At 43.6% G+C, this 60,715-nt stretch overlaps 1 protein-coding gene and 1 pseudogene across 1 annotated transcript; both read left to right on the top strand.

The window, feature by feature from the left end:
- The first annotated feature begins 11,077 nt into the window (after positions 1 to 11,077).
- LOC146350252 (coagulation factor VII-like) lies at positions 11,078 to 24,110 on the top strand (annotated as a pseudogene).
- Positions 24,111 to 26,375: 2,265 nt separating this feature from the next.
- Positions 26,376 to 51,458, top strand: LOC146350251 (coagulation factor X-like). Its single transcript, XM_084844573.1, has 8 exons — positions 26,376 to 27,018; positions 32,481 to 32,641; positions 34,699 to 34,723; positions 36,283 to 36,396; positions 44,754 to 44,885; positions 45,957 to 46,222; positions 46,488 to 46,605; positions 47,850 to 51,458. Exons 1-8 carry the CDS (start codon positions 26,949 to 26,951, stop codon positions 48,425 to 48,427), a joined length of 1,464 nt encoding a protein of 487 aa, XP_084700699.1. The 5' UTR covers positions 26,376 to 26,948; the 3' UTR covers positions 48,428 to 51,458.
- The last annotated feature ends 9,257 nt before the right edge of the window (positions 51,459 to 60,715 follow it).

The following is a 60,715-nucleotide window of genomic DNA, read 5'->3' as shown; positions in this document are numbered from 1 at the left end:
TGAAATGAGCACAATTGTGCGGTAGTTTGAACACTCTTTGGCACTGCCCTTCTTTGGAATTGGAATGTAAACTGACCTTTTCCAGTCTTGTGGCCACTGCTGAGTGTTCCAAATGTGATGGCATATTGAGTGCAGCACTTTAGCAGCATCATCTTTTAGGATTTTAAATAACTCAGCTGGAATACTGTCATCTCCGCTAGCTTTGTTGTTAGTAATGCTTCCTAAGGCCCACTTGACTTCACTCTCGAGGATGTCCGGCTCAAGTTCAGTGACCGCACTATCATGGCTGTCAGGGACATTAAGATCTTTCCTGTATAGTTCTTCTGTGTATTCTTTCCACCTCTTCTTAATCTCATCTGCTTCTGTTAGGTCCCTGCCTTCTTTGTCCTTTATCATGCCCGTCTTTGCACAAAACATTCCCTTGAGATCTCCGATTTTCTTGAAAAGATCTCTAGTCTTTCCCATTCTGTTGTTTTCCTCGATTTCTTTGCATTGTTCATTTAAGAAGGCCTTCTTGTCTCTCCTTGCTATTCTCTGGAACTCTGCATTCAGTTGGATATATCTTCCCCTTTCTCCCTTGCTTTTCGCTTCCCTTGTTTCCTCAGCTACTTGTAAAGCCTCATCAGACAGCCATTTTGCTTTCTTGCATTTCTTTTTCTTTGGGCTGGATTGAGTTGCTGCCTCCTGAACAATGTTACGGACCTCTGTCCATAGTTCCTCAGGCACTCTGTCTATCAGGTCTAATCCCTGAAATCTATTCCTCACCTCCACTGTATATTCATAAGGGACATGATTTAGGTCATACCTGAATGGTTTAGTGGTTTTCCCTATATTCTTCAATTTAAGCCAAAATTTTACATCAAGAAGCTCATGATCTGAGCCACAGTCAGCTCCAGGTCTTGTTTTTACTGACTGTATAGAGCTTCTCCATCTTTGGCTGCAAAGGACATAATCAATCTGATTTCGATATTGACCATCTGGTGATGTCCATGTGTCAAGTCGCCTCTTGTGCTGTTGGAAAAGAGTGTTTGCCATGATCAGCGTGTTCTCTTGGCAAAACTGTATTAGCCTTTGTCCTGCTTCATTTTGTACACCAAGGCCATGCTTGCCTGTTATCCCGGTGATTTCTTGACTTCCTACTTTAGCATTCCAATCCCCTATGATGAAGAGGACATCTTTTTTTGGTGTTAGTTCTAGAAGGTGTTGTAGGTCTTCATAGAACTGATCAACCTCAGCTTCTTCAGCATCAGTGGTTGGGGCATAGACTTGAATTACTGTGATTTGAATGGTTTGCCTTGGATTCGTACTGAGATCATTCTATTGTTTTTGAGATTGTACCCCAGTACTTCTTTTCCCACCCTTTTATTGACTATGATTGCTACTCCATTTCTTCTAAGGGATTCTTGCCCACAGTAGTAGATATGATGGTCACCTGAATTAAATTCGCCCATGCTTGTCCATTTTAGTTCACTGATTCCCAAGATGTCGATGTTCAGTCTTGCCATCTCATGTTTGACCACCTCCAGCTTACCTTGATTCATTGATCTTACATTCCAGGTTCCTAAACAATATTGTTCTTTACAGCATTGGATTTTCTTTTCACCACCAGGCACATCCACAGCTGAGTGTCCTTTCGGCTTTGGCCCAGCCACTTCACTCTTTCTGGCGCTACTTGGAAATACCCTCTGCTCTTCCCCAGTAGTATATTGGACACCTTCCGACCTGAGGGTCTCATCTTCCGGCGTCATCTCTTTTAGCCTTGTGATACGTTCCATGGGGTTTTCTTGGCAAGAATACTGGAGTGGGTTGCCATTTCCTTCTCCAGTGGACCACATTTTGTCAGAACTCTCTGCCATGACCTGTCCGTCTTGGGTGGCCCTGCACGGCATAGCTTATGGCTTCACTGAGTTACGCAAGCCCCTTCGCCACAACAAGGCAGTGATCCATGAAGGGGTGTCATAGCTTACAAAAACCCTTTACCAACTGCCCTCTGTTGCACTTCTTAAATAGGTTCTATGCCCTAAACATGAAAAGAATATAAACTGTTATAAATGAGTGAGACTGCTTTTCTGTCTGCCCAGTAATCGTGATGTTTAACTTCTAGATGTTTATAAGAGGAAATGCATAGCTTCTAATCTATGCGTCCGTATCCCCAGCAGTCTGCCGTGCCTAGCTTGCACAAGAGCTTACACCCATTTGTGCCACCAGAACTTGTGTCAAGGCATGATGTGATGTGGGACGTGATGTGGGACATTTTAATCATGGGTTGCCCGCATGTATCGCTATAGGGGTGTAGGGGGGATTGGATTTGGGACCTAAGTGCTGGGGAGGCAGTAATCCTTTCCCCCCAATCCCCATGCAGGTTTCCAGATTAAAATCACCCACCTCCCAAAGCTATGGTCGTGGGGGAAGACATATAGATACCATGCAGCAGGTACCTGCATGTTCTCTTGTATCTTCTGGAGGGCATTCCAGACCTTCAGGTTAGGCCCTCCCTTTTGTTGCCAGGTGGGGTCTAGTAGCCAAGTAGAGTCCTTTCTAGGGGGAGGGGCTATACTGCTCACCTAGACCAGCTCTTTCTGGTGTCAATATAGCAAGGTTCAGGCCCAGCTCTTGAGCTCATTAAAGAAAGAATATATATTGAACAGAGATTTTGATTTGACTCTGATTTCATTTTCAATATTTCTCTCCTCTTCCTGCCCGACACTTCCTAGTCATGGAACAGGTCTATGAGGGGGGTGGATTTTATGCCAATAAAGTACTGTTCCTCCCCTCTCCATTATGCCCCCCCCCGCCATGGAGTACTAGTTCTGGTAATAGCCCAGTCCAGCAATCCTGCCTTCTCACCTCAGTGGGCCCAGGCCATCTGGTGGTGGTTGGCACTAGACGCCATCGTGCTGCCCTGTTGATTCAGATTGCAAGGAGCACCACCAGGCCACGAGCAGGCAATTTCCACACCATTTGTGTCACCTTTGCCTTCTACCATGCAGGGTACAGGCGAGGCCTGTTTATTTTTATTTTTTGCCTGTATCCTTCCCCCCATGGCCAAATACCAGCTTGTGGTGCAATTTTAACTGGGGAAGTGGCATGGGGGAAATAGATAAACCCCTCCTCAGCACTTTAATCCAAATTCAATTCAGGTCTTCCCTATGTAGCTGCTAATAACAAATTTTAACTGAAGGAGATCCACATTTTCATTTATTCCATTTCTATTCTACCCCATAGCCAAAGCTCTCTGGGTGGTTCACAAAATCACCTATCTTTCAAATGGCATCTATTTTGACCCTAAGACTGGGGTGAGTAAATTCACTTGCATATGCTTCTGCTGTCATTTCCATAGCATCTCAGGTGAAGCAGAAATAATGGATGAGTGCCATTGTAACATTTTTCAATGTCCTGAACCTTGCAAGTTCTCACGCTTCCTCGCTTCTCCCTTTTCTTTCAGGAATACCCTTCTCTCTTCACTTTTTGCATTATGCTGTTAACCAAACATGTCATGGACTAGCCCCACAATCTTCTGCCACTGTTACCCAGCCGAGAGCACTACGCTATAGAGCCCCCATCTGCAAGTGAGAAATACATTATTTGTCACAACTTTCACAGAGGTAGCTGTGTAAGTCTAACAGCAAAAACAGCAGACAGTCTTGAAGACTAACAAATGTTATTATGGCATAAGCTTTCATGGACTAGAGTCCACACTGTAAGATTTTTTTTATTCCTTGTACCAGACAACCTAAACAAATTCTGTTGATGTTGCCTGGTACGACATAATCTTGGCTGGTATTTCATGCCAAGAAAAGGAATTTAAGATAAGAAAGGGTCAGCATGTACTATGCACCTAGAAAATTCCAAGGAATTGTGAAATTGTTCTTTGGTTTATGCTTAGTTCAAGCTGTTCCAGGGGAGGATTGAAGAAATCAAAGGATAATCAATCATTTGATAAAATCAGTGTATTGAGAGCCAGTGTGGTGCAGTGGTTAGAGTGTTGGACTAGAACTGGGGAGGCTTGGATTCTAGTCCCCACTCAGCCATGAAGCTCACTGAGTAATTCTCAGCCTAACCAAACTCACAGAGTTGTTCTGAGGTAAAGGGGAAAGGAGGAAGATCATGTACACTGCCTTGGGCTCCTCGGATGAATGGAGGGGTATAGATCTAACAAATAACTAAATATTAATATTAGAGGCGTTGTGTTAAGTGTATTTGTCACTGCAATGGTGAGGGTCAAGAAGAGTGTCCAGGGAAGTCCCCCCCAAGGGCATCTTCTGGATGACCCCATTTGCTTTAATGGCTGTTGTAATAATCGCATATTGGTACAGAAAAACAGTACAAGCTGTTTCTCTGTGTGTTTTTAGTAGCCCCTCTTTCACCCTAGAAATCAAGATAGTCATGTGTACCAAGGTAGTACTAAGAAGCTTCCCTGCCAAAGGGTGGGGACTTGTGTTTAAACCAGGGGTTGAAACTGATTCCGAACTCTGGTCTAAAAGTAAACTTGGTTAGCATTACCTTTGTTGCTGGTGTAATGGTGCTGTACAATGTTAACCTATGAAAGGGAAAGATGGGTGGAAGTTGAAGGCAGGATGCTCCTGATCACTGAACCATGGTCAAGATATTGCGAACCATGTCTGTACTGGACCATTAAGAGAGGGGATCGCAACTGATGCACATGGGAGAGGTTCAGAGGACCAATCCATATTTTATGCAGTGCGTGAGCGACCCTGTTACTAAACATGCGTAAGAAGACAATCTGATTCTCAGCCTGTTATCTTTTGTGTTTAAAATTGGGGCTGCTTTGAACACAACATCTTTCTTAATCTGACATACTCCCATGCGCAAACTGTGTGGATGATCATTGCTCACACAACTATTTTGCTGCAGGAACATGCAGTAAATAAAAATGTGTCTGTGTCAGTCTACATTGAGGTGGGCAACATTTATAGTCTGTCTGGAGCTGCGCTCTCTCTCTCTCTCTCTCTCTCTCTCTCAGACACATACACACACACACACACACACACACACTGGAATCAGCATGAAGAGAAAGGGTTTAAGCCTTCCTTCCCTCTAATCCTTCTTCCTGAGCTTAATAGCAATACAGATGGTCATCTTCATCAGGATTGTGAAGGGAAGGGATGGGTTAAATTTCTCCCACTATGACTCCCTCTGCTGCTCACCTGAGCAGATGAAGTTCAACTATCTGTAGCCCAGTCCACCTATCCCCACAACCCTCAGCTGATCCAGCAAGATCTGTGCTTTCAATGTTATCTTCCTGCATGGGCAAAGAAGGCTTGGCTGGATGCTGCCAGAGGCTCCTCAGGAAATATTCAGTCCACAGGTTGCTCACTTCTAGGGTGTCTCTACATTAAGCAAAACCCCCGCAAAAATCCACATCCCTTCCAGTACTTACTGCATTGGGTTTCTTTGTGGGATTAGGAAGGGGTCCTTCACATGGCAGACACGTGGTTTGAACTGAGGGAGTGCCTCCCTCCCTCCCCGGCATGTGTGCAAAGGGGGGGGGGGAGTCTTGTTTTCATAGCTTAACTTCTGCTGTACTGTTTTCTCACAGCCCTCAAGAAACCTCTGACTTGCTTCTGACTAGACATAAAATGTAAGATTGTACCATAAGTCTGCAACCCTTGGCACACTTACTTGGGAGTAAGCCCCACTGAATTTAATGGGGTGCTCTTAATTAACAGAGGATGTTGCTTCTGAGCTTGGTGGGGTGGGGGATTAGATGTGTCTCCCTCCATTGCAGGGAGGCATTTTACCCTCTTCTCCCTCTAACTGAGAAAAGCAGAGGCAGGAGATTCTTGCCCTCGCGCCTGTCCAATCTCATCCTGATCACGTCCCCAACAACTGAAAACAAACGTCTACAGCAGGCAGACACAGCGGTTTCTTCCGCTATTGAAGAATTTCATGGGGAGGTCATGGCGCTCCTGTTCCGTGGGCTGGAAAAAATACCACATGTTTTGTGTTTGGGGAAAACATGGGATAGGCTAGGGGAAATTGTGGGAGATGCCCTGGAGGGTAATGGTGTCATCTAAAGAGCCCGCAAACTTCTGTGACAGAGCCATCTCAATAGCAGGATAAAAGCTCCGTGTGACGAATTCCCGCTTTCCTGTACTGAAGTAGTATCCATTGAAGAAAAATTGCATGTTCAGAGCACCCCTCATAGGACTGCCAAGTGGTCCCCCTGGTATGCTTGTGTTTAAATGAAATTACCAGTACTGGTCCAAGACATTTTGCTGCCTGCAGTGGATCCCAAATGCCAATACAAGGACCAAAACTTTTAAAAGTCTTGCTGCAGCATTCAGATACCAACTTGTGCATTAATCTATCCCTCCCTGGAACTTACTTCAAAAGTAATGTAGTTTTCCCTGTTTTAGTTCTTTCTGAAAATGGATTACAATACAAAGTGCACATGGTCCAAAAACCTAGTATTGGCAGACATAGAATATCAGTGAAAATTCAGATCCTCAGTTGTGCACAGCAGTAGTGTAGTGGCAAATTCACTATTCTAAGATTGTACAACTGTGTAAGATATACAGCCTTCAACTGGGATCCAAAAACAGTGCAGCTGAGAGTAAGGCAGGGGTATTTCCACTGGATGTCTGAGAAGAATGCAGAGGTGTTAATCTTTTTCACCTACTCATTCATTCAAACACAAACATTTTAGGTTTTCAAAATATGATACTCTATGGAAGCTTCACCCTCTCAGCTCAGCCCTCATGGACGGATCCCTTCTCATTTAAACAGCCCCCTTGCACACTCCCTTAGCACCCCAACATTACCCATTAGCCTTCCCTAAGCGCCTTCATTGTATCTCTCCCATCCTGCAACAGAAACGTCCACACACACAGCTGGACTGAGACACACACACACACACCTTCTTTCTCCTCTCCCCCCAGCTGATTTTTTCTGTTTCCCTTCCCTCCACCAGGGTTTATTTGCCCAGATACATGCCAGCCTTGTACCAAAAAGTGTAGCTCACAGAGCAGGTTGCATTTGGCCATTCTGCTTACTGTAGAAATTAATGTTCAAGAATGAACAGTGCAATCCAGTGGGTGTTTATTTCCAATTAAGTTTACAGAGGACTTGGGAAGGCAGCTAAGGCTGCAGCCCTATGCACACTTCTCCGGGAGAAAGCCCAATTGGCACTTGAACATAGTGGGACTGACTTCTGAGTAAACATGCATAGGATTGTGTGATCAATCCTAAAAACTGGCAGAAACCAGCCACCTGCCCAGCCTCATAAGTAAATAATGGTGGCAGGCCCCTGCTGTGACCAGCAGCAGCAGCAGCAGCAGCAGCCCTGAACGGGTGGCCGGTATTGCAGGAGGTGAGGGCAGCCCCGGGGCGCAGGCACGGAGCAGGGATGGGCATAGAAGCCAACAGCTGGGGCAGGGGGGGAGAGGACACTGCAGAGCTCCCTCAGGCTCCCCCTCTCTCTCCCTCGCTCCCTTTGTCTGGCCAGCTACCAAGAGGCAGCCCCCCGCACTCCCTCTGCTCCCTCCTCCTTCCCTAGCAGACTGCAACCCGGCTGGGGGCTGGCTTCAAAAAAGTGCCGGAGTGAAGCCCCAGCGCGATCTGCCACCACTGGTGATGACCTTACAGGCTGACGTATGCCTCTGCTTCTACTTTCATCCTGAAAAAAATTGCCCTGACTTTTGACAGCATGGAGAAAAACACACATTCTAAAGTATGGTGTGAATGGTTTGCACCCATTCTCTGCCCTGAAAAGAAATAGCTCAAAACGCAGCAAATGTTTATTGCACATTCCATCACACTAGAATGTCTATTTTCACTCATAGGTACAATTCCAGCCTAAAGCAGCACCAGAGAAAAGAAGCTGTCATGGCAGAGATCTCAAAGATTGTCTTTATTGATATTGTCATAGCTTTTCATGTGATCCCTCCCCCCCCGCATCTGCTCTAAAAATATTTATTGCAGATACTGGAAAGAAAAGCCATGAACGTCTGTCTAATTATGTTACATAGTTAGCATCATGGAGGGGCAATCAGGATAGGGGAATGGGTTCCAAGAAATCTTCCCCTTTCTGTACTGTATTTGAATGTTTCCTTGCTTCCTCGTGAAAGGAAAAAAGCCACCTTTCCCCTTTCCCAATCCCTAGAACCATCTCCTTCCTGCTGTATAGTTACAAAATGTTCACGTTCAGGGCTGGCAGCTAGCCACAAACTTGAGCTCTCTGCCACAGAAGGGAAGTCCTCTTAGGGTAACAAAGCATTGCAGGTCCTACTTGTCTTTATTTGATTTGCAGGCTTGCATCTTTAACTTCCCGGAGTCCTGACTCATAAGTTATTGTTAGCGTGAAGAGGGAATGGCTGCCCTGGATAATTTATAACAGACTAGTTTCTAGAAAATTTTTTGCTTCCTTTTTATTGCTCTCTTCAGTCAAGGAATTTTTACCCTAACAAAAGTATATAATCAGTTGAAATACACACGGTGTATGTATATAGTAACATCCACTGTTGCTATAGTGGGCAAATCTATAGTACCTTCTCATTGTCTTTCCGAGTCAACTTGTCTGGAGTTTTAATATGCAGACAGAACATAAAAATAGTCTGCTTCATTTTTTGCAGAAGCCAACAAAAATAGATTCTTTGTTTAACTTTAAGGCCATTCGTATCCAACGTGTGTGCGAAAGTCTATGTCAGTCTAACAAAACTGCATGCATGGCAGAATACTGTAAAGTCCTATCAAATCTAAAACTGAAAACCTGCATTTTGATTGCCTAGCAGACACGCTTCACTAACTGCCTGGTTAATTATTAGGATAAGAATAGCTTGTCACTCAAATTAGTACACAGACAAGGAAATATGATACACTATACCCCCCTGTTCTATATACCATCATACAATGAGGATGTTTCACAACCAAGATTTTTGACTAGGGTCAGGTTAATCATAGCACATAGATTTATTTGTTTATTTTACAACATTTGTAAACCGCTCCACATGTAAACAAATTCCGGAGCAGTGAACAACAAGAGATAAAATGAACAAAAGAAAAATGATATTAAGATTATTCTTTAAAAAACAGAGTGCCAATGAAACAGAGGCTGGTTAACCAAGGGGGGCTTCCTAGAAAAGAGCCGTTTTCAGGATGTGCCGAAAACAACACAGTGTTGGTCCTTGCCCGACCTCCAGAGGCAGGGAGTGCCATAGGATAGGAGTCACCACACTGAAGGATCTTCTCCGGATGGACTCCAGTTGGGTCATTTGTCCATGTGGAACCACCAGGAGCATGCCTTTTGATGACCTCAGTGATCCAGCAGGTTGGTTAGGGAGAAGGCGCTCTCTCAGGTATCCTGGTTCCAAGTTGTTTAGGGCTTTGTACACTTAGTACACTTAGTACACTAGATGAATACCTCCCCAGGGTCAATCCCCTCCCCTCCCATTTTGCCTCCCACCAGAGTTACTTTTCTAATTTTTGAAGGGTTCCATTAAGTAAAGATGTGAAGGCCCGGAAAAAAATGGGAAAATTTGTGGGGGGAAATGTGTTTTTTTCCGAGGACTGTCTGAAAAATTGGAAAAATTGAACAGCTTTGGATTATGCAATGTTTTCTTTTAGAATTTAAGACAGAGTATTTATATATTGTTATCCAACCTTTACTCCCCACAAAATGATTTCAAAAACTATGAAACTATGTAATGACACTTTTATAGAAGGACTAGAGATGTAAAATGTCTGGAAATAATGAAGCCATGGGGAATTTTTTTTTAAATCCTCTCTGTAAGATCCCCTTCATAGTTATTTCTTTCATTGCTTATTAAAATTATGGATCTAAAGTATATCTTACTGATAGAGATTTACGCTCAATTTCCCAACATGTGAGTAGAGCCACCATTGTGCATTCTTGACAGTAAATGTGCATTCTTAACAGCTTGGGTTTTGTTCTATAGAGTCCTGTGTTTCTGATGCTGTCGCCTTCATTTAATGTAGTTCTAATCTATTCAGATAATAATTACAAATTTACCAATTGAGTTTACTTTTACAAGTTTTAAAATATAATAATAATTTAATGAGCAAACTAAATTATGCATGAAATAACTTTAGGAACAGAAAGTCTGGTTTATGTTCCTAAAGCAGCCCTCTCCAACCTGGTGCCCTCCGGATGTTTTGGACTACAGTGCCCAGCATTCCTGACCATTGGCCATGCTACTTGAGGCTGATGGGAGCTGAAATCCAAAATATCTGTAGGGCACCAGATTGGGGAAGGCTGTCTTAAGGCAACAAAGTGACTTTAGATCTGTAAAGAGCACTTAAAAAAAGTATTCTTATTTTTCTATTTTTCCCCTAAATTCCATCTTTTCCAGGAAAAAAGGGGGTTTCCAAGCCCTCAAAATTTCCAGAAATATTACATCTCTACCATCAAGCAAAGCTATACTCTCTCCCAGCATGAACCTACCCATTTACTAGGCTCATCATCTAAGGCCGTCCTCCAGGTGCCTCCTCCAAGGGAAGCTTAGCAACAAAGCGTTCTCGGTGGTGGACCCCCAATTGCAAAATTATCTCCCCAACGAGGTCTGACTGGCTCCAACATTGTTATGTTTTCAGTGACAGGTTAAGACCTTCCTGTACTCTCAAGCATTGGGCCGCATGTGATAAGGCTTTAATCAGGTCCTGGATTTTCTTATTGTCGATTGTTTTATACAGTGTGTGTGTGTGGTGTGCTGTTGGTTTAAATGTTTGTATGTCAACATTTTTATACTATGTATATTATAGTATTTTTAGGGTTTTTCATCTTTGTAAACCGCCCAGACAGCTTCAGCTAGTTTTGATTGCTTTTATCTTCTATTTTACTTACATTACATTTTACTTAACATTTTTATCTGCTCTTTTACATACATTATGTACTTTTAATTGCTTAATTGTGCTTTGCTGTTATTGTGTAGAAAGGCAAGCTAGTAGTAGTAGTAGTAGTAGTAATAGTGTTGCTTCTTGTCTTACAGGGCTTTGACCCCTGATCTCTTACTCTCTTTAAGTCCAACACTCTGTCTGTTATACAAGGTTGGCTATTAGGTATGTTAGTATTATGGCCTCAGTTCTTTCTCTTGGAGTATTTCTGTGCCCCTCCTCCAACTGAAGCAATTTAAAAGAGAGAACTTTGGTCACAGAGTTCATGCTGAAATATCAGTACACTCTTTGGACACAGCATTTTGGTTTCATCATGGTTTCCCGAAACTGCAATATTCTGTTTTTCTGTCTTTTGCTAGTATATCCGCTTTCACTGGCTGCAGGTATGATTCATGAAATTGTGTTAGTATATGATCTTAAAATGTTTTATCTTGTTATAGTCATCATTTTCTTTCTTATTGAAAGTACACAGCAATTCCAAGAAACAACTGCACACTTTTGAAGCTTTCTAAAGCCAAACTGTTTTATATGATAGAAGTGTTTATTTGCTTATTTACCATAATGATTTAGAAGAGTCAGTTTTTTCGAGTCCATTATAGACAGATCAGCTATCAGGTTCTAAACTATGAGATCAAAATAGTAGCAAATTTGACTATATCTAAAACGTCATTATCAATTATTTGTCGCATGCAGTTTTCTGTTTGTTAATTGCTTTTTTTAATTGAGGCGATAGGGTAGAATTATGAAGAGAGAAACCTACATGACTATGTTATATCACTATAATAAAATATTCAGAATTTTACCCTATAATTCTTAAAATTATTTCCCCTGAGGACCCATTTGAGAGGCAAAATGTTTAGCATTCATTGACAAAATGGAATTGTAGGCACCATAAATACACACATACATAATAGTGGTTCTTTGCATCCCAGAAATTAATAATACATTGTAAATTATCCCATTCAATCAATTAGTGAATTAAGAGCCTAGGTGTAGATTGTTCCATTTTAAAATCACAGACTCTAATTCAAACTAATCTATCATTCGTGATACCCTTGAAGTCATTTAAAAATATTTTAAGAGTTATTTTCTTTATTGTGACGATAAAAAGTGACATAAGCAAACAAAACTGAAACAAGCTAATTATTATTCAGTACATGTTTTGTTTGATCTAAAACAAAATTCAGTTACAAACGAAACTATCTGAATTTAATAGAACAAGAATAACATATCTTTATAGGAACAACTGGGTGCTGGAAATATTGTAAGCTTTCGAAGTGCACATTCTTTGTCTGGCATATGTATTCAAAAAACAAAAATACAGATATGCCCCATTTAAGCCTGTTGCTTTTAGAATCAAGGAGGTCAAATTCATAGAATCATAGAACAGTAGGGTTGGAAGGGGCCTACAAGGCCATTGAGTCCAACCCCCTGCTCAATGCAGGAATCCAAGTCAGAGCATCCCTGACAGATGGCTGTCCAGCCTCATCTTGAATGCCTCTAGTGTGGGAGAGCCCACCACCTCCCTAGGTAAATTAGATAGTTGCACTCTGGTTGAGGGCCAAATATTGAAAAGACAGACTTGGGTTGTGGGAGGGAAACTGAGTGCCTGCATGAAACGTACACCCTTGCCTTTTAATTTACAATGGCGATGGTACAAAGACGTATGCAGTCCATTCTGTGAATCCAGGGGACATCTGAATTTGTGTTCCTTCAACAGTTCTCGGTACTGAAATGGAAACTGCTTTGGAATCTGATGGAAAGACTTAGCATTGTTCTGTGATATGGAAAGGAGAGAGGGAGGGGTGGGGTGGGCTGCCTGCTGGTCATGAAAAAAAAATTACACTGGGCCCATGCAAATTCTTTGGATCCAGGCTTTTAATTTCATGCCCTGTGACACAATGTTAAAAGCTGAACAAAAAAAAGAACTTTCAAAAGAGTTGAAGCATCTCTACTATGGTTGTGCTGTGCCAAATATTCCTTAATACTGACATTCACTTTGAAATTACTGGAAAAATTCTCACCTTCACTTTCCTCAGCTTCATGTTCCCTCACTGCTATTTAAGACACAATCTTATGCATGTTTAGGCAGAAACATGCCACATGCATGCATCCCAGCTCCAGGGGTTCCTGGATGAAACGGATTATCTTGATCCATTTCAATCTGGTTTCAGGCCTGGGTATGGGACAGAGACAGCTTTGGTCACCTTGGTGGATGACCTATGCCGGGAACTGGACAGGGGGAGTGTGTCCCTGTTAGTTCTGCTGGACCTCTCAGCGGCATTCGATGCCATCAACCATGGTATTCTTCTGGGATGCCTCGCTGGGATGGGACTTGGGGGTACTGTTTTACAGAGGCTCCATTCCTTCCTAGGGGGTCGAACTCAGAAGGTGGTGTTGGGAGATGCCTGTTCGACTCCGTGACCATTAGCTTGCGGGGTCCCTCAGGGTTCTGTTCTGTCCCCCATGCTATTTAATATCTACATGAAACCACTGGGAGATATTGTCCGGCCTTTTGGAGTTCGGTGCCACCAATATGCTGATGATACCCAGCTCTACTACTCCTTTCCACCAAATTCCAAGGAAGGTGTTTCTGTCCTTAACCAGTGTTTGGCATCAGTAATGGACTGGATGAGGGAGAACAAATTGAAACTTAATCCAGACAAGACAGAGGTGCTCCTGGTCAGTCAAAAGGCAGATCAAGGAATAGGGATTCAGCCTGTGTTGGATGGGGTTACACTTCCCTGAAGTCTCAGTTTCGCAGTTTGGGGGTGCTCCTGGATTCAGCCCTAAGCCTGGATGCTCAGGTTTCAGCAGTGGCCAGGAGTGCTTTCGCACAGTTAAAACTAGTGCATCAACTGCGCCCGTTCCTGGAGATGTCTCATATGGCCATGGTGACACATGCCTTAGTTACATCCCGTTTGGATTACTGCAACACGCTCTACGTGGGGCTGCCTATGAAGAGTGTTCGGAAACTGCAGTTGGTTCAAAGAGCTGCTGCCAGACTGTTGACTGGGGCTGGTTACAGGGAGCATACAACTCCCCTGTTAAAACAGCTTCACTGGCTTCCAGTCTGTTTCCGGGCACAATTCAAAGTGCTGGCTATGACCTATAAAGCCCTATATGGCTCTGGTCCAGGTTATCTGAATGACCGTATCCTCTCTTATGAACCTGCCCATGTCCTAAGATCTTCTGGGGAGGCCCTTCTCTCAGTCCCACCACTGTCACTGCCACATTTGGTGGGAACCTGGGAGAAGGCCTTCTCAGTGGCTGCCCCACGGCTGTGGAACACCCTTCCCAGGGAGGCTAGGATGGCTCCCTCTGTGATGTGTATCTGGAAGCAGACCAAAGCATTTTTGGTCCAGCAGGCCTTTGGGACATAGTTGGAACCTGGAGGTAAGCTGCTAAAATGCTGTTTTAAATGCTGTTTTAATGTTTAAATATAATTTTAATTGTATTGTTGTTTAATGTATATTTTAACTTTTGTATATTTTCATATGTTTTAATTGTATATGTTTTAATTTTTGTAAGCCGCCTTCTGTCCCAGTACTGGGGAAAAGGTGGGTAATAATAATAATAATAATAATAATAATGGGATTGCGCTCTCAAACTGGTTGGTTGTTGTGACTACATGATATTGTTTATGGGGTAGCTTACAATATCATTGACACAAATCACATGGATTACCACAGCCAATCAGGTGAGACAACAGTAAAGGTAAATGAGGGCAAGGAAGAAAAGTGATGCGGAGAAGCAGCAGTCTGGGGAACTGGAGGACACAGAACTGAGCAGCATTGGTACAATGTGTAAATGTTCACAACGGACATCGAAAAATTGCTGCAAGTGGGAGGCATTTCTCAGTACTCTCCAAATGGACATAAGACAAAGTAAGTAATTTCAGTTCAGTTCTACTTCCTACTTTCCTCAGCTGTGGAGATGTTCCTTATAACTATGTATGATGAAAGTAGCCAGCCAATGGTTTCTGTGTTTTTCTTTTTTTGTTAAGTCTTCTTAAAGCACAAGGAAGCAAGTAATGTTCTACAAAGGAATAAGAGAGCCAATTCCTTCTTCGAAGAATTCAAAGCGGGTTCACTGGAGCGAGAATGCCTAGAAGAGAAATGTTCATGGGAGGAAGCAAGAGAAATCTTCAAAGACAACAAAAGGACTGTAAGTGGTGTAAAGTAGTAGGAAAGCTGTCCTCCATTGGCCTGTTGTTGTTTCTTAAAAGCATCTTCCAATTTCAATGGCATCTGCCTAATCTAAACTACACGTAAACCTTGGTAAGGAACTGGATGTGAATCAATTGCAGGGGTGGGCAACTTTCATCTGAGAACCAGTTCCCAGGCCCTAGACCTTCCCGGGCCTGCACACCTGCCACCGCCATGCTGCTAAAAATCAGCGGTATGCTGCCAAAATGTGGTGGAAAGCCACTATGGAAAATAAAAAGGCCATATGTAGCTTGACACAATTAGGTGATGATGCGGTGAAAAACAGCAAATATTTTACTACTGGGACATGGGAATTAGTAGGACAGAAGGGCTTGCTACTGGGAATTCTCCTCATCTAGAATACTATGCCCATGTATGGGCACTGCAGACCAAGACAAATGTTTACGAAGTCCCAGTTCTCACAAATACCAGATGAGGTGGTAAACTCATGTTTAGGCTGTGCCTCTTCAAACTGCCAGGATTGGGCTCATATGACTAAATGCTTCTCTATACAACAAACAAAACAGAAACCTGCATGTGGAAAAATAAGATCCCAGAGAGATATATTCTAGCCTAGAGATGGCCCTGGCATGTGCACGGGGATTATTTTGTTTTGTATAGAAGAATATTTCGCCATATAAGCTGCCAGCTGTAATCTGAAATGATACAGATGAGCAACAGGTTTTGCAGTGTTACTGAGAACTAGGCCAACTTGGAAAGGATTCAGCGGGGAGCTACCAAGGTGACGTATAGGGTCTGATTAGCAAATTCGGTGAAGACAGACTGAAGGAAAGGTACATGTTTTTAGCCTGTAGAAAGCAAGCTCAATGGGAGATGGCCTAGCTGTTTTCATATATCTTCAGAATGAAGACATGGTTGTTCAGCCTATGCCCTGAGAATAGAGGCATAGGGGTTATAAGATACAACAGAGGTTATTTGCAAGGAAGTACATTGCCAGCGTGGTGTAATGGTTAGAGTGTGAAACTGGGACTCGGGAGATCTGGGTTCAACCCCCACTCATCCATGAAGCTCTTTGGGTGACTTTGGGTCAGTCACTGACTCTCAGGCTAACCTACTTCACAGGGTTGTTGTGAAGATAAAAAAGGCGAGGAGGAGGATCAAATATGCTGCCTTGGGTTCCTTCCAAGGGTCAAAAAAGGTGGTATATAAATGTAATAATAAATTAAATAACTAGATGTAAAATCTATTAATGTTACCAATAGTGCCATTAATGTCTTAACAAAGATCCTTAATGTAAGAGCAATCTAACTGTGTTCACATGGTTTGGCACTGCATGAACAGGAGTTGGACTTATCAGTTCCCTCCCTATTTTTGTTGCTTGCTCTGATTCCCTCCCATTTGCATCAAACCACAATTTGCCATTCTAGCCAAACCACAAAACTATGGTTTGTGCTTGCCCTCCAAACCGGAATTGCAAACCACAATTTATGGATTATATCTTTTGTCAGCAGCCAGGTGTCCCTTCTATCATCTGGTCCCCCTTTCTACTTAAGTGCAGGAAGTTGTGTTAGATGTCTCACTGGTTTTAACCCTATGATCTTGTGATTCTATGGAACCGATATTTGTTTGTATATAAAAAAAAATCTATGCCTCCAGATCAGCCTTTCCCAATCTAGATGCCTCTAGATGCTTTGGACTGCATCGCATATCAGCCCCAGGCAGCATGGCCAGTGGTCAGGGATGGTGGGAGTTGTAGTCCTAAACTTCTGAAGGCACCAGGTTGCGGAAGGCTTGTAAACATACTACTCTATTTGTGAAAAGCATGGATGCTAACTTGTGGTCAATTTGCTTCTTCTTTCTCCTGCAATCCTGTCCCCTTCTGCTCAGAGGGAATTCTGGATACGCTACACAGGTACGGGGATTCATACAAACACAATTCGACAAAGTTTACTATTGCAGGCAGTCTTAAAATTCTTGATGACACTGTGTGTTTGTTTCTACAGATCCTAATCAGTGTGACTCCAACCCTTGCCAGAACGGTGGTACATGTACTGACCAGCACCAAGCATATGTCTGCATTTGTCCTCTAGATTATGAGGGCAAAAACTGTGAAATAGGTATGATATTACTAACTTCAATTACATTATGTTTTATTAAAGTTAAGACTTGAAATGATATCTGATGCCAAAGGTTCTGGCAGGTTTTGGAAAAGTATGGATCTCTTTGGTTTATGTATTTGAGGGCTCTGAGAATGGTTTTTATATAAATCTCTGTATGTCAAGAAACAAAGGTAATGTGCACATATAACAGATCCTCCCCCTCCCAGCTACAACATACAAAGTGTTGACAGGCAACTCCTCTGCACCCCGTGCATAGGCCACCCATTCAGCACGCTTGTGGTATCAGCATGCTTGGGGGAATCCCGAGGTTTGCGGAAGTCGAAAACATGTTTAGGGAAAACAGCCTAAGTGAGCAAACACACACACACACCACCAAATGGCCCAGTGTGGACTGAGCATGTTTGGTGGCCACAGAATGTCTGTTGTGGGAAAACCCAGAAGAACAGAGCATCCTGAAAAGAGCATGGCCTGCACCCCGCACTACGTAGGTCCTATTTATCTTGCTTAGCAAAGACGCATCCATTTTTCACATGCTAATTTCATCAAACATCAGTGAGGGTATTGGTGCAAGTTCATAGCACAAACACTTTGCCAATATCTCCTGACTTTGAACAATACATTGAGCACAATTGAAGAATTTCTGTGGATTTGACTCACCACCACATCCTTACTTGACTTTATAGCCCTAATCATAAATAGGAGATAGGCTGACTTTATCATCCCACCTGCAATTTGATATCCCAAAAAGTCTTCGCTGTTTTGGCCATTCGCAATATGTCACACCCAACTGCCTAGATCACAGTAAACTGTATTGTCTCCTACAGTTCAAGATGACAGGCTTACAAGTTGGTCACGTTATTTATTAAATAGCAAATGAGCGGCAAAACAGAGTATCGGTTTTGCCTTGTTACTCTTGCCACTTTTCTCATTAGAGACTGATAGGTCAACATGTTATTCTGAGCTTGTGGGTTAGTGAAACAAAACAAACCCCCCCTTCAACTGACACCAGTAAGAGCATTCGAACTGGCTGTTGTAGCTAGGGATGTACGAAAATCACTTACCTTTTGCGGATTATGCTGATGGTGGGGGGGGAGGCGCTCCATCCCTCCCCCCGGAATCCTGGACCGGGGGGGGAGGGGCTCTGTTCCTCCCCCCCCCCCGGAATCCTGGCCGGCCAGCTGTGCTCCGCAGCGATTCTGCAGAGACTCCAGCCGGCTCTGCCAGCAGCCGGACATCTGGCCGCTGGCTAGCAGGGACGCAAATGGTGGCGGCCGTAGCTGCCGCCGTTTGCATCCCTGCAGTCAGCTGTGATAGGCTACATAAATGTTTACGTAGCCTATCACGGCTGACTTTAAAAAAAAAATGCACGCACGCAAATGGCGGCGGCCATGGCCACCGCTATTTGCGTTCCTTATTTTGGCACGTCTTAGTCTACGTAAACACTTACGCAGACTAAGACGGCGAAAATAAGGGGAACGCAAATAGCGTAATGTCTATGCTATTTGCGTTCCCCTTATTTTCGCTGTCTTAGTCTACGTAAATGTTTACGTAGACTAAGACGTGCCAAAATAAGGAACACAAATGATGGCGGCCATGGCCACCGCCATTTGTGTACGCGTGTTTTTTGTTTTTGTTTTTTAAAGTCAGTCGTGATAGGCTACGGAAACATTTACGTAGCCTATCACTTTTTTTAAAAAACGTAGCCGTGATAGGCTACGTAAATCTTTACGTAGCCTATCACGTGTTTTTTTTTTTAACTGGAAATGGCAGTGGCGGCAGCCGGTCGGAAGACCGGCCGCCGCCGCTGCCGCCGAACCGCCGCCAGAGCCGCCGCCAGAGCTGCTGCCACCAGGAAGATCCGCCCAAGGTAAGTCTCGTCCCGGGGGGGCGGGGGGGGCAGGCCGTTCCGCCACCAATTTCAGGGGGCCGAATGCGCTGGCATTCGGCCTCCCCAAGATCCGTGGCCAAACTTTCGTACATCCCTAGTTGTAGCTGCACCGGGGGAGAGGGGGTCACAACTGGGGAGGGATGGGATAGACAGATTGGTAAGAGGTGTAGGCTGAAACATCTCAGGGTTGCCCACCTCTGCCCTCTTCTAATTGGCAGTGCCTGTCCAGTTTTTCAGAGAGGAGTCTTTCTCCTTCCTGGAAATGCCAGCGATTAAACCTGCATGCAGAGCACGTGCTCTGCCACTGAGCTACAGCCCCATTGTCAGGCAACAGCGCTACAGGACTTACATCTTTCCGCATTGATGCAGAATCATCAGCTTATGGTTTGCTGGACTGCAGGTATTGACTTCACTGGGATACATAAATCAGTTTCTGTCCAGCTACTCTTGCTTAATTGGTTTGTTGACTCAGATGCACATAACTTTAACAGCCTGTCGGGAATGAGTCACAGAGATCAAAAGGGATGGCACATCAAACCCTTTCTGCAAGCAAGGCTATGCATTCAACCCTCTGTTGACAGGAAAATTGCTTGTGCCCATCCGGTTTCGAGGTCAAATGTACCCCGAGAAAGCCATACAAATAAAATGCCTGGTGGAAGCATGACACCTCTCCATTTTTAGAAAACATAAAATGACATCTTATGCCATTAATGCACTCATAACGTAATTGCAATACTTGGACAAGTATAATAGTGCAGTGATCATGCGTGGTGAATTATTGGCAGCAACAACAAAAGCCAGAACTTTCACAGACCTTGCAACCATAGCGCACGCTACCTGAGCAGCCGATGCACAATCACCACATTTCCCGGTTGCATGAGGAGGACGAACGGTGACATAATGCACACTGGTGCTGCGATTTCCCATCATGATGTCAACAGTTCCGAAGCTGCCTCTTTCAACAGCCCATACAAGTTGGCTGTGCTCCGACACTCAACCCAAAGTTTGGTCATCTCTTGACCTAGGTCTACTAGGAATAGACATCTTTTGGGATGTTGTGTAGCTTCCCAGTGATAGGCATTTATATAGGTGAAGTCCACTATAGTTGAAAAAAGCACCAGTGGCCATGGTTTGTTTTTACATTTACTGTAGGGTGCCCAGATAATTTTTTGTTATGGGGCAGCATACAAATGCTATTAATAAATTAACGAAATGTGTCTGGAAGTGTATAAGGAGATTATCCTGTCACAGGTGCCTATCTTGCTTTTATTTATTTATTGTTGAATGTAGATACTGCCCAACTGTCAGCAATCATTAGCTGAGTTTGTTCTTAGAGAGAGAGAGAACAGAGAGAGATAATATTCTAAAATGGCTTACATCATATTTCATACGTAACAAGCTACATCTTTTTACAGTTGACTATCCTTGTGGGAAAATACCCATTCTGGGGAAAAAAGGGTCAAGGCAGGAAGGAAGAATCATAGGTGGTTATACATGTCCTCCTGGTGAATGCCCATGGCAAGTGAGTCTTTTAACTTTGAAGTGAACTTGAATGCTATTTTTCCGCTCTTAATGTTTTCAAAGCAAAGCACTTTGGATGGACACACACAGGTCTCGCTCTATTTACACTTCACATGGAGTGGAGGGAGGGGGCAGGATCACTGCCAGATCCCCGAATTTCACAAGAAATAGAACAACTGCCATGAACAAAAAATTCACAGAATAGCAAAACTCTGCAAGGTGTTGGCAGTGGGCAAAAGGGAGTCATCATGTTTAAGAAATGGCTAGATGTACATTCCTGTACTGATCTTAGGCAAGAACAGAAATATGCATTTTTTAAAATTCACAAATTAGATTGATCAGCCTTCCCGAACCTTGTGCCCTCCTGATATTTTGGACTACAACCCCAGAATCTCCCAGCCAGATTCTGGGAATTGTAGACCAACACATCTGGAGGACACCAGGTTGGGAATGACTGAAGTAGATAATAGGAATCACAAGCAATACTCATACAACCAAGTGTTTGTACAACAATGAAACTAGCACACATATTCATAGGAAAAACAGCAACAGCAAAATATAGCACTTTGAATACTTAGAAAGGCAACCTTGAAGGAGAATGTGCATACAAATTAGAAACAATTATGCTTTTTGTCTCAACATATTCCCCACAAAAACAAATACTTGTAATGTGAATGAGGGCCAAACCAAAAACGATGTGCAGTATTTATTTTGCTTTAGAGATTGGGGATATGGAATTCTGGAAACAGGGTGTTTTAACTTCCTACCTTCCCTAATTTAAACTACCCCACCCACCCAAAGCTGCTATAGCCCTATGGGTTGAAAAAAAAAAACAGGTACAGATGCTGTTAATTCAGCTCTGTTTGTGCTTCACATACTAAGTTGTGAGAGAGGGGGAAAAACTTCTTATCTGCTTCCTCCACATTGAGCTTAAATTTATACACCTCAATCAAGTCTCCTCACCTTACTTGACTTTTTTCTAAACAAGTAAGCACCAGTCATTGTAACCCTTCTTCATAGGGAGTTGCTCCAACTCTGTGATCATTTTGCTTGCCAATACTTTTAAGTATTCTTTTAAAATTGCGGGTTTATTTATTAATGACATGTGTTGTTGTTCAGTTGTTCAGTCGTGTCTGACTCTTCGTGACCCCATGGACCATAGCACGCCAGGCCTTCCTGTCCTGCACTCTCTCCCGGAGTGTGCTCAAGTCCATATTCATTGCATCGGTGATGCTATCTAGCCATCTCATCCTCTGCTGTCCCCTTCTCCTTTTGCCTTCAATCTTTCCCAGCATCAGGGTCTTTTCCAGAGAGTTTTCTCTTCACATTAGATGGCCAAAATATTTGAGCTTCAGCTTCAGTATCTGTCCTTCCAATGAGCACTCAGGGTTGATTTCCTTTATGATGGACTGATTGGACCTCCTTGTAGTCCAGGGGACTCGTAAGAGTCTTCTCCAGGACCACAGTTTGAAAAAATCAATTCTTTGGTGCTCAGCCTTCCTTATATAGTCAAGCTCTCACAGCCATACATTGCTACTGGGAAAACCATAGCTTTGATTATACGAACCTTTGTCGGCAAGGTGATGTCTCTGCTTCTCACTATGCTGTCTAGGTTTGCCATAGCTTTCCTCCCAAGGAGCAAGCGAATGACATGTGTATGCAGCCCTATAACATAACATTGTCTGGGCGGTTTACAATTAATAAGCATACAATTTAAATGAAGGTAAGATACCATCCCGTTGTATGATGATGACCCTAGATCAGAGGTGCAGAACATCTTTTTGCCCAAGGGCCAAATTCTATTTCAGAGAAGCTCTTGAGGGTGTATTCCAGCGATGTGCGGGGCCAGAGGTAGGGATGGGCAGATTCCCTACCTGCTGCTCCATTGGAGAATCCACCCTTGGGGGGAAGCAATCCGTCTCTCCCCCCAGAATCCTCTTCGGCCAGTTCCACTCCATGCCGATTCCACAGAGTGAAATTGCGCCTGCGGTTTTTCATGCAATAGGCATGATTGGGACCCCCAGAAGGCCAGATTTAGCCCCCAGCCCTAACATTCTGCACTCCTACACTAAGTGGATAATATCAGCAGGACAGGTCCTCCATAACTGTCAAGTCAATCATGTAATTTATAAATGGTAATTTGTGGTGATGTTTGTTATATATTTAGGCTCTCTTAATAGAAGGTGCACGGGAAAAATGTGGCGGTGTTCTGCTTGCTCCATCTTGGGTCGTTACTGCAGCCCACTGCTTACACCGTGTACGCCAGCGAGCACTCAGGATAAAACTGGGTGAGTGCAGTCTTGCTCAGTTTCTGAATCTCAGTGGAACTGAGGAGGGGAGGAAACGGGTAAAGGAGGGCTTGCCAGTCTGTGCTGAACCAACGTAAGGCTCAACCCATATTTTGAATAAATAACATAAGCAGAATTATGTGGCTGCTGTGCACCAATCAAGAAGCTCTAGTGGCATTCCACGTAGCTCAGCTGATTTCACTGACACCATCGCAAAACCTGTTTCACATAAACCGCTCCTTCCATAACAAACGGCCACCAACTGGGCCATTTCTCTGTGAATCAGGCATAAGGAGTTTGTCCTCAAAATCAGATCTTATATTCTGGAGAGGGTAAGACACCCTAGTTCTATAACTACAAGAGGTAATGTTAATCCATCTATATAAAAAGCGGGGGGGGGGGATCATGTTTTTTTCTATACTTTAGCTTCTCGGTATGAGCTGAAGAGGCAGGTTAAGGCTGCCTTCCTCAATCTGGTGCCCTCCAGATGCATTGGACTGTAACTCCCATAATTCCCAGCCAGCATGGCTAATGGTCAAGCTGACTGGGAATTATGGGGGTTGCAGTCCAGCACCAGGCTGGGGAAGGTTGAGTGAAAGTCAGTCACTGTTCACAGTTCTTGAATGTGAGCCTAAAGGCTTGACTCTGCTCTGAGATCTCTACTATTAAGGAACTCAATATCTGCTACATAAACAATGTATTGCTTTCTCAGGTGAATTTCACGTAAACAGTGTAGACAAAGTTGAACAGGAAAGCAGGGTTGCTGAAATGATCATCCACGAAAAATATTATTCCCAAAAAGTTGACAATGACATTGCTTTGCTGCGCTTAGTGACCCCGGTGAACTTCACAGATTATGTGGTGCCCATATGTTTGCCTCAGCCACGGTTTGCTGCAAGCATCCTGAACTTCATTGAATACTCCACAGTGAGCGGATGGGGGCGTCTCTTAGAAGGTGGGGCTACTTCGGTGTCACATGCACGTGCGCGTCCCCAAGATTCATAAGCCAGAATGCATTCAGCACACTAACTTCAGTATCACCGCTAACATGTTCTGTGCTGGCTACCTTAACGGGACGAAAGATTCTTGTGAAGGTGACAGTGGTGGACCTCATGTCACGAAGTACAAGAATACTTGGTTTCTAACAGGGATTGTGAGCTGGGGTAAGGGTTGTGCAGCATTAGGCACGTATGGAGTTTACACAAAAGTGTTAAGATACTTTGAATGGCTAAACATTCACATGGATTCCTAATTTGGAATTCTTCCAAATTGTGCAGTTCTGTGTGACTGTCAATGTTGATATCTCTCTGTTCAGCATTCTTTAACCATCCTAAATAAATTAAAGACTGTATAATAAATTAACATTTCTTTTTATTCATTCTCCATGAATTTATACTTCAGTATTATTTTTCACATTGTGACCAGAGAGGAATATGAACTACTTCACTGTTAACTTTCTTTAACATTTTTTCCACCAGTGTGTGTTATAATTATAAATAGAAAAATAAGATTTCTCCTTAACTTTTGCTGTCTTAAAACTGTCAGTACCAAAGTGAATGAACATGTAAAAGTCCAGTCTGTATGAGAGTCTGGAGATTGTTCAGAGTGGAACTTAGCTGTTAAATTTGGCAAACTCCACTTTTGTTGATGCAGTAGGAGGTATTTGTAGGAGAGAACCAGCAGGTAGGAAGAGTGGGTGCTGAGCCTGTTTTTCCCTTCTAGTCTTGGAATTTATCTGGTGAAAATATGAGCTAAAAACAAGTTGAGGAATATGACAGAGATGGAGAAGGTACAGAAAAGAGTAACTGAAATGATCATAGGGATGTAGCGTCTTCCCTACAGAGAAACATGAAAGTAAAGTTGGGGAACCTGGTGCCCTCCAGAACTCCCATCGGCCCCAGCCAGCATGGCAAATGGTTGATGATGATGGGAGTTGTGGTCCAACATCCTCTAGAGGACCATGGGTTCCCCATGGGTTCCCCACCCCTGTGCTAAAGCATTTGGGGGGTTTAGTTAAAAAAAGAGGTTTGCACTAAGGGTGGGAGGACATGATAGTGGTTTATAAAATATATAGTGATGGGCAAACTTAGCCTAGGTGAATTCGTTATTTACTTGGAAAAGTAATAAATTCCTCCATGTGAGTTTGGGTGAGAGTTTTCCTTTAATACAAGTCTCATTCTGTGTAAATGAGTTTTTGTGCATGGGCAGTATCAAGGTGCATCTTGGGAGCGGTAGTTTAGAATCTCACAGTGCGGGATGACATCATGTGTCACCACATTATGTGCCCCTTTCTGATTGGTTGTTTACATGTGGTCTGGCTGCGTGATGATGTCATGTGACCTTTACTCGCCATCGCCAATTGCTGGTATGAAGATGGACCCACAGAGCCCTCCTCCTCAGATCCAGAGCTGCAGTGCAGTGGCAACGACCACAAAAGAAGCAGCTAATGAGACTACTTCAAGTAGGCTTTGGGGAGGTCAAGGTGGTAGGATGACTGAAAATGTATTGGGGGTGGGGGAATCTGTGTACTGCCTTACTAGGCTTGCTCCGAAGCTCACAACCAATTCTGAACTTAACAGCGAATTCATAATACATCCATCCAGGCTCACTACAAAGGTGAGCATTACGAACGGACGAGTTCCGACAATGAGCTGACCGGTTATGAAATTCAGCCACATCACTAAAAATGGACGCATGATGTAAACAGAGAGTTTTCCTCTCTTGCTCATAATACTGGAATCCAGGATCATCAAATGAAATTGATTGGCAGTAGATTCAGGACAGATAAAAGGAAGTGCTTCTTCACATCATACATCATTCACTTCTGGAATTCACTTCCACCAGAACTGGGGAAGCAGCCAGTAGCTTAGATGGCTTTAAAAGGGGAACAGAGAAACTCGTGGAGGATAAGGCTAGGATTGGCTGTTATAGGGGGCTTCCATCTTCGGAGACAGTAAGCCATTTATAATCAGTTTTGTGTCTCCTTATAGGAATCCAGAATGTATTCAGGAAAAGGAAAAGCAGCTGACACAGGTAAGGGGAATACAGAACAAACTACCCAGTGGATCAACCTATAAATGTGTCTAGTTTGGGAGCTCCTTTCAATGCTAAGTTGGCATCAACACATCTGTATGCGCATGGTGACTGATAATAGGCATGCCTACAACCCCTGCTTTTATTGCTGTAATTTATAATCTTTTCCTTCTTTGGGTTGGCAATATGGCTCCCTTATATCTTCCTGCCAGCTCTCTGGGGAAATTGTCAAACTCTCTCCCAAACTAGTTCAGTCCTGTTCCCTTTCTGCTTCGCCCAAATATGCATATTCTAGCCCAGCCTCTCCAAACCTGGGGAAGCCATTGGCCATGTGGGCTTGGAATGATGGGAGTTGCAATCCAACGTATGTGAAGGGCACCAGGATGGGGAAGGCTGCTGTAGCCCATCCTCAGGATTTGGGCCAAACTGTGACTCCTCCCTTCCCTGATGTATGCAATATATTCTCAGGAATGCCATCCAAAATGCTTTTTTAAAGCTATTTGTGACCCCTTCGCACATATCTGTGGGGCTCAACACTCTTGCTCACAGAAATTAGTGGAGTGGAAAATGCGCTGATTTTTCTCTCTTGTTTTCAAATATTCAGTGACACGCCCATAACAAAATATTTGGGGGGAAAGAAAAAAAAATTCATTAGGACTTCATTAGAAACAAAAGACTCTGCCTGTAGAGTTGTTTTGAATTTTCTTCTGAAGACTACTAAAAGAGAGAGATTATTCCCACAAATGAAATCAGCTTTTGACCTTTTTGTGTGCTTCCTTTATGCCTAAATATCTGAGGCAAACAGCAGGGGAAGCTCTCTTTTTAGGCATCGGAACCACCATATGCTTTTAATCTTCAGACTATGTGACCTTACTTGGAAAAGACCAGGATGTCCAATCAGTCAGCACTCTAATTTGAAGAATCCACATCCAAACACAAACACATTTGTTGTGTGTGATAAGAGCTGTCAGCACAGCAACAGGAAGTGTGTCGCTTGAACCTTGTTCACGGCTAACCCTGAAAGGGAACAGAGTGTTGTTTTCCACCGATAGACACCATGGCTAACCAGCTGCTCCTCATTCTGATCTTCACTTCTCTGTTGTGTCTCCTGAAGTCAGAAAGAAACGGTGAGTGAGTCTTAATAATTGCCTCTTCTCTCTCTCTCTCCCTCCTTCTGCAATTTGTTTCATTTCTTTCGAATAAGAAATATTCCTCTTGTGTCAGGATGAATGCAGATCATATTAGGAAATATCTTCTCTGAAAGGAGCTCGATCTTGTATTTTATTTATTTCTTTATTTAATATATATCTTTGCCGCCTTTCAAGACCATGGCCTTGACAAAAACAGCTTACAACATAAATCAGTGAACTACCATAAATTTAAGCAATTTTAAAATAAGCCACTTAAAAATTCCTGTGCACATACACAGTGTGTGAATCGGTTACTTTCTTATTGCAGTACACTAAGCAAGCAGTTTCCAGCTAAAGGGGTGTGTGTGTGGTTTAAAGAAAGAAGCACCCAAGAATACTATTCTGTCTGTGAAATGGATGGTAGAAATATTTCCTCTCTCAGCCATGGGGGGAGAGACAGAAAATGATACATACAACTGTGGAGATAGCCCTTCTTATCAGAAAGAAATATTTCTATTTCACTCAGAAGGGATAGGAAATAACATACCCACAATATTGGTTGCTATGGTTCCCATCATAGGAAGATGACTCAGTAATAATGTGGTAACTTGGCTTTTTGAAAGAAGAAACAAATTAAAAAGAACATGACACAGAAAAAAGAATAACAATGGAATAGAGAGGGATAATGGAAGAAATGCACCCAGGCAGAGGTGGCGGGAGGGCTATGCCCACTAGGCTAGGGCCCCAAATCTTTGCTTTTGGGTCCCGAACCTCTGGGAGGCCATCTGCCTGCTGTGACCACCACTGCTGCCTTCCTTCCCGGCATCAGCAAACTCGCCCAAAGCCTCATGAGATTTTGATTTCAGGTGAGATCTTGCAAGACTTCCTGACAAAATCAGGACATCCAGATGACATCTTGCAAGATGCCGGGTGGGATCCTCAGAGCCAGGAAGGAAGAAAATGCTGGCGGCTGCTTCAGAGAGCCCCACTGACTTTTCTGTTGCTACAGCAAATGCCGTGACAGGACAGCGGCTGGCGGGGCTCTCAAGGGCACCCACTGGAGGAGGAGGAGGAGGAGGCAAAGCAGCCACTAGGCTCATTAAGGAAATTGGAAGCCACTGCAGTTACCAAATAGCAAAATTTAAAAGGAATATTACCCCTTGTTATCATCCTTTCTCTTCAGTTTATAATACATGTGTGAACCACTGAGTTTGGAGGCCTCTGTGTATGAAAAGTTGAATAAAAAACAATAGAGTTGGTGGATTAGATCTTGCAGGGTTTACTGATCTGAAGCAATGACCCTCACCAAAGATAAATGTTTTACAAAAACACCACCAAAGGCGTGAACATTGAACATTGCTGAGAATGAGTAAAATGCAAAGTAAAAACCCAAGATATGCCAGTAAAGAGCAAGCAATGTTTAAAGAGATGAGATACAAAGCTAGGAACTGTCACCTGTTCCTTGTGGATGAATTCAAACTACTTTAAAGGGTCTGGAGCAGTTCTCCTATGAGGAAAGGTTATAACCTCTAGGATTGTTTAGCTTAGAGAAAAGGCAAATGGGGGGAGATTTGATAGAGGTGTACAAAATTATGCATGGTGTTGAGAAAGTGGATAGGGAGACATTTTTCTCCCTCTCATAATACTAGAACCCAGTGTAGTCATTCCATGAAGCTGAGTGGGGGTAGATTCAGGAGAGAGAAAAGGAAGTACTTCTTCACACAGTGTATAGTTAAACTATGAAATTCACTTCCACAAGATGTAGTGATGACCAGAAATGTGGATGGCTTTCAATGGGGATTGGAGAAATTCACAGAGGAGAAGGCTGTCAACGGCTACTAGTCCTGATGGCTCTAGGCTACCTCCAGTATCAGAGGCAGTATGCCTACGTACACCAGTTGCTGGGAACAAAGATGCAGAGGGGGGTGTTCTTGCACTCATGTCCTGCTTGTGGGTTTCCCGTGGGCAGCTGGTGGGCCACTGTGTGAACAGAATGCTGGACTAGATGGACCCTCAACCTGAGCCAGCAGGGCTCTTCCTATGTTATTATGCAGCTGCTGCAAATGATCAGCCATGAATTCACGTGTGCATTATCGATATACTGCTTGCTTCTACTCTTATCAGTCACACCGAAGAATTAAAAGTTAGTAAATGCATACGGGATATGCTCTTTAGTGAGTCTGGCTAACACAGAAGACATTGCATTGTTGTTGCTGTAGTCAAATAAGAAGATATAGACAAGGTTACTTTTCAAGCTTTTTTTTTTTTTTAATTGTGTCTCTGAGTATTTCACTTGGATGAGCGTGAGCAAGTTTTGGTACATAAGAGCTGTGATCCTTGCAGAAAGGGAAGCTTAAACACTGAGCACTTTGATTACCTTTCTCATCTCCTTATTAATTATACGTAAGTAATAATCCACAGCTAGGAAGAGTCAAATTGGCAAAACTAGAGTCTCTGGTGGCATGACTTTGGAGCATTTGCAACAATTGTATGCAACTGAAATTTGCAGTGCAATCCTATGCATGTCTACTCAGAAGTAAGCCTCTCTGAATTCAGTACAGCTCGCTCCCAGGAATGTGTGTATATGCGTGCATCCATATTTGCTTTTGTTCGGAGGGGGATGTCTTCCTTATTTGCTTTTCTTCAGGGTGGAGGACCTCGCTCTTTTATTGCTGTGTTAAAGATAACCTGATGTAATTTCTGCAGCTAGCTGGGATTGTTTTATTTTTTCCCCATGCCCTCTTGTGCTGGTTGGTGGGAGTTGTGGTCCAGAACATGTGCCACCTCTCTTTAAACCTGCCTGGGTTGTCAGAGATTATACTTCTTTTCCTTCTTAAAAATCTGCTTGTGGGGAGGGATGGATCTTTGGTGCAGTCAGAATTTGTGCCATGCTTACTTCTGAGCAATCCAGTCCTTTTGGCCTTAGAGTAGGCATTTAGAAGATGGATTTATTTTTTATACTGTGTGTGCTGCTTCTTGCTGTTGTTCTGAGGTTTGGAGAGTGGGATGCCCATGTAAAGTGACGTATGTTTGGATGCTCAGAAACTGCTGGCCATGCTTACCAGAACTTTGGGTGTTTTTGTGTGTGGCTCTGGGATTATTATTATTAATATTATTATCATTATCATCAGCATCAGCAGTATCATAGAATCATAGAATAGTAGGGTTGGAAGGGGTCTATAAGACCACTGAGTCCAACCCCCTGCTCAATGCGGCATCAGCATCAGCATTGTCACCATCACCTCTGTGTCCCATTTTGCAGTGGGTTGCTCCTGAGTGCCAAACGCTGCTTTTCTGTGTGGCTTTGAGAATATAATCATCATCACCATCATTTTGTGTGGCTGTGTGGATTATCCTCCACTGTTTTGCATTCATGATCTCAAAGCAGTGAGGATGCTCCTGTCAAAAGATGGATTTTGGATGGTGTGCAATGGCTTGCTTCTGGTGGAGCAGGATAATATTCTATGGGTCAGCCCTTTACCTCTCGTGACCCCCTGGCCCCACCTCTCATGATCCCTTGGCCTGGCCTCTTGTGACCCATCCTCTGCCCCATGCCTGAGACCCAGATCTTTTAGGTACCTAGCACTGCCCCTGCATCCAAGCAGTGAAAAGGAAGAAAGGCATCTATGATAGGGAGGAAATCTTTATATTTTGCAGATCAGTTAGGTAAATTTAAGATAGGAAACTGTCAAACTGCTTGTGCTCCTGAGCACTCCAAAACTTACGAACAGTGTAACTTCATAACAACTTCAGGTGTAGTACAACAATACAACAAGGCCTCACTGGCATCCTGTGATGAGGTTTGTAGGGAAGTTGCTAACATTTTAGCTCCGTTCTTATATTTTTGGCAAAAGCCATTTAGGATTTCTCAGTGTTTTAATACCCTGCTAGTAAACACATGTTTTTGGCATGAAAGTATATCACTCTAATTACATGGTGGCAGACCAATTTCATCCATTTCTGACAATCAGCAAAAAAGTTATAGTTGTTGTTGATTTCCAGTTATAGTCAATGGGAGATCTGGATTTGGCCCCCAAGTTGAATCGGGCAGTCTCCAAATCAGTCCCAGATGAATCAGGCTGTTTTCCTACTTGGGGTCCGAACCAAAACTTGTGGTCAGTGCACACCCCTCCATGAAACAAAACTCATCATGTGAATCTGGGCCATCCTAAAGACATTTAGGGTGCCATCCTATGCATGTTTAAACAGAACAAAGGTGCTACCGTTCCCAGCATCCCCCAGCCAACGTGCACAGAATTGCAGCTTTGTTCATCACAGTGAAGGGAGAAAGAGGGTTGCCCAAACTCCCTGCAGTGTAGACAGGGTCAAATAATTACTTGGTAGACTACCACCACCCCTTTATGTCCAGCTCTGCTTATGCCAGGGGATTCTCAGAACTTTCAGGACACACCTGGGCAAAGAAATAAGGGTCGAAGCTGCCACCCTCTACTGAAGCCTCAAAGCAAGAAACTTTACCCAGTAGTAATCAGCTGAAGCAGAGGTTGCTGAATTTAGTACTGAGATTTACCTGGAAGGAAGCTCACACACAACTCTAGAAGCAGGGGAAGTTTATTTACATTGAGGAAGAAAAAGGCGTAAGGGAAAGTTATAGAAGAAACAAAGAGAACCTTTGGAACAGTAATCCTGGCAAAATTAAGAAAGAAATAGCTAAGCCTGTCCTATACATTATCTAAGAATGGGTCTCCTCATAGGAAAAGGCCCAGTCCAGAATCCAAGAACTCACAAACCTTGGCACAGGTAGGTGGAGAAAACTGGGCAGCTCCCAGCCTCTCCTTTTTACCCTCAGGCTCTTGACAATTCCAAGCAGATCTTTGATAACCAATCACCAGCTGACTTCAGCAGCGTCCCAATACCCTATGCAGGAGGGGGGAAGTTTCCAGAGGAACACAGCTGAGATTATTCATCCCAATTAACTGAGTTGGTTCACACATCACACTAAGCCACCCTGTGAATTAGCCCCCATGGATTGGTTGTTCACTTGCTAACCTGACAGATGATTGGACTTGCCGCAGCTTGTTTCCCCACTCATTCCCCTTGGTCCTCCTGTTGGCTCCAACATGAAAAATAAGCCGCCCTGCAGAAACCATGCCAGGTTTGCACAACATGACAACCCACCATCGGTGATCAGCCATGGTGGATTGTCATGTTGTGCAAACCAGGTCTTACTCTGGCCTTGAAGGCCAGGGCTGCCAGGGCTATCTTGAGATAATAGCCCCACCGGTGGTTGCATCACAGTGTGCTGTTTCAGCTGTGCCAGATAGAGAAGTCTCACAGTCAAGGTACAGAAAGCAAATGGAGTTCTTGACATGATCTCACAGTCAAGAGTACAGTAAGAACATGGGGTTCTTGACAATTATTTAATGGTTCATTAGCTTTAGACATGTTTTGAAAGACATTACATGTCCATATGATATTTTTCCTTTTTCTTCTTTGTTCAGTATTCTTATCAGATAAAAATGCAAGCACATTTTTGAAAAGAACAAGGCGAGCTAATTCAATTTTTGAGGAATTGAAGAAAGGAAATATTGAAAGAGAGTGTCATGAGGAGACGTGTTCAAAAGAAGAAGCAAGAGAAGCCTTTGAAGACCAGGAGAAAACTGTAAGGACAAACTGGCTACTGGGTGTCCTTTGTCTTAATACACTGGATTACTTCTGCTGTTCTTTTTGTCAGTCCCTTGGAGCCAGATTGGACAGTATAAAAACAAGAATTCCAAGCACGCCTTCACAATGGAATTGTCAACTGTGTGTAACACCTCAGCCCTATTCAGGCATCCTGATTCTGTGTAGCATAAACACACCAGTGTTTACTAGCTCCACCCTCTCCGTCGTTGCTTTTGTCACCTTGGACTTGTTGAAGGCAACCTTCTGAGGAGGAGAGCCTCCTGTATCCATGGAGGCTGTCCATGCTATTCCGAACGCTGATTTTCCAACTCTTCTCTTCAGAAATTTGGCCTCCACACGTAGAGGGCAATTAACGTGATGGTGGTGGGGGCGGGGCTAGCTGCTCCCTCTCCTCATGTGTTTATACAGGATCAGAATGCCTGAATAGGGCTCTTGTCAGTCCTGCTTCTCTCCACTGTTCTCTCCATTTGCTTCTGCTGTCACCTCCTGTTCTCTCCTTCTTTCCTGTTGCCCACAACTTACTCCTCCACTGCCAGCTGGGGAACACTGGACCACTGGGCATTTTCCCTCACTTTCCCTAGGCAGAGCAGAGGAGTGGGGCAGGAGAAGAGGCAGTGATAATAAAAATGGGAGCAAACAGGAATGGACAAGGGACAAGATGGTGGCCTGTTCATGTATGTCTTGACAGTACTGCTGCGAAGATGGACTCAGAGCCTTGTTAGCCTTGTTTTTATATTGCATCTATCGACAGCCTGAAATGGTACGATTTTTCCATGTTATATATTGCTTGCTTCTGCTTCTGCCACATCTATGAGTCATCCTTAACCATCTGCTCAAAACCAGAAATGCTAAACTACTGGTAGTCTACAGGTGGTGACAGGAAAAATCTGGAACAAGAAGAGTCCCACAGCTTGTCTTGGTCCAAGTCATGCGATATAGTGTCCCGGTTACCCTACGCTCCTTTTCTTTTCCTGCATAATACATAATTGTCAACTCAACTAAATGTAATAATTTTTTTCCCAATACTGTCAGTGCTGGATATGGAACTGTGAATATATACACAGCTGAATAGAATTTTGCTGGAACTTCACAACGTACTGTTTGTCAAATCAGTTCTGGGGCTTTAAGCAACTACAGTATACTAGAGGGCATATAGCAGCTTTCCACCAACATGGTGCCCCCTCGATTTCTAGACTACAATTCACATCAGCCCCAGCCAGCATTGCTAGTGGTCAAGGACAGTGGAAGCTGGTGGCTCGGATGTCAGTGGGGTGGTGAATCCACCCTGGGTTTCAGTCAGAATCTGTCAGAACTCTAAAGGAGCTATCCAGGGTACTTCCACACCTTGGATTCCACCTCTAGCATTCTAACTGGTTCTGACTACAACCCAGAGTGGATTTACCACCCCACTGACATCAGAGCCACCAGTCTCCACTGGTCAAGGATGATGGGAGTTGTAATCCAAAACATCTGCAGGGCACCACATTGGGGAACTTCTGTAGGGGGAAGGGATGGTGCTGTGCAGATCTTGATAATCTTTTGTAAGGCTGCCTGTACCACTAAATCCTACCATCGACGAACAAGCTAGTTATCATGATTAGTGTTCCCTCATAAGTTGTGGGCAGCAACATTTAGGGTAATTCCTTCAGGCATCAGCAATGGTCCAGTAGAACATTGCTCTTTAACTGGATCATTGCACTAGGTTAATGATGTGACTCTTATTATCAAAGGACCATCCATAACGTTTATTGTGCATCGGGAAGAAAGGGAAGTGGTAGCAAAGTTATAACCAAGAGGGGCTTGGTGGTTGGCTAAAAAATGGAGCAAAGCGTGGCTGAGAGGGGAGAGGTTTTAAAAAAATACCTTTAAAATTATGGTGTACTTTCTGGATAGTCAATAAAGGATTATAGTAGATTATCTTACTTTTTTAATATTCTCTTGTGTGATTTTAATCTTGTTAGATTAAAGTTAATCTAACTTTAAATTAGAATTTACCACCATTACTAAACACTGTCATTTTTTTTTAATCTTTAGGAGGAGTTCTGGAATGTTTATGTGGGTAAGAGATTAACACAGTTTTCCCCCTCCAAATATTTCTTTTAAATAAATTTGATTAATTAAGATTTAAAACTCAGTCAGTTAAATTCATAGCAACCTGGAGTTGTGCTGGTGGTCAAGAAATTACAGCCCCATTTTTTAGTATCTCACATTCACTCACCCTAGTAGAAAGTCTGTCCAGGGACACTAAATTGTATATGTTCCCTTGTTTGTTCTCTCTCCCCCTCCCTCTCTCTCTCTCCCCCTCCCTCCCTCTCTCTCTCCCTCCCTCCCTCTCTCTCTCCCTCTCTCCCTCCCTCCCTCTCTCTCTCCCTCTCTCTCCTTGTCTCACTAATACTGTGAATGGCTGATTAATTTATATGGCACCGTCAACATACATGGTGATTCAGAGAACAATATAAGGGGGAAGAAACTGGTCACTGCTGCAAAGAGCTTACAATTAAATTTTGGCAGAGTGGGGGAGATAATATTGGGAAGGTAAGGAGCAAGGCTAACAAGGAAATACAGTATACTTTTGTAAAGCTACATGTATATTTTCAAATGATTATAGCAGCTCTTTACATAGAGCTGTGAACTGGGTCAGGAGCTTACGATCAGGGTTTTGTAGCAGGTATGAAAGGTGAAGGCTGACTTCCATAGTACTACTGCAGGGGCATGTTACACATATCCACAGTAATTGTGCTCCTTAACAACCCAATCCAAACCTCACCACATGGAAGCAAGTACTATTCAATCAAACTTATTTCTGCATCATGTGCAGGATTGGGACATAAGGGAAGTTTATCTATCCTGGCTCAATAGCAAAACTAAAAAGATCCACACCACAGCCTGACTCTTAAGTGGTAGGATGCTATTCACATTGTTTCATTGTCCTCATTTGTCCACAGAACTGGGTCTACGTTTGACTGCTGGGCAAATGCAATACTATACATGAAGTTAGCATTGATCTGCTGTGCCCAAAGAAAGTAGTACAACAGCAGGCTGGGTATTTGCATATGGACACCAGCTCTGTGCAGAATATGCAACTGGCAAAGCTGATGGATCCAGTCTTGGAGCATTTCTACACGAGGCTTTTATCATGCACCTTTACCAGGACATCTACTTCTGGATTCTTTTCGGGATTAAGATCGGCTCCTTTACATACATTTTTTCCCCAAGGATTTTCTTTCTCTGCCTTTCTATATGTTCCATTATACAAGCACTAGGTGGCACTGTGGTATAGCAGAATTGTGCAATTGCATGGGGCTTTATAACACCATTCAGAAAAAATGGCACACTTCCCTTGTTAGGAAAAAACACACAATAATGGTTGCAAAGCACGAGAGAGGCCTGGAGGATGATGGTGTCATGTAAAGGACCTGCAAACTATCATGAGTAAGCAATCATGAGTACACAATAAAGGCCTCATGTAGAAACACCCTTGATTCCTGGTCAAGTTCACTATAATAGTTCCCCAGCAGTATAAAAAGTGACTCCCAGTACATTCATATTTTTATTCTTAGCACATAAATATCTTAACGTCCTGTATTATAAAACCTAATTATTCTTTTTTCATACTAGATGGGAACCAGTGTGAGCAAAGCCCTTGCCAATATGGTGGAACATGCAGAGATGGAATTGGTAGCTATACCTGCACATGTCTAACTGGCTATCACGGGACAAACTGTGAATATTGTAAGTTTGTGTTTTAACTGTAAAAGAACAGTAACTCTTAGGCTGAGATAGGGCTTGTTTCCCCTATTCGGATGCCTCAGAATAGCTTTGTCCGTAACGTGTACAGCGGTGGTGGGGAACAGGAAGCAGACATGGCCAGCCCTATCAGTTCTCCAGTTCTTCTGCCTTTTCCCCTGCCATGACATCTGCAGGTCCTGAGACTTTCTGCGCTGGCCACAGAGTTGAAGAGGAAGTTCTGTTTCAAAGACAAGCAGGGCACAAGAGCGTTCCCAGATGTATCGCATGGGCATTTCAAGACGCATGGATGGTATCCACAGTTTGTGTGAAACGCTGCTAGTATCAGGGCTGGCCCTCTCATTAGGCAAAGTGAAGCAGTCACCTCAGATGACAGATGCTGGGAGACGGCAACAAGTTGTTGGAGAACAGGCCTGTGTGCCATGCAGCTTGCCTTGCAGCCTGTTAGCTTGCCACCTTCAAGTGCAGCGGAGGATGCTGCTCCATCATCAGTGTTGATCCATCTGCCAGTCCAGCCAGCTTTTGTACCTGGAATGGACGGGGGCACCATCTTGTTCTTCAGCGCAGGCAGCAAGATGTCTTGGGCCAGCCTGACTAGTAATGCCATCATTTGTACAAACAGCAGTCAGGCGTGCTGTGTTGATTGTCAGGGGCTAGCCATGTTAGTCTGTTGCAGCAAAACAACAAAAAGTTGTGCGGCACCTTAAAGACAAGCATATTTCTTATGGCATAAGCATTCATGGACTTGAGCCCACTTCATCTGACGCATGAAGTGTTAACCTCAGCTGGCAGAGTGTGTATGTGTGTGTGTGTGTGTGTATATGTGTGTGTACATACACATACACACACACGTCTACACTACACACACAATGCAGGGTGAACAGTGAGGTCAAATGGCAAGGACATGCAGAAAGTACAGTTCAACTGAAGCTTATATGTACACAAAATCCTCACAATGACCATTCATAACAGCAATAACTAGTGATGACGCTAGTTAATTTAAATAAATAATTATATACACACATCCATATAAGGCAGGATCCTCCTCATGTAGTTAGTTCACACCGGTAGTGAGACAGGAAACCTCCATTTCTGTGCATGCCCAAACAGAGACAAATCTCTTGATCAGCTCTAATTCCCTTTGAAGTTCCTTTCTAGGAGAGTGGCAACTTTTAAGTCATCAGTGGAACAACCTGGGAGATTGTAACATTCTTCCACTGATCTCTGAATATGGGCATTTCTAATGACAAATTGATATCCATTAATTCTTTTGCTTAGGGACTGATCTGCTTGTCCTATATAGAATGTAGAAGGCATTGGTGGCAGCTGATAGCATATGTCATGCTGGAAGATAAGCCAGTAAATGAACCCTTGCAGTTGAAACTGATATTTTTAGATCCTGGATCTAATATATACACCAATATCTCCCACAAAGATGGACTACAAAACATGGTTTGTTAGCACAGCTGGGTTCAGACAACACAACCACCCACAGTTCAACAACAACGCACACTCGAGGTTATCATGTTGTGTGAACCCAGCCAATATGTTGGAGTGATTTTAGCTAAGAACTGTAGGTGATAAGCTCATGCTCTGCAATTTTGTCCTTTGGGTCTGTCCTGTAGTAGATTGTTTTTGGAAACTGCCCTTGAATCTATCCGGATGAAGGGTGCTATATAAATGTTGTAAATGAAATCAATAAATTCCTGGATGCCACTTTGGCCTTGATCAGGTTTTTCACTTCATTGGATGGATACTGTAGTCTAAGAAATGCCTGATGTAAACCTTGACACAGTGAATCCGGCATGCGATTAGCTGGAACAACTACAGTTGTATTATGGGGCTTGGTTATAAACAAGGGATATGGTGGTGTGTTCTGGGCGGCAGTTAAAAGCATCAGGGCTGGGCCCAGGTTTGCAGGCCCCGGGCAAAGTGCCCTTAGTGGACATTGCATGGCCGGACTAGGCTCAGCAATTCTGGCAGGTATGGCAGTGGTCCAGCAGCGGCACTGTCAGGGGTGTTGGGTCCACTTAGCTGGACTTGCCAGCACCACCGTTCAAATTTCCCCACAATGCAGTGCTGTATGTATATGTGTATATGCATCATTGCATCATGGGGGAATTACAATAGAGATGCCAGCAAGTTCAGTCATAGTGGCCTTGGAGCTTCTTTCAGCACAATTTTTTCTTAATGGATGGCCCAGACCACACCTGACATCAGCACAGGGTCCCCTGTTAGAACCCCAGCATTTTGCTGAGGATGCTATGTGCTGGCACTGGGCCTCAACAGATCTAGCTGTCTTTGGTTTTCCTGTGTAAAATAGTGCTTATGTCTATCGTATTGTTGTCCAGTGCTGTCTAGAACCTGTAACTTGGATTGGTCTAGGCTCAGGTTGATGTTGGTGGAGTGAAAGTTGTTGAAATCCTGGTGGAATTTCTCAAGGGCCCCATCACCAAGAGTCCAGAAGATGTCTTCACTGTATTTCAGGAAGAGAGAAACATTTTGGGGATAGGAGGTGAGAAAATATTCTAAACCAGCTATGAGTATGTTGTCATGCTATGGAGCCACGATGGTGCCATTGACCTGAAGGAACATCTGTCCTGCTCAAACTTGAAGTAACTGTAGGTGAGGACAAAGTGGCAACATGTGTTGGCCAGAGGTGCTGCATCACCATCAGGAATAATATTCTTGATGGCTTGTAGCGCTGTCCCAGGAGGCTGTTCCAAGTGGTCTGGAGCCTGAACAGTCCAGTTGATCCGGAACCACTGGAGCATTCTAAGGCCTCCTGTGTGTCCTTGGCAAGGCACTTTGCGGATAAAATTGATTGGATCAGGAGTGTTATACCGTGCACCATGGATACAGTTAGAGAGCGAGAGGCGGCCTGTGGCAAACCGGTTTTGTGGGATCAGTTCCAGCTTCTTCCTTCTGATGAAGTGGACAAGGTGCTTTCATCTGTAAAGCTGACCAATTGCTTACTTGATCCCTGCCCATCTTGGCTCATTATGAGCTGCAGAGAGAGGCTGGGTGAGGGGATCAGGGTGGTGGTGAACGCCTCCCTTGAGGAGGGAGTGATGCCATCACCCGTCAAGGAGACAGTGATAAATTCGCTCTTTAAAAAGCCCTCCTTGGAGCCCCAAGTCCCGAACAACTTTCTCCCAGTTTCGAATCTGCCATTTTGGGGCAAGGTGATTGAGCAGGTGGTGGGGATGCAGTTGAAGGCACACTTGGAAGAAGCCGATTATCTAGATCCATTTCAATTGGGCTTCAGGCCTGGGCATGGGACAGAAAAGGCCTTGGTCGCCTTGGTGGATGATATGAGGAGGGCTCTGGATAGGGGCAAATGTTCCTTCCTTGTTCTCCTCGACCTCTCAGCGGCTTTTGATACCATTGACCACGGTATCCTCCTGGACCACCTGGAGGGGTTGGGCATTGGAGACACCATATTACGGTAGTTCCAGTCCTTCCTCTCCGGCAGGTACCAGAGGGTAGCACTGGGAGAGGAAATTTTGGATCCATGGCCATTCACTTGTGGGGGGCCACATGGTTCCATCCTCTCCTCAATGCTATTTAACATCTATGTGAAGCTGCCAGGGCTGTCATCAGGAGGTTCGGGGTGCAGTATCATCAATATGCAGATGACACACAGCTCTACCTCTCGTTCAAATCTTCACCAAGGTTGGCCATAGAATCCCTGTCCAAATGTCTGGAGACAGGGAGTGGCTGGATGGGGGGGAATAAGCTGAAGCTGAACCCTGACAAGACCGAGGTACTTTTGGTGGGAGACAAGAGGAGGTTGGGGGATGTCGACCTGGTGTTGAATGGGGTACGGCTACCCTTGAAAGAACAGGTCCGCAGCCTGGGGGTCATTTTAGATGCCCAGCTGTCCATGGAGGCTCAGGTGTCAGTTGTGAGCCAGGCAGCGCTGTACCAACTCCATCTGATATGGTGGCTGCACCCTACCTTCCCGACTATCTGCTCCCATCGGTAGTACATGCTCTGGTCTCCTCTCATCTAGACTACTGTAATGCGTTGTACATGGGGTTAAACTTGAAGACGATTCGGAAGCTGCAGCTGATGCAGAATGTGGTGGCTCGCCTGATTAAAGGCAGCCACTGGTGTGATCACATTACTCCGGTGCTAAAGGAGTTGCACTGGTTACCAGTTGTTTTCCGGGCCAGATTCAAGGTGTTGGTTCAGACGTTTAAAACCCTATATGGTTCCAGCCCAGCCTATCTCAAGGAGCACCTCCAGCAACAGCAGACAGGCTGCTCAACAAGATCAGGCTGCTTGGATGGCCTTCTCTCTGTCCCATCAGCCAGGTCAGCTAGGCTGGTGAGGATGAGGGAGAGGGCCTTCTCTGTGGTGGCCCCCACTCTGTGGAACTCTGTCCCTAGGGAACTCTGCCATGCCCCCTCTTTAATGAGCTTCCACCAAGCACTGAAAACATGGTTGTTCAGGCAGGCATGGTGGGTTAGGGTATTTTTAGAAATACGATGTTTTAATGTGAAATTTTATTGTTTTAAACTGTTGTACTATTGTACATCACCCAGAGTGGCCGGGTGACTGGCCAGATGGGCAATTAAGAAATGTAATAGATAGATAGATAGATAGATAGATAGATAGATAGATAGATAGATAGATAGATAGATAGTAGTCCATCTTTGTGGGAGATGTTGGTGTATATATTTGCAAACCTTTAAGGTGCCACAAAAGTCTTGGTTGATTTTGAGGAGACAATGGTGAAGTCAGCTTTGCCTCTGTAATGGGAATTCACTGAAAATCAAGTCCTCTTTAGCAGCTATCTCTGCAGAGCCAGTGGCCGCACCAGATGTTCCGCTGCCACCCCCCAGAATGAGAGATCCCACAGGAGCCTAAATGCTGCCCTTTGAGGGGTCCTTCCTTTATGAGGAAGAATGCCTGTACATTTTGGGGCCTGGGCAGTTCTCAGGAGAGGGTGCCAAACCGATCTCTCATTCTGGGAGCCCTCCCAGGGTGAGAAATTAGGCCAGTGGCCTCTCCAGAGAACTTACCTGCCCGATCTCTTGCTGCACCCTCTCTTAAAGGGAGAGGTTGGGCAGGTAGCCTCTCTGAAGAACCCACCCGTCTGATGTCTCACTTCAGGAGAGGACAAAGTATGAGAGATGGGAGGGGGGCTGCTGCTCCAAGGAGCCCAGCTCTCCTGCTGTGGCATTTGCCACAGTGAGCGAGTGGGGCTGCAGCAGCAGTGCCCACAGGGGCCTTTCATGGGATGGCGGGGAGCACGTTCCATCACATCTCCCAATCTGCCACCTGAGCTGAGGATTCACCTTGCCTCATGGGGGGACTCGCCCTGTGCCGGGTCAAACAGCAACTTATTTGTTTCTCTTTTTTATCTGTTGCTGGGGCTATCTTGAAGGCGGGCTGCAGGAATTGGGGAGGTTTAATCCAGTTATGATTTTACACATAATCCTTACACATACACTCACACACACAACTATATGGCTTGGAGAAAAATTGGCACCAGTTAAGGTCTTTTTGGAAGCCCTATAGCCATGCTGTTATTCAGTCATTAAGTCGTGTCCGACTCTTTGTGACCCCATGGTCCATAGCACGCCAGGCCTTCCTGTCCTCTGCTCTCTCCCGGAGTGTGCTCAAGTTCATATTCATTGCATCGTTGATGCCATCTACCCAAAATATTTGAGCTTCAGCTTCAGTATCTGTCCTTCCAATGAGCACTCAGGGTTGATTCCCTTTAGGATGGACTGATTTGACCTCCTTGCAGTCCAGGGGACTTGTAAGAGTCTTCTCCAGCACCACAGTTTGAAAGCATCAATTCTTCGGCGCTCAGCCTCCCTTATAGTCCAGCTCTCACAGCCATATGTTACTACTGGGAAAACCATAGCTTTGATTAGACGGATCTTTGTCAGCAAGGTGATGTCTCTGCTTCTTACTATGCTGTCTAGGTTGGCCATAGCTTTCCTCCCAAGGAGCAAGCGTCTTTTAATTTCATGGCTACAGTCACCGTCTGCGGTGATCTTGGAGCCCAAGAAAATAAAATCTGTCACTGCTTCCATTTCTTCCCCTTCTATATGCCAGGAAGTGATGGTGCCAGATGCCATGATCTTCGTTTTTTTAATGTTGAGTTTCAAACCATCTTTTGCACTCTCCTATTTCATCCTCAACAAGAGGCTCTTTAGATCCTCTTCGCTTTCTGCCATTAGGGTGGTATCATCTGTGTATCTGAGGTTGTTGATAATTCTCCCAGCAATCTTAATTCCGACCTGTGATTCATCCAACCCGGCATTTCTCATGATGTACTCTGCATACAAGTTAAATAAGCAGGGTGACAATATGCATCCTTGTTGTACTCCTTTCCCAATTTTGAACCAATCGATTGTTCCATGTCCAGTTCTTACTGTTGCTTCTTGACCCTCGTACAGGTTTCTCAGGGGACAGGTAAGGTGGTCTGGTACTCCCATCTCTTTAAGAATTCGCCAGAGTTTGTTGTGATCCACACAATCAAAGGCTTTAGCGTAGTCAATGAAGCAGAAATAGACGTTTTTCTGGAATTCTCTTGCTTTCTCCACGATCCAGCGAATGTTGGTGATTTGATCTCTAGTTCCTCTGCCTCTTCAAAACCCCGCTTGTACTTCCAGTAGTTCTCGATTCACATACTGCTGAAGCCTAGCTTGTAGGATTTTGAGCATCACCTTGCTGGCATGTGAAATGAGCGCAATTGTACGGTAGTTTGAACACTCTTTGGCATTGCCCTTCTTTGGAATTGGAATGTAAGCTGACCTTTTCCAGTCTTGTGGCCACTGTTGAGTGTTTCAAATGTGTTGGCATATTGAGTGCAGCACTTTAACAGCATCATCTTTTAGGATTTTAAATAGCTCAGCTGGAATACTGTCATCTCCGCTAGCTTTGTTGTTAGTAATGCTTCCTAAGGCCCACTTGACTTCACTCTCGAGGATCTCCGGCTCAAGTTCAGTGACCGCACTATCATGGCTATCAGGGACATTAAGGTCTTTCCTGTATAGTTCTTCTGTGTATTCTTTCCACCTCTTCTTAATCTCATCTGCTTCTGTTAGGTCCCTGCCTTCTTTGTCCTTTATCATGCCCATCTTTGCACAAAATGTTCCCTTGAGATCTCCGATTTTCTTGAAAAGTTCTCTAGTCTTTCCCATTCTATTGTTTTCCTCAATTTCTTTGCATTGTTCATTTAAGAAGGCCTTCTTGTTTCTCCTTGCTATTCTCTGGAACTCTGCATTCAGTTGGATATGTCTTCCCCTTCTCCCTTGCTTTTCGCTTCCCTTCCTTCCTCAGCTACTTGTAAAGCCTCATCAGACAGCCACTTGGCTTTCTCGCATTTCTTTTTCTTTGGGATGGATTGAGTTGCTGCCTTCTGAACAATGTTATGGACCTCCATCCATAGTTCCTCAGGCACTCTGTCTATGAGGTCTAATCCCTTCAATCTATTCCTCACCTTCACTGTGTATTCATAAGGGATATGATTTAGGTCATACCTGAATGGTTTAGTGGTTTTCCTTATGTTCTTCAATTTAAGCCGGAATTTTGCAACAAGAAGCTCATGATCTGAGCCACAGTCAGCTCCAGGTCTTGTTTTTTACTGACTGTATAGACCTTCTCCATCTTTGGCTGCAAAGGACATAATCAATCTGATTTCGATAGTGACCATCTGGCTATGTCCATGTGTAGAGTTGCCTCTTGTGCTGTTGGAAAAGAGTGTTTGCTATGATCAGCACGTTCTCTTGGCAAAACGGTATTAGCCTTTGTCTTGCTTCATTCTGTACACCAAGGCTATGCTTGCCTGTTATCCTGGTGATTTCTTGACATCCTACTTTAGCATTCCAATCCCCTATGATGAAGAGGACATCTTTTTTTGGTGTTAGTTCTAGTGTTGTAGGTCTTCATAGAACCAATCAACCTCAGCTTCTTCGGCCTCAGTGGTTGGGGCATAGACTTGAATTAATGTAATGTTGAATGGTTTGCCAGTTCTCAGTAAAATTATATCTGAAGAGGGAACGCTTAAACCGCCACTTCCTGTGCACTGAGATCCCAATAAAAATCAGACCCCAACTGTCAAAAAAATTAAAAATCAAGACATAGTTGCTAGCTATGTCTTTAAACATAGCTTTACCTTCCCTGTCTGTCAACAATTGCCCCATTTATCCAGTGACAGAGCGAGGGCTCAAACACTAGAGAAGACATGAGAATCAGCCCTTGAAGGGGGTTACATACGAGAGGGCAACAGCTCTGCCCCTCCTTTACAATGTTATCTTTGCCTGCAGATCATGTATTTCTTTCTTTTCAGTGCTAATATGTATTTGTCGCTTATACAGCAATACTAAAAACCTGCAAATTGAACAATGGTGACTGCTGGCACTTCTGCAAACTTGTAGAAAATAATGTTCAGTGCTCCTGTGCTGATGGGTATATTCTGGCAAACAATGGAGAATCCTGCGTTTCTACAGGTATAAATGCTTGTGCTCCCTGGAAGCAACACAAGTTACATTTTATATTGCTTTTAACAAAACTTGCCCATATTTATTACTTTGCATGTATTGCTTGATTTAATGCAGCTGAGATGTAGTTTATTTCTATTTAGATGCATACATTCCAGTTTGATTTAAGGGTCCGACAAAGAGAATTTCTGAATTAAAAGGCACTTGATTTGACCATTTGAGCTGAAGATCCTTTTGGTAGATTATTTCATTTTGATGGGGGGGGGGGTGACATAGGGTTGCATCCAACAATGTCCATGGGGCAAGGTAACAGACACCATTGGTGGAGAAGTTTTCCCTCTTTCTCCCCTCCCCGTGTAGCCTCCTGCATGTCTCCCAGATCTGCTCTGGAGAGTTGGAGGGACCTTGGAGAGCAGATTTTCAGATTGCAAGGAGGCAAGGGAGAGGAGACAAAGGGGATGTTCTGTTGAGCCAGTGGAAGTCTGCTTGTATGATATTGGATATCTTTACTGTTTTCTTAATTTCATCAAATGTAAAAGTTTCAATAAAGAGAACAAATAAATAGTCAGATATTTACAGTGCACTACTATATATGTTTAAAAGTAAGTGCTGTTGAACTCAGTGAAACTTACTCCCACAAAGTAAGTGTGTTTAGGACTGCAGCCTTGACTGGTTACTCATATCTGTAAATGTAAATGACACACCTCTTCACTAATACACACACGCACACCTCCTTTACTGGTTTCACCTTGATTCTCTGGTCCACAGTTTGTTCCCAGCCTCAAAACCGTCTTGCTGATTCTCCAAGAAAAAAACAACAATAATGGGGGGAATATATTAATCCAGTTATCCTTTTGTTGATCAATATATTTACCCTCTTTTTTCCCTCTTGGTGGCTTATTTTTGGGGAACCCATGTTGCTGGATTTTGCTTGCTGATTCTTAGCCTGCTTTATCTTCTAACTCCCTTCGTCCAAGACAAGGGAAAAAAAATACTTTAGCCATGCATGTGTAAATTGGAAAGGCATAATTTGTCTTAGCTGTGCCACTCAATTTTAACCGCTTGATTATGGTTTTGCAGATGAGTTTCCATGTGGTAAAACTAAAAGCACAAGGACAAAGAGAGAAGCAAATTCACTTGGGCACATTTTCAGTCCTTCTTCCTATGATGATGAAATTCCTGAAGACTTTTTTTATGACGATATCCAGAATGTCACTAGTGCTAGTGACCACCTAGAGCCCCAGGATGAAATATTGAACAAAAAGGAACAAGTTGACCCTGATTCAGACCGTGATACCAGAATAGTTAATGGAACAGACTGCAAATTCGGTGAATGTCCATGGCAGGTAAATTAGTTTCCTTTGCACCTTGTAATGTCACTGGATATATATCCAGTATTTGTTTAACAATTAACATTGTTTTTAACTGCTCCCTTACTTCTACAACCTTTGTATAGAATATGTCACATACCTACCTGTTGGCAGAATTGAATGGCCAGAGAAGGAGACATTACAAAATAATAGTAATCTATTATTTACTATGATAAAATGTGTCTTTCAAGAAAAATGCTTACTCGTACAAACCTGTGTGCATGAATGCTTCTCTTTTCAGGCGCTTCTACTCAATGATGAAGGAGAAGGGTTTTGTGGGGGAACAATTTTGAGCCAAATATATGTGCTTAGCGCAGCTCACTGTATGAATGAAACAAAATTTCTTACAGTTCTTGTAGGTGGGTATTTTCAATTTTTATAATTTATATTAAAAACTATTTAACTACATAGATAGTTTTGTTAGGTGAGCTACACGGAAACAGTCAGGAATTGTTTTTACCATTGTCTCTTTTTTATCCTAAAAATATTGGCAGTTGCATCTTACATGTATAGGGACAGTGCACATTATCAAACAAGCCACCGTGGCTGAAATAAAGCAATCAAATTAAGAGTGACACAGTTTGCACAATATCAGGGGCTTAATGTGATTGTGCAAACCGTGTCACTCTTAATCTCTCACCCATATTCGCGTTTTTTAAACTTGGTGTGTGAAGGTACATCACGGATCTCCTGTGAGATTTTTTTAAAAGTAATGGCAGCGGTGAGGTGGCTGAATCAGACGGTAACTGTGTCACTGGAGGGCGATGGAGTTTAACCTGTTCTCCAGTGTGCCAATTATAAGCACCCTCTTGAAATTTCCCTGTGAAGGGAAACTTTATTGTACCTTTATGCATTGCCCCATGGGGCAAACAGCAGCTTCGGAGGAGCAATTTTACTGGGGAAAACAGCACAGGGGGAAAAGAATGATATCCCTCCCACAATGCCATGCCCCCAATCCAATTCAAGGGATGCCCTCAAGTGCATTGCCAATCATGAATTTACCAGCGTTGTGTATAGTTTGGCTCTATGATTCACTACACAATTTTTTCTTAAAGAATTGAATCCATTTTCCAGATACAAAGATAGCCAGACATACAATTCTGAACATGCTTTTAGAGTTGCCACCTTCTTTACATCAAGACCTTTGTGCTTTTTCCCAGCCACAGGCAGACATTCATGAGGTGTAGCTTTTCTGGACTTAAGTAGACACTGCATTAATGACATAGCATGCAGCTGATACAATCTTGTTTATCTTCGTGTAAGTGCATGGGGACTCGATCTAGATCAGGATTACTGCACATAGGCAGGGGAGGTTTAAACCCGCTACCCAGCCAATTTATCCCCCAAATTGGCACTAATGGAGTTTCCCTCTCCCTTCCTAATTTTCACAGGAGGCATGAATTTGGGGAATGACAATGAGCCTTCCAGCTTCAGCGCTTCTATCCTAGTTTCCTATTATGTCCGAACAAGGAAACTATAGTTTAATTTCAGCTTACTGAACAGGATATGAAAACAGGATCAAATTGATAAATAGATATGAACAATGTATTGGCCCAGCATATTATGTATCACATAATAATAACATTGTATTGGTCTCCCACAGGGGAACTGGACACAACAGCAAAATCAACAGGAACACTTCACACTGTGGATAAAGTATATGTACATCATAAATTCGTACGGGAAACGTATGACTATGATATAGCCCTCATAAAGTTAAGGGACCCTATCCAGTTTTCTGAGAATGTGATCCCTGCTTGCCTTCCCACTCCAGACTTTGCTAACCAGATTCTAATGACACAAGACCTGGGTATTGTTAGTGGTTTTGGGCGCATTGTTGAAGGAGGCCGCGTATCCACCACACTTAAAGTAGTTAAACTGCCGTATGTGGATAGGTATATCTGCAAGCTGTCGAGTAATTTCCCAATCACTGAAAATATGTTCTGTGCGGGCTATAATACTGCAGCTCAAGACGCATGCCAGGGAGACAGTGGAGGCCCTCATGTAACTAAATACAAGGACACACACTTTGTTACTGGTGTGATCAGCTGGGGAGAAGGGTGCGCAAAGGAAGGAAAATTTGGAGTTTATACAAGGGTGTCCAAATTCATAGGCTGGATCAGGAGAATAATGCGCCAAAAGTCACAACAGAATAATGTGCCCAAAGCCACAACAGAATAATGAGCCAACAGCCACCAAAAAAATCAAGCATGAGCAGATCTGCTAATACGTCCAAATCATTGAATGGCATATTTTATTCAGACATCTCATTGGTAAATTAAATAAACCATTCTGTTTTGAATGTCCAGTATATTAATTGGATAGCCCAATCCTTCAACATTTCAAAGCCACTGCCACTTCTATGTGCAGAGTTAACTTTGCAGAGTTAACTTAACCTAGCTTGCCCATCCATCTGAGGGCATCCTGCTCTAGCATAAATCCCACCAATGTCTGTACAGCTTAGACTGGGGCAAAGTTCTTCATTTCAACTCTTTTATCATTTGGATTCATAAGGTCCAGAATGGGAACTTTAATCCTTAAGGCCACAGCAATAGGATCCCAGTAAAAGGTGACCTTCCTCCCTTTGTAACACAATCACACACCAATAATATTCAGCCACCAAGAGAGAGATTCAGTCAGTACACTTTTTAAAAATCTGATATCATTAACCAAGGCAAGCATGTCCATATCTGAAACTATGTTCTATTTGAAAGGTGTAAAGCTTTTTGGATTTGTGATTTAAATAATGAAAGGCAGTTTTCTTTAAAGAAGAAAAAAGCTACCTGCATTTGAACAGGCACCATTGCTGAAAATCATAAGATCATGCTAACGTCAGTTAACATTCCCAGTGTATACATTTCAAATTTATAATTTACATTTCACGTCTTCAAAACTTTAGTATATGTTCCCCTAGTTTCGTATTTCGTGTCAGCACAATTAGTGATTTTAATATTGGGGGGCAAGAACCAGGCTCTCTTCACACCTTGGTTTTTTAGCACGATCGTTCTTCTTTAATCACTGGTTTTTGAAGGAGACTTAGATGACGCCGCTGCTCTCCTGCTGCTGTCTCACAACTTCCCTCTTCCTGTGTTATCTGAGAACGGGGAAAACCCAGCATTTTCTGTGCTTGCGATTGAAATCGCCATTTCCCCCCTGTGCATTTCCCCTTTAGTGCTCTGTCCCGCTTTGTGTGGGCGTGAGCTAGGGGGTGTTGCTGGGCGGTGTTGAATAACATTGTCATGATAACAAATGGGGGGGGGACAGGTCCCTGACCGCGCTTCCAGTAACCATTTCCACTTCTCTCCCATCCCACTACGGGCGCTGCACGCGCATCACTGTTTACTCCAGAGGTGCACTGTATCTGTGCCCTCCCAGCCCGGTTTCGTCAATGGTTGCTGCTGCTGCTGCACCTCCTCCTCCAAACAACCTCAACGGCAGGGGCATCTCCTGGTGATTCGAGGACACTCTCGACCTTTTGGAAATCTGCAGCGAGAGCAAAATTCAGGAACAGCTGAGGAGCAGCCACCGGCGGGGGTGGGGGGGAGAAAGCCAGCCACTATCTCCTCACCTAGCCCACCTTACAGTGGTGTTGGGTAGCCAGAATTAGGGTACAGAGCAAAAACAGGGGAGGGGAGAAGCCAGTTGATGGGGGAAGAGCAACAACAGTGCAGGGGAGGGGGAGGCAGCCACTATCTCTTCTCCTAGCACACCTTACAGGGTTGTTGGGTAGCCAGAATAAGGAGGAGGGGAAGCAACAACAGTGCATGGGGCGGGTGGGAACAAGCCAGTGGATGGGAAGGCATAATAAGAGGGGAGAGCAGCCACCGCTGGTGACAGATAAGGAAGGAGGGGATGCAGGAAGAAAGGAAGGCAGGAGGGATAGGCGGAGCATCAAACATATTGCAGGAACCAAGGATTAGTGTGGGGGAGGCAAGGGGCCAGCAGCCACTTTCTGTCCTGATTTTTCCATGCAGCTCCACCCAACCATGAAAAGGAATACAGCAGAGGGAGGCGCTATGAGAGATGCCTGTATACAGGCCAGTCAAAATCCCGGAAAGTATCAGGAATCAAAAGGAACGGTTTGTGGTGGAATAAAATGCCAGGTGTGAAGAGAGCCCCAGCCCCAGCCAAGCATGTAGAATCTTACTGATTTTCACTATGAGCTAAGAACATGCTTAAATTTTCCACTGAAATCAGTGGGGCTTAAAAATATCTAATATTCCAGTGGGAAATGCCTCCATGCCAGCAGTAGAGATGGTGACCACGCAGCCTTCGTATAATGGAATCAATTAAAGTACTTAAAAGCAAAATGATTGGCAGGGTATTATTGCCAATACCTTATTGGCAGGGTATTGCTGGAGGAGGAGGTCTGCCTCCTAGTCACCATTTAATTTCTTTGATGCTAGCTGAGTGCTCCTATGCTGAAGTGATACAGCACATGCTGCTCAGACTCTAGATTTAACAAAAGAAGAACTATTGTGGTAATGCTCATCACCACTGATACTACAGGCAATAACCAATATCTGCCATTCTGTATGGCAATTATAATAACAATTGATGCGCTATTTGGAGAAGATTGATATCCCTGTGATGGGATCTATGCATGTTCAGGCCAGTCCTGCACATGTTTTCTCAGGAGATAAATTCCACTGGGTTTAGTGGGATTTACTCCTAGGTAAGTGTGCATAGGATTGCGGCCCTCATGTGCGAAAAGTAGATTCTGGTATCAAGCTTTTCTGTGCTAATTGGCCCAAAGTGAAGTCAAGGCCACTTCACACAACCAATGTAATATAGTAGTAACGGTGGTGTGATGTAATGAAGTCACTGCAGTTCACTTTTTCACCACTGTCTTGTGAATGTGTGGTGCAGCTCACCACCCTCTGATCAGACACGCATTGTGAAGGAAGTGAGAACTTCACTTCTCCGAGCATTCACAAACATGTGAATGGTCACTATGCCCCCAGCCAGCAAACAGTTTTCCCGGATGGCCACTGTGGGGATAGAATGAGGGTAAGGTTGCAAATCCCCGTGATTCAAAGGGGGTTGACAATATAAATAAATCATCCAAACAGTTACATGATGGTTCTGGAAGAACCTGATGAATGACTCATATATCTTATGTCTCTTCTTTTGCAAATGCTTTGACATTTTTCTGCTTTTCATATTCTGATTTGCACCATATGCAATAATAAAAATGTATTAAACTTTGGAAGATGCTATCTTATTTGTTACACCTCATCGTTCACAAATAATAAAGTACTACATGTCTTGTGGATGGAACATTTTATTAAATATCACTTGATGTCAAAACTAAACATTCTAAGAAAGATCAGGGTCTATGTCAGGGATGGGGAACCTGGTTGTCCTCCAGATGATGTTGGACTACAACTTCCCCCATCCCTGACCATAGGCCATGGTGTCCCAATGGAAACAGGAATGAAAGAGTTACATATGAAGCCATTCATACATTGAGTTAATAATTAATACAAATATGCTGACAAAGTTTAGACACGCAAGAACAGAAGAAATCAATTCAGCACACTTCGGGCAGTATCCAGTACTCCCACTGTGTTCCCACTCATTCTGTTGCACCAGCAGGACCCCCACCCCACCCCCAGCACAACCAGGAGTGTTTGCACATCCTAAAGTAACGCCACAAATGAGCGAAAATGCTCTTTTCTGTATTGGGACAGGTCAGCAAGCTCCCTTTTGCAAGTGCCACAGACCTGTCCTATTCCAGAAATGAGTCTTTCTGCTCATTTCTGGTTGCTTTAAGAACCACTAGCTCCTTGTTGCGTGAGTGGTGGGCCCTGCTGGCACACGGACAGCACAGGATATTGCCCATTAACTGTGCAGACACTGACCTTTAATTTAGTAGTTATCAATTTACTGTTTGTAATGGATTACATTACCCAGAAGTGGACATAGACTCTATGTTATCATTTTACTTTCACTGAAGCTTGTATCAAAATGTTTAACTTCTGGATGTGAAGAAATAGGATTCTATCCAATCCTTCAGTGGGTCTTCTTAGTGCTGTGCCAAAAATTTATCCCACATTTTTTTCAACCATTCTCATTCAATTTGATAGAAAAGAAATTGCTTTCAAAAAGAAAATCAAAGGAGGAGAAATTTCAGAGAAAATCTCATGGGTTGGGTTTGGGGTTCTTGTGCTTTCCTTACTTATGAGGTGGCTGTGAATGAGTGTCCTGTCTGTCATTGTACAGTAATCTCTGTGGTAGCCTGTAGCCTCCTTGGCTTCCCACACTTCAGTTAAAGCCATCATGAGGAAGACATCGTGACTCAATTCCTCCAATGGGATTTTTTCAGTTCAGAAAGTACAGGTGGCCTGGGAGGCTGCAGAGCAATGGAAAGATGTGTAATAGAGAGAGAAAACACCCACAGCACCCTCAGCCACCTCGGTAAGCTCAAAAATACCAGCAAAAGAAATTCAAAATTCTGCCTCAAAAAAGTGGAAGCCTCAACACAGTTGCAATAAACCAAAAACCCTTTGGGAAAAAGGAAGAACCTGTGCTACAACCCCTGCCAATAGTGAGCTCTATCTGTGAGAAATTGTTGAAGAATTTCTCCTCCCCTAGGAGAAATTCAGTGAAATTATGTTCCCCCACCCCTGCATTTCTCTGCCCACAAATAAGCTGGAGAATTTTGAGAGGCCATTTGTGCACATCTCTAGTTATTCTAAAGGAGTACAGCTCTCCACACCCCCATTTTGGCTAAGCCTACGTAGCACAATATTAAAGAAATAGTAGGAGCTTTCTGCTGAGTCAGATGTTCCAACACCTGTATTGCTCAAAAAGTTGCTCAGCATTCCATTGCACAGCAAAGTTGCTCCGTTAGCTGCCATATCCATTGGTGTGTACATTACCAAAGATGCTGTGCTGATAGACACTAAGCTTTTCCACCCGGGGCTGTTAATCACGTGATAATTCATTTCATCTACTTTCGGTTTCGTTGCAGAACTGAGAGCTGAGCACTACACGAGAATCATTTCCTTTTCTGCTTTTCCACTACATAACTTCTAGGTGGCACTGTGGTATAGCGTAATAGCACAAATACACAAGAGGAAGTCACATTTTCTTTTGCTTTCACAATTAAATATCATATTTTCCTGTTCCAAAAAAAGACTTTCTGAAAGTGCTGATTAGACATAGAAATGAAACTGGAGGAGCATGACAACGTCTAAAGAACCCATAAACTACCATGAGTAAGGGAACAATGAGCGCACAATAAATGCCTTGTGTAGAAAAGCTCAGTGTGATGGGGAAGGTCTGGGACCAGTTCATCTGTGAACCATTCTAAATGCATTTTGGCCACTACAGAGCAAAGTGTTTTATGCTTTCAATGGTGGTCCAGTGCAGTGACAGCATGATAACATTATCAGGCAGGTGTGTCACCTGAGCTAACGGAAAGGAAGAGCTAAATACAACCATTACATTAATAGGCTCCATGCTAATGCAAGATAAATTATGTGTAAATTAAGGGGGTGGTAAACATTACCCAGTACACTCTGTGGTTGTGCTGACCTTAAGTTGTCACACATTTTTATGTCTTAAAAAAACAACAACCATGTGATTCAAACCACAACGGCCAGCCAAATGTGCTATGGCTACTGGAAGGAAATAATAGGCTAGCTTTCCCCAACCTAGAGCACGCCAGATGTTTTAGACTATGACTTCCACCATCCCTGACAATTGGCCATGGTGGCTGAAGCTGATGGGAGTTCGAGTGCAAAAGATGTGGAGGTTATCAGGTCGGGGATGACTGTGTTCTTCCTGGCCTGATAAAGATCTGTAAAACAGCCCTCCAGATAAGCTGTGTGCATGTCTGTGGCCTGTGTCTGTCAACATTCCATAACAACTAATCACGCATCCTTATAGAGATTCCCAGTGGTGGCTGGTGGCTCTGATTTCAGTGGGGCTCTGAATCCATTCTGGGTTTCAGTCAGAACCAGCCAGAACTCTAAAGGAGCTATGCAAATAGCTGAACCTATTTGGAGATACACCCCACTGAAATCAGAGCCACCAGCTTCCAATGACACACCCTTTTTCTTCATATATGTGACAATACCAGGCTCAGGACAATACAGGGAGGGCAGAGACTCCAAGACATTTCTAAAAGAAACTTTAACGGTTGCCACCACCTAGCAGCTCTGAGGTTAGTAGGCCACCTCTCATAAAATAAACATAAACAAAAGCAACCCCAATAATTATGAGGAATCCAAAATACTTTTAAGAAAACATCCCACATTTAGGGATAGTGTAGCTCATGTCATATGGTAGCATAAGACAAGCAGTAGCACAAGTAGGGTAAATCTCAAGGCACACAGTTATAATACTATTAGACTGGTTTTAAGGAAATTGGAGTTTAAATGGCATTAAATAAAAAAAGTAAGTGAGCTCAAAAAATGGTAAGGTTCTTTAGCCCCTTAATTTATGATGGCTGTAGCCAGATGGGCTCCTTGGTTACAAAGAATAAAACCCTAGATTCAGCCCATCTTAAAGATAGCTACTGGCACATGTTCACACCTGCTTTCACAGTATGGCAGATATTCTATTCAATTTTTAATACTAGAAGGCATTTTTAGAAAGGAGGCAAGTTCTCACAAGCATTGAAATTTTTTGGACATCAGCTAGAGTACAAATGGCGTAAGACTCAAAGTGGACAACCAAGCGTGCTCTAGAGCACATAACTGTGGCTATTGCACAAGGTTCAGGCAGCAAAGAAGGCTTATTCTGCCGCCTCCATCGTGTCCTCAAGTAGCTGTCCAACAAAATTCTTTTGGGTGGTTCAGGGGCCGTTAACACTCTCCCCAGCAAATGGGGCCCTGGTTCCATCGAGGACCCGCTGTGACCTTTTTGCATCACACATTGAGGACAAAATCACTTGTCTCTGCAATAAACTTGACACTGTTATTAGCACAACTCCAGTTGAGGTGTCTGATGCTGCCATTTGCCCAAATTCTGTGGGATCAGTTTCAATTGCTGCAGCCTGATGATGTAGACAAGGTGCTTGCAGCAATGTGACTGACCACATGCCCTCTCGATCCTTGCCCTTCCTTGGCTAATACAAACTAGCCAAGGGGGTATGACTGGTGGGTCTCGTAAGTGGTACATGCTTCCCTGTGAGAAGGGGTGGTCCCTCCTGCCCATTAGGAGGCAGTAGTACAACCACTCCTGAAGAGGCCCACTAGATAACTACCGCCGAGTCGCAAATACCCCTTTCTTAGGAAAGGTACTTGAGAGGGTTGTGGCAGAGCAACTGGAGGTACTCTTAGAGGATACTGATTATGTAGACCCATTCCAGACTGGGTTTTGACCTGATTATGGGACTGAATTACCTTTGGTTCCCCTGATGGATGACCTTGATTAAAAGAGGGACAGGGGAAGTGCAACCCTGCTAATTCTGCTGAATCTCTCATAAGCTTTTGATACCATCAACCACGGTATACTCCTGGATCAATTCCGTGAGCTGGGCATTGGACATGCTGTGTTACTGTGGATCCAGTCTTATCTGCAGGGCCAATTTCAGACAGTAACACTGGGTGACCATCCCTTGGCGCCTTGGCAATTGAGCTTTGGGGTTCTGCAGGGTATCATCTTGTCCCCAGTGTTGTTCAACTGCTGGGAGCAGTCATTAGGGGATTTGGAGCCATCAGTATGCAGCTCCCTGTGACATCTGAATCAGCTGTGCAAATCCTGAATCAGTGCCTAAACTCAGTAATGGACTGGATGGGGACCAATAAACTGAAGCTGAATCCTGACAAGATGGAAGCCCTGGGTGTGAGATAGGCTCATTGCCTGTTCTGAATGGGGTTGCGCTCCCTCTGAAAGATCAGGCTCATAGCCTGGAGTACTCCTAGATCCATCACTGTTGCTGGAGACCCAAGGAGCTGCAGTGGGTCAGAGTGCCTTTTATCAGCTTCACCTGGTTCACCAGCTACAGCCTCTCCTGGACAGAGATATCTTTACTACAGTGGTACAGGCACTTACAGCCTCGAGACTAGATTGCTGCAACACATTCTATGTGGGGTTGCCTTTAAGGCTGCTCCAGAAGCTGGAGCTAGTGCAGAATACAGCAGCTCAGCTGTTGTCAGGATTTGCCCCTTTTCAGCATGCAGCTCATTTGCTGATGAAACACCCCTGCCTGCCTATTTGCTACCAGACCACATTTAAGGTTTTGGTACTGGAGCATAAAGCCCTAAACAACTTGGGCCCAGAATATCTGAGAGGGTGCTTCCACCCTTATCAAACAGCCCAGACACTGAGGTGATCAGAAACCATGCTCCTGGTGGTTCCACACAGACCTATGGCCCGACTGGAGTCCACCCGGAGAACAGTCTTCAGTGTGGTGTCCCCTTTCCATGGAACTCCCTGTCTCTTGAGATCAGGCAGACGCCAACACTGGACTGTTTCCAGTGCCTCCAGAAAACATCTTTATTTCAGGAAGCCCTCCTTACTGACCAGCCGCAGCTTTTATCAGTATTCTGTTTTGTTTTGTTTTAAATTAAATGTGGAGTTTTATTCTTCTATCTTTTATTGTTCACCACTCTGGAATCTGTCTAGATGTTGACAGTATATAAATGTTGCAAATAGATAAATAAAATTAATCGTTGTGGGGAAGGAAGTTGGGGGAATTCTCTGATGTTGTCATATCCTCAGAGATAGAGGACTTGTGTGAGGGAATAATGGGAGTTTGGGCAAGTTGGTTGGCCAAACTTTTGTCTAATGAGCCTGTGTAGTGTTCATAATGAAGATCAGAATCACTTTCCAAAAGAGAAGATGAGTTGTTTTCACCAACAAAGGGAGCGATCCTATGTGGACCACCTATCCAGTGCAGGGTGGGAGGAGTGGTGAGGAGCGGATCTCCTCACTCCCCTCACCCTGCTTTCATGGCTAGACAGCTGACTTCGGCTGTCTAGGGGTGGGAAGCAGTGGCTGGACAACACATAGGATGTGTCGTAGTGGAATTTCTGACCTCCCTGTCGCGGCCTTGCCCTGGGAACTCCCCATTTTCCCCACTCTGCACTGCTCTTGTTATAGAAATTTCAGTTGTAGTATGTCTGTTATCACATGATTTTATAAGCTAGGTTATGTCTATTTTACCTCAGTGTGAGACTGCCATGCTAAACAAAGACACAGCGCCTTATCAGAGACTCAGGAATGCCAAGAATGTGTTTACTAGAGTACAAGGCTACCTCTCTGCGCATGCCTGGATATGTCAAAGGTGCTGCCTGTCTTCTGTTTCCCTCTCAGCTAGACAAAGAGATTAGTACAGCGCAAGCGTAAGACAGCCCCCAAAGGTCTTGCCTATATAAACTTTTGGATCACATCACTTGATTGTAACCTTTGTTGGAGCGTTAGCCCCAAGGGTTGCCTTATTCTGCAGAATAAAATCATGTTGGACCAGATCTCTGCCTCCTCTCATTCTTGGTAAACAAATTGGAAAGTCTACCAGGGAAAAGAACACAATTTTTGTAACACTCTTATGAACACGGAGCGTGGGGCTGATCCTCATGGCCTACGAGGCAGCGCAGGAGGGGGTGGGGGTTGGTTCTCCAGGAACCAACCTTGGAAAGCAGGCTCTGAGGTCAGTTCCTGGGAACTGACTTATCCTATGGCCATCTAGTCATAGGATTGTGCCCTAAATCACTATAGAATAAAGAGTTGGTTGTCTTTACCTTACCTCTTTGATACAGCAATTGTTTAACCAGCCAATTTTAAAAAAGAAGACATTTCCAGTTGTTGACTTTAGGTGTGGTCATTGCCCTTCCATTTTCATACTTTAAACTTTACTCCTGGACTTTAAACTTTATACATTTAGTAACTTCAGTAAAAAGCAACCACTACGCAGGCAAAAAGGCATCTAACAATTCCAAGGGAACAAAAATAAGAACTCACAACTGGAAAACATGGTTTCTCTTGTTTGTATGTGTATTTCATGAGGCAGAGCTGACAGGTATGGTGTTTTGTCTATTATGGTATTATGGTGACTTTATGCTGATTCTCCCCCCCCCAAAAAAAAGGGACATGGCATGGGTGCATTAACTGTTTTTTATTAATCTGTACCTTGGAGAGTAATAAGCCAATTTCCTTTCTCAAGATCTTTCATTAAGATATAGTTGAAAACTGAGCTTGTGTGTCCCACAAAGGTAGGATTTTGTCTTTTTCACAGATTTAGCTTACTTCAGTGTAAATATTCGAGAGTGAAAAATAAATCAGAAAAGAAAGAGGTGTCATCACTAAACAATTACTAGAGTCTTTTAAGAGACTTATTTGTTAAGAGACCAGACATTAAAAGCCTAAAATACTCCTATTTGCATCAAAGTAAAATCATTTGATATGAAGACATTCTTGTTTGCTACCTGTCATCATAGTGGATGTTTTAAAAAGGAATACATGTCCACAACTCTCACTTTTCAAATGTATTTGATATAGGTATAGACCTGTTTTTAAGAGTATAGTCCTTATTGTTTTTTAAAAGAAGATTTAACTAAGAAATTGCACATGGTCCAGATAGTACTTTTTCTGTTGATCATACTCTAGGAATGTATACATGACATGGTCATTTCTCCTCCTCCTTCTCTGTGTTTTTGTGTGTGGGTCTGATGATAATGAAAAGTGGATGGCTTCATATGTGATTTTTTTCTACAAAGAGATTATTTCAAGGGAGGAAAAACATCTACAGGGTCACCTAGGGCAGTTCCTTGTGACAGAAGCTGCCATATTTACCATTCATGTTCTGTTCACATATAAAACTGACGGGTTGACAAGCAAGAGGAAAAAAGATCTGCCCCTTGTTTACAATTTTATCTCTTTCTTCAGGTGATGGATTTATTTCCTTTGAATGTTCATATGAATTTGTCTTTTATGCAGCCATACAAAAATCTTGCCAGGTGGACAATGGTGGCTGTTCGCACTTCTGCAGACATGAAGATGATAGTGCCATATGGTCTTGCGCTGATGGGTATACCCTGGGGGAAGATGGAGCATCCTGCATTGCTACAGGTGTGGAACCTTGTGATCAGTTGAGGAGACTTGTTACAAGTTAAAGGCTGATCCAGAGTAACCCTTCCAAAAAGGGAGCCCATTCACAAAAGGGGGAGCTGTTTATCGCCAGTCTCCCCTGCAGCTTCCCATGCCACATCCAGTGGTGCCCTCCAACCTTTTCCCGTAAATATGACTAAGGGCTTCTCCACATGGGGCTTCTGCAATCGAGGTTGGTTATTCACAGAAGTTTGTGGGTCTTTCACATGATGTTGTCATCCTCCAGGGCCTCCCCCACTCTTTGTAACCATTATTGTGGGCTTTTTCATAATGAGGAAAGTCTAGTATTTCTCTCTGTCCTGCTATTTCCCAGCATAGATGCCTCATGAAAATGCGCTATTCCACTGTACTGCAGCACCATCTAGTAGTTGTATAATGAAACATATAGAACTTGCCAAGAAAGAAAATCCTTGAAAAACTGTCCGTGTCAGCTCATGTAAAGGAGCTGATCTTAATCCCGCAAAGAATCCGGAAGCAGAAGCCCTGGTAAGGGTACAGTATTTTACCCTTGTGTAGAGAAGCCTTAAATCTGGATCAAACCCAGTAACTACATTTTCAAAATGATCTAGCCATGTGCCTGTATACATTACAAAAGCATATTCGTAAAGGATTACTTTTTCTTTCCTGAACACAAGTTGCTGTGGTTGTGCCAATTCATTAATCAATCAATCAGTTAAAATGCTGCCAATGTTTTAACAGAAGATTATCCATGTGGTGCAATTAAAAAGACAAAGACAAAGAGGGAAGCAATTGTACTGGACTATAACAGCAGTACTCCCATTGACTATGCAGAAATACCTGATTATGATTCCCAGGACCCCACTGCTGCTACATCACACAACAGGACAGAAACAATAATTGGTGTAGAGAGTTGTAACTTGGGTGAATGTCCATGGCAGATAAATGTGTTAATTGTATATCTAGTAATGTCATGGGTTATTTTCCATCCAGTATTTCACAATAACATTATTTTTAATTTGTTTCCCTTACTTGACTCAAAGTGGCAAGTCCTTAATGTGGTGATCAAAAATAGAACTCTGTTACAGTGTGGTATTTTATACGCTCAATGCATTCCAATGAATAGGCTTCTTAAGGATCAGGGACAAAGTGAGGGTAGAGGAACCACAGATACATCTAAATGCTTTTAAAGACAGAAGACATACATGGCAGTAAGGATAAGGCCCCACTCCCTAATCCTTGCAGATGCTGGCCCCACCTTCTAGGTCTCTGACCTTCCTGTTTTAAGCTGGGAGTACTGCATGGGACTTCTGCTTACATTTAGTTTAATGCAAGTAGAACCTTTTGTGTGATCGGGAACTCTGATAAAGCAGGTTTCCTGGCCATGTTGAGGCTTCTACCCACGTACAAACAAACCCAAGCACATGCCCCTTTAGACTTCCTGACTCA

This window comes from Heloderma suspectum, chromosome 3, assembly GCF_057233095.1.
Source record: "Heloderma suspectum isolate Gila_16-S chromosome 3, 16-S_ref, whole genome shotgun sequence".
Classification (NCBI taxonomy): domain Eukaryota; kingdom Metazoa; phylum Chordata; class Lepidosauria; order Squamata; family Helodermatidae; genus Heloderma; species Heloderma suspectum.
The sequence above is the reverse complement of the archived record's forward strand: the minus strand, read 5'-3'. Positions and strand labels throughout refer to the sequence as shown.

Excerpts from the sequence above, each read along its gene's own strand:
- LOC146350251 (XM_084844573.1), top strand. The coding sequence starts at position 26,949 with ATGGCTAACCAGCTGCTCCTCATTCTGATCTTCACTTCTCTGTTGTGT. Across the intron at positions 36,397-44,753 it reads CGGGACAAACTGTGAATATT|CAATACTAAAAACCTGCAAA; the intron begins GTAAGTTTGTGT and ends TCGCTTATACAG. Across the intron at positions 46,606-47,849 it reads ATTTCTTACAGTTCTTGTAG|GGGAACTGGACACAACAGCA; the intron begins GTGGGTATTTTC and ends GGTCTCCCACAG.